The sequence below is a fragment of the Larimichthys crocea genome, chromosome III (genome assembly GCF_000972845.2).
Source record: "Larimichthys crocea isolate SSNF chromosome III, L_crocea_2.0, whole genome shotgun sequence".
Lineage (NCBI taxonomy): Eukaryota > Metazoa > Chordata > Actinopteri > Sciaenidae > Larimichthys > Larimichthys crocea.
In genome coordinates, this window is record NC_040013.1 from 43,204,962 (window position 1) to 43,261,372 (window position 56,411).

The 56,411-nt window shown below is 41.2% G+C and overlaps 4 protein-coding genes across 5 annotated transcripts in view; 1 reads left to right on the plus strand and 3 right to left on the minus strand.

The window, feature by feature from the left end:
- Positions 1-10,579: 10,579 nt before the first annotated feature.
- On the minus strand, positions 10,580-26,650 carry pcca (propionyl-CoA carboxylase subunit alpha). The gene is made up of 23 exons (XM_010752284.3): positions 26,528-26,650; positions 24,439-24,516; positions 24,109-24,156; positions 23,724-23,792; positions 23,129-23,242; positions 22,855-22,908; positions 22,016-22,147; positions 21,488-21,524; positions 21,242-21,320; positions 20,732-20,834; positions 20,034-20,128; positions 18,424-18,574; positions 17,372-17,515; positions 16,558-16,632; positions 16,394-16,462; positions 16,193-16,268; positions 15,893-16,106; positions 15,710-15,812; positions 14,522-14,620; positions 14,291-14,344; positions 13,432-13,572; positions 12,630-12,707; positions 10,580-12,023 (listed from the first exon to the last, which is right to left on the minus strand). Exons 1-23 carry the CDS (start codon positions 26,579-26,581, stop codon positions 11,955-11,957), a joined length of 2,136 nt encoding a protein of 711 aa, XP_010750586.1. The 5' UTR covers positions 26,582-26,650; the 3' UTR covers positions 10,580-11,954.
- Positions 26,651-31,918: 5,268 nt separating this feature from the next.
- zic2b (zic family member 2 (odd-paired homolog, Drosophila) b) lies at positions 31,919-37,605 on the minus strand. Its single transcript, XM_010752283.3, has 2 exons — positions 36,687-37,605; positions 31,919-34,110 (listed from the first exon to the last, which is right to left on the minus strand). The coding sequence occupies exons 1-2, from the start codon at positions 37,348-37,350 to the stop codon at positions 33,479-33,481; spliced, it is 1,296 nt and encodes a 431-aa protein (XP_010750585.2). The 5' UTR covers positions 37,351-37,605; the 3' UTR covers positions 31,919-33,478.
- A 5,894-nt stretch (positions 37,606-43,499) lies between these two features.
- Positions 43,500-56,411, plus strand: part of vps8 (VPS8 subunit of CORVET complex) — a 36,608-nt gene continuing 23,696 nt past the window's right edge. Inside the window, exons 1-8 of one of the 2 annotated variants that reach the window (XM_027277650.1) lie at positions 43,500-43,706; positions 47,080-47,148; positions 47,443-47,573; positions 48,655-48,751; positions 49,166-49,198; positions 49,734-49,788; positions 54,823-54,828; positions 55,167-55,291. In XM_027277650.1, coding sequence (XP_027133451.1) covers positions 43,635-43,706; positions 47,080-47,148; positions 47,443-47,573; positions 48,655-48,751; positions 49,166-49,198; positions 49,734-49,788; positions 54,823-54,828; positions 55,167-55,291 — 588 coding nt within the window. In that variant the 5' untranslated portion in view covers positions 43,500-43,634. The remainder of the gene's footprint in view (positions 43,707-47,079; positions 47,149-47,442; positions 47,574-48,654; positions 48,752-49,165; positions 49,199-49,733; positions 49,789-54,822; positions 54,829-55,166; positions 55,292-56,411) is intronic. The other variant, XM_027277651.1, reaches the window with a different exon arrangement.
- On the minus strand, positions 50,472-53,250 carry LOC113745619 (DELTA-stichotoxin-Hmg2b-like). The gene is made up of 3 exons (XM_027277652.1): positions 53,121-53,250; positions 51,424-51,530; positions 50,472-51,061 (listed from the first exon to the last, which is right to left on the minus strand). Exons 2-3 carry the CDS (start codon positions 51,489-51,491, stop codon positions 50,635-50,637), a joined length of 495 nt encoding a protein of 164 aa, XP_027133453.1. The 5' UTR covers positions 51,492-51,530; positions 53,121-53,250; the 3' UTR covers positions 50,472-50,634.

The following is a 56,411-nucleotide window of genomic DNA, read 5'->3' on the forward strand; positions in this document are numbered from 1 at the left end:
CTGGAGTATTCTCTCAAGATGGAGTCTTCAATGCTGACTGGCACAGTGAACCAAGCAGTCGTTTACCCACTGTTGATTGACTGATAAACACGCCACGCTTGTCATTAATCTCCCTCGCAAATGAGAATGATCTGTGGACAAGTCCCAGCCCAGTCCGAAGGCTTGTGTGCAAGGGCGGTGCATTGCTGTCTGCGCTCAAGTCCTGCAGACCTGTGGCGAGATCCTCCACCGGGTCCTTGGAAGGCACTGGTGTAACTACAGGACTGTTGGAGATATCTTGTGGAGACCGGATGTTGGACTGAGCCAGCACTTTTTTGGGCCTCTGATGAGGCTGTCGTTTTTGCCTCGGCCTCAGAGGCGAAGAAGTGAGCACGTTCATCTACTAAAAATGGTGGGCAAGAATTTGCGCACAGCACTGCCATACTCACTCTCTCCCCCCGCGGTTCTCTTGAGTCATAAAATGGCGATGCGGGAGTGGCCAGTTTCCACACCGTGCACTGTCATTCGAAACTCTTCACTTTCTCCATCCAGGTCGTGATTCCGGAACAGAGAAGCAAAGCGCAGGTAATCACGTTGGTCCTTATGACCTAAAGTTGTGAAAATCCTGCATCCACATCAGCACATCAAAAGCGTTATCGGTTCACCTCTGAACACAGCAAGAAGCCAACCCAGCTTTTGTGGGTGATAAATGCCAAAGCATTGGGAGTACCCAACATTCTTGGTGGGGGATACAGCGGGGAGCCTTTCTGCGTGTCCTTGGCTGATGTCCTTTTCATAACTCCACGAAATGCTTTTCATATCTGGCTTTCTTCTTTAGTTGTCTTGCGTTAAGAGCCAGGAGGGGTTCGAGTCGTGCCTGCTCTCTATTGTTAGGCAATCGGGTCGTGATCGGGGATGACGGGAGCGGAACAAGGAGAGGGGGAGCCACCAGTTTTTGCCTCATCTTACAACACCACTGGTGCATAACATTCAGGAATGACTCTTTTCTGCAGAAGTGCTAGTTTGTGTCATCTTGCTGTGTTTTGAATGGTTTGCAGCGTTGCTTTGGGAGCCCATGGTGTGCATTGCGCTCAAAAAAGGAGATTGTCTTTCTGTGACTTTACCTTTGTGTAGATTCTGTTTTTCACAGGGAGCAGGGAGGAAATCGGGGCCAGCCGTTATCAAGTATGTTTGTTTTGTCTAGGAGTTCACTGTGGTCTGTGGGCTCCTGGAGGCCAGACCATTTCCAATAATTACCCCCGAGATCAGTGTGGGCTTAAGGAGCTTTCGTTTGGGCCGTTTATCTGTCGGCGGCCCATTGACTGTACGCCTGGATCAATCTTTGCCAGACGGAGAAGGATTGTCAGCTGATGGCTCACGTGGCGGGGTATTTGTGTGGATACGTGAGAGAGGTGCAGGATGTGGAGGAGGGGGCTTGCAGCTTCAAGCGTCGGGTATCTCACTTCTGTTGTTTGGGATCTGGTTGCATTCGTGTGGTATGGGTAGTGTTATTGTCACTTTTTCGTTCTGCCTCGATGGCAAAGCCATGAGCTCTGCGCCTTGTGGTTTCACTGTCCATGCAGCATGTTCATTGTGTACGGGAGGGGCCTCACCATGCAGGTTTGAACATGTTAAAAAGGGGAGTTGACCGAAGCATTCTTGACCACATTATATCTGATATCTAACTATCGCGTTACCTTTTCTTTTTCATTTGGGGGCTGACGAGGGGTCAACATTTCACCAAGCAAAAATTTTAGAAATGACTTTCCTGTTACTTGTCCACATCTCCTCAGTGCAGTAGATTGGTCACTGCTTGGGCTTGGGGTTTGGCCCCCTCACCATGGGGCCAATGGGTAGGCGTGTCTCAGGTGTGGGTGTCAGGTTGTCCGGTCTTGTATCTGTGCCATGGGGGTGGCCCCAGCGTTGTCACTGCGCGGAAAGTGTGTGAACATCACTGTTGCCACTACCACGCAGCCGAATAAACCAGATTTTACAGTTTAGATTGCTGGTCTGTTGATGAGGGCGACTTGTAGGCAGATTGACAGTCTCCTTAAAGAACTCTCCTTCCTTCCATGTCTTCATTTCTGAATCCTCTACATTTGGCGAGGGAAAATTTGGTTTCTTGTGTACTGGACATGTTTATTGGGGTCGAGGAGGGGGGCCTTTGGTTCATTTGTTTAGCTGCACCGCCCTGTGTTTTGTTCGTTGTGACAGAACTTTGACCACGTGTTTGTCTCACTAGTGTGTCCTTTTGTTTCATGTGTGCAGGGACCGCAGCTTTTGCAGAAATCGACGATAGCGGGGTCTATACTCATTTCAGCGGTTGGTTGTTGACAACACTGGACGCAAATAGAGAATGATGGGTAGTGAAGCTTTTGATCTTTTTATATTTCTCCCTTACTTTGACCAGGCCTCCTGCATGCCACCAGGGAGCTTTTACCACACATTGGGTTATTCCTATTGGAAGTGTTGAGGAAAGCTGAGGCCTGGTAGTACCCTTCATCTTTGGCTGCCCTCGAGCTCTTGGAGAGCTTGCAAGCTCTTGCAGGGAGGGGGGACTGTCTTAATGGCCAATTTGGGAAAACTTTTCCAAGCGTTCGAACAGCAAAGCCTCGAGGCGTTCTGGTGAGCCATTAATTTCTGTCAAGCCTCTGCCATAAACGTTCCAAGACTGCTTCGGGGTTGCAACGTGACGGCTCAATCCTCAGAGCATGCTGGAGAGACTCACCGCTCAGCCTTTGGTAAGTACCAGGGAGGGACGAATAATGAGGAATTGAGTGAGACGATATAAAAGTGATCATCTTATGCGAGCTGATACCGTTCCTCTCATTCTACTCCGAAAAATACTTTTTATTATTTCGATTTATTTATTCGTTAAGAATAATTTCTAGGTATAAATAACAACACATGAACATAAATTTTTACGTTTACAGATTGCTGTTGATGTGATTCACATGGAAATGCTTAAGCATGATATTTACCAAAGGTAATCCAATATAAATCAAACTGGATCGACTCTAGAGAATATCACCAGTCTTTAACATTAAAAAGAATTTTTGGCGCGAAAACTGCCATGGGCATTCATCTGGACCTAATGTTCCTAATACTATAATATTATGCTCAAAGAAGAAAGGAAGTCAAAAGACATTGTCACTTTATAACATGACATGATGAAGATCTTTATTGTTGTAAAATGTTGAAACCCATATCAACAAGCAAGAGCGTTAATGTCATGAGAGAGAGGAGAGAAACCAAGTAGAGCGAGGAGAGATGAGAGGAGAGAGCAGGGAGAGAGAGAGAGAGAGAAACAGAGGAGAGAGAGAGCAGAGAGAGAGCAGACTGGAGCGCAGTAGAGGTAAAAAAAACACAGTATCAGAGTCCAGTGAGTAGGTCAGGACTGGGAACACTGGTCTATCCTCAGTGTCTGTGAGAGTGAAGTCTGGGACCTGGGTGCCCACAGGTCACAGAGTCACAACTTCTTCCACTGGTCTGACATCGAGCCTCAGGGTGCTGCGCCCATATAGAGGCCGTCCTTCTCCAGCACCACGGGTGCTGCCTGCTCTCCTCAGCTGAGTGCTGCTGCTGTCCACCTTCCAGGCCAAGACTCCAGTCTGAGGGAGCCACTTGTTGGCCAGACACATGAGCGTGGCTTCCCTCTGCTGCAGCTGCTCACTGGAGGGGGCCGGCAGCACCGTCAGGGTGGGGGCGGGTATCACCTAGAGACATCAATCAGACATAGCTGTCAATCAAGAAGCCCACTTGGACACCTTTACTGTGTGAGATTGGTTTTTTCCGTTACGGAGTTCTGTCAGATGATTTTTCTGCTCACCAGTCATCACTCACCACATTGTTCACTTCCCTTCAAGAAGCCTGTCTGCATGTCAGCACCAGAGAGATCATCATACACAATGACCTGACAATATATCTAACTACACATGGAAACTAGATATTTTGATCTATTTGTAATTTACTTTGAAGTATTTGAAGAAGGAATTAAATGCAGTTTTAATGTTTTCAGACATTTGTGTTTTTAGTTCAAAGTCCCTGCTACATTTAAAAAAAGTGTTTCCTGTTGTTGAAAAACTCCCAAAGAACACAAAAGTTAATTAGATCCACTGTAAAGGACATTATCAGCCAAAAATCAACTTGACACATATTTCAAATGTTACTAGACAGATATGAAAACCAAACAGCCTGAGAACACTCGCAATATGATCAAAACTGGAGTCAAAAGCATGCAGAGGGCATTGTATCACAGATTTGGTCGCAGTTTGAACTTTTTCATCTTTACTCTCACTGTTTCAAATGTCTTTGAACTAAACTTCCAAACGCTTAAAAACAGAGAATAAGAGCTGAATTTCATTTTGTAAAGTTCCAGTGTTGGTCTTCATTTTTCCTCCAGTTTAAGATGTTCACATTTCACAGACTACACTAGAACATGTCCTGAAAGTTTAGTAAAGCTGCTTTGAGTTCGACTTCAACAGGAGAATGAAAGAATAAATCGAGGACTTTAAGTGATTTCAATCAGTCAATTAAATGTGAAGGTACAAACACATACCATGAAAATCATTAACTGATTGCTATAATAGTTAAGAAAGGCAGAAACTTACTTCCAACATTCAGTCGGTTCCTCCACCAAAAGTCCAGCACAGTGATACAAAGTCATTGAGCCGCCCTAACAAAACCTCTCAGTGTGGAGAGACACGGCTCTCTGACTGTGACACAAACAAACTCAACATCAACACTTCCTGTTCTAAAAGAATGAACTATTCATATCATATTGATCAAACTGACACAACGTTCAGAATTAGTCACATTTTGACAGATAGAAGTTCACATCTGTCTAAAGTCAAAGAGGATTTGTTCTCACATTGAAGAAACAAGACAGAAGACGTTCTTAAAGAAAAGTATCCACAGTCATCAAACCAAATCCACCTAAAAGATGACTACTGTTAATCAATACTCTGAAAGTGATGATCCATTGATAAACAGCATGATCAGAGTAATCAAGTCCCTGCTGGAGTAGTCAGAGCATTTCCATAGAGACCACTTTGCACAGCAGCACCATCTCCAGTGCTCTGGGAGACTTTATAGCCTGAGAGTTGAACACTGGATGAACTGCAGCTGTCCTCCATGACAACAGAAGCCACAGAAATCTCCTCATCAAAAACATGACTTTGATCTCCGTCCTCATCTGGACTCTCCTCTGCTGCTGCTTCACAGGTAAAGTCCAGAGAATCAAACCCTTCCCTCTATGAACATCCGTCCCTCTGAAATGAAGCCCACAAAACCATGACGCTGCTTATGTTTTTGTGACTGTATCCTCAGATCCAGAGGCCAGGACACAGTGACTCAGCCTGGAGCAGTGAGCTCTGCGTGGGAGGCTCCGTCACCATCAGCTGTAGGATCAGTCAGAATGTTAATGGTGGAAACCGTTTAGCCTGGTACCAACAGAGAGATGGGAGAAACTCCTAAAGAGATCATTTACGGGCCAGCACTCGACCATCAGGGATTCCAGCTCATTTTACAGGCAGTGGATCAAACTCTGACTTCACCTGACCATCAGTGGAGTTCAGACTGAAGATGCAGCAGTTTACTACTGTCAGAGTGAACACTACATCAACAGTGTGTATGTCTTCACACAGTGAAAAAGCGTCGTACAAAAACCTCCCTCATCAGACAGAACAGAAACTGAAGTGACTGCTGCAGCTGGAAGCTACTGCAGAGACTGATACACTGACTGAGGACACACAACACACACACACACACACACACACACACACACACACACACATATACAAACACACACTATATCATCAGGCAATTAAACGTTTCATTGCTTGTTATTTAATGAAAATGATTTCAGTGGAAATCAAATGACTCATCATAATCACGTTCTTATCTGATTTTGTCAAGAAAAAACCACGAAAACAAAAAAACATTGTTGAACTGAATGTATCACATTCTGAAAAGACAGAGTTTGATTTTGGGGTGTTGTGACACTCGTCATTTTACAGCCATTACTTTTAAATGATTGAAGATTATTTTGTCAGCTTGGGAAACCAAAAACCAGGATAAAACTGGCATCACAAACAGGAAAGTGTATTTTTTTGCTCCACATGGCACAGTGCTTTGGATGTTCAGAGGTCTACACCCAGACAGAAAAATGACCAGTGAAAGATTCAAGTACTTTTGCTTGCTCATTTCTGTCTGTATCCTGCATGGAAGACCTCTGATAAAAACTCCCCAGTGGGACCAAACTTTTTAAAAGAGTGTGCAAAGTCGTTCAGAAATGAGGCCTTCTGTGAATACTTCAGCCCAGCTTTCAATACCTCAGGCCCAGGTGTAAACCTACCCCGAGGTCACCCATTGGTTTGCGTATTTCTTATGCATCTTGTTTTTTTGTTTTTACTGCGAGTTTGGCTGCTCTTGGTTTTGACTTCATTTTAAGCAGGAAAAATAGTGTCCTGTCTGATTCTAAACATACTTGTATTCAAATCAAATCAAATCAATCAATTTTATTTGTATAGCCCAAAGTCACAAAGTACATTTGCCTCAGAGGGCTTTACAACTGTACAGGGAGTGACACCCTCTGTCCTTAGACCCTCGGTTCGAGTGAGGAAAAACTTGCCCCACAAAAAACCCTTTTAACAGGAAAAAATGTGGAAGAAACCTCAGGAAGAGCCACAGAGGAGGGATCCCCTCCCAGGACGGACAGACGTGCAATGGATGTCACGTGTACAGGACAAATCAACACAAACATATTGTACAATGACTGATAAAATGACAATGAATTATAATGAATGATAAAAATTATTACAGTAATAGATATGGTAGTAATAATGACAGTAATAATATATGTAGTGGGCGTCATGCAGGATCACAGCAGCAGCCACGATCCACGAGAACCTGCTGGACGACACAGAGCACAGAAACTCCGGGGAAGTTGGTTAGTAACATGCATTAATGAGACATGTCCACAGATGGAGAGATATGGAGAGATATAGAGATATAGATATATATAGAGAGAGAGTGAGATATAGAGAAATATAGAGAGATATATATAGAGAGAGATGGATATATTATATATATATATATAATATATATATATATATAGAAGATAGAGAGAGAGAGAGAGAGAGAGAGAGAGAGAAAGATATAGAAGAGAGAGAGAGAGGTTTTCGGTAAGGGAGATTGTGGCATCTTCAACCAATACCGTGCCTGGCTAGGCATAACCCTCGGTGGGGTCCCCCGCAGTGTAATCCTATGGCAGCATAACTAAGGGATGACCTGAGCCAGCCCTAACTATAGGCTTTAAACAAAGGAAAGTCTTAAGTCTATTCTTAAAGGTGTTGACCGTGTCTGCCCCCGAACCCAGAAAGGTAGTTTGTTCCACGAAGAGGAGCCTGATAGCTGAAAGCTCTGGCTCCCAATCTACTTTTGGAAACTATAGGAACACAAGGAACCCAGCGTCCTGAGAGCGCAGTTTCTAGAGGGGTAATAAGGATATGAGCTCTTTTAGATAAGATGGTGCCTGACCATGAAGAGCTTTGTAAGTAAGGAGAAGAATTTTAAATTCTATTCTAGATTTAATAGGTAGCCAATGCAAGGAACCAAAATGGAGAGATGTGATCTCTGATCTTGGTTCCTGTCAGAACACGTGCAGCAGCATTCTGAATAACTGCAAAGTTCTAAGAGACTATGGAGCAGCCTGATAACAAAGAGTTACAGTCCAGCCTTGAATAACAAATGCGTGGACTAGTTTTTTCGCATCCGCCTGAGAGACAATGGCGTCTGATTTTAGCGATGTTACGTAAGTGGAAGAATGCAGTCCTCGAAATTTGTTTTATGTGGACGTTAAAGGACAAATCCTGATCAAAAACAACTCCAAGATTCTTTACAGTGGAGCTGGAGGCAGGTGTCCCATCTAAAGTAACTAAGTCTCTAGAAAGAGAGTTTCTGAGGTGTTTGGGTCCAATTACAAGAACTTCAGTTTTGTCTGAATTTAACATCAAAAAATGTAGGTCATCCAACTTTTTATATCCTTAAGGCATGCTTGGAGTTTAGTTAACTGATTGGTTGCATCAGGCTTGATCGATAAATATAATTGGGTGTCGTCAGCATACAATGAAAATTGATAGAGGTGATTCCTAATGATGTTCCCTAAAGGAAGCATATAAAACTGAATAGAAGTGGTCCAGTACAGAACCTTGTGGGACTCCATGACAACTTTGGTCGCATGGAGGATTCATCATTGACGTGAACAAACTGAGATCGATCTAAAAAGTACGATTTAAACCAGCTTAGGGCGTTTCCTTTGATGCCAATTCGATGTTCCAGTCTCTGTAAAATAATTTGATGGTCAATGGTGTCAAATGCAGCTAAGATCTAACAGGACAAGTACAGAGATGAGTCCTTTGTCTGATGCCATTAGGAGAGGTCATTTGTAACTTTGACTAATCGGTCTCTTTGCATGATGCCACTCTAAATCCTGACTGAAACTCTCAAATAGACTATTGTTATGGAAAAGTCACACGCTGATTAGCTACAGCTTTCTCAAGTATCTTAGACAGAAAGGGAAGGTTTGATATCGGTCTGTAGTTTGGCTAAGACCTCTGGGTCTAGAGTGGGCTTTTTAGAAGGGTTTAATTACAGCTACTTAAAGGACTGTGGTACATATCCTGATAAAAGACAGTTCCAGCTGAACAGTCACTCAAATCTGTTTGTGAAACATTTAAGAAAAGAAATAGTCAATGCAGTAACACAATCTGGATTCATGTTTATCAGCACTGACTGACTCGTCATCACAATGCCCTAAAGCATACCCTGCTTTATCATCTATTTTTATTCATATTTACAAAATGAACATGTTGTTGACCCACTAATGAACCATGAAACAGTAAGGTTTCAGTTCTAAAGATACAAAGTCAGTCAGGCATTCCTATGAGAGCCACTTTGCATCAGCAGCACCATGCTCCATGCCTGGAGGAGCTTTATAGTCCTGAGAGTTGAACACTGGTGACTGACAGCTGTCCTTCATGACAACAGAAGCCACAGAATCCTCCTCATCAAAAACTGACTTTGATCTCCGTCCTCATCTGGACCTCCTCTGCTGCTTCACAGGTAAAGTCCAGAGAATCAAACTCCTCTCCTCTATGAACATCCGTCCCTCTGAAATGAAGCCCACAAAACCATGACGCTGCTTTATGTTTTTGTGACTGTATCCTCAGAGTCCAGAGGCCAGGACACAGTGACTCAGCCTGGAGCAGTGAGCTCTGCTGTGGGAGGCTCCGTCACCATCAGCTGTAGGATCAGTCAGAATGTACAGACTGGAAACTGTTTATCCTGGTACCAACAGAGAGATGGAGAAACTCCTAAACTGCTCATTTACCTTGCGAGCACTCGACCATCAGGGATTCCAGCTCGTTTTACAGGCAGTGGATCAAACTCTGACTTCACTCTGACCATCAGTGGAGTTCAGACTGAAGATGCAGCAGTTTACTACTGTCAGAGTCGTCACTACATCAACAGTGTGTATCTGTTCACACAGTGAAAAAGCGTCGTACAAAAACCTCCCTCAGTCAGACTGAACAGAAACTGAAGTGACTGCTGCAGCTGGAAGCTACTGCAGAGACTGATACACTTCACTGAGGACACACACACACACACACAGACACACACACACAAACATATACATCACACATATACCGTATATCATGTCAGAATGACCAGGACACCCTTTAAGGTTTGCCCTTCACACAAAATCAAAAGACAATCATGTAACATTTAATTTCGTCCTTCCCCATTGAAGGATTTCAAAGTTTGTAGTTTTCTTTCAGAGGATTTTTTGTTTTTAGAACAACATTTGAAATCTGATATATCAGGCTGGCTGTATATTTGCCACTCCATTATGCTTGGATGATAAAGATTATAAATTGATACTATTTTTTAAAAATTGTAGTTCAATATATTTGTTTGGACTTGATCCCAAAATAGCAACAATGTGGCAAAACACATAAACAAACATAAGATGAATCCCTAATCTTCACTGCAAAACCTGCACAGGCCAAATTAGCAATAGCATCTTTCACTAGTTTGCAAACTTTATAGAAAATGTACACATTTTTTCATTAATGTTATTTCTATTTAACCATGATATGTGCATATGATCTTTAAGCGCAATATCTTTAAGAATTGGTCCAAGTCTTCAGTTAAGGCCATTATTGGTTTATAGAAGGTATTATTGTAAAATGTATGTTGTTTGCATACAGTGTTACTTTCTATACTGTAAGTGAGGAGGCCCTTTGTTTTTCCTTTTCATATTTTTGTCCTAAAATTTTAATAGTTAAACTGGGTGGCTGTGGCTCAGGAGGTAGAGAGGCTCGCCCATTAATCAGGTAATCTGTGGTTCCATCCCCAGCTCCTCTTAGTATATGAATGTGTATGAATGGTTAACTCCTCAAGCTGATGAGCAGTTGGCACTTTGCACAGCAGCCAATGCCATCCGTGTATGAATGTGTGTGAATGGGTGAATGAGATATGTACTGTAAAAACTTTGAGTCATCAGAAGACTAGAAAGGCGACATATAAGTACAGTCCATTTACCGTTTAAACAGTTTATTGAAACCAGAAGGTGATAGTACAGATCAACAGGGTGACTGAATGAACTCTGAAGTAGAACCAGAACAGTACAGGGCTGGTGGTGAGATTACAGAGAAAATGCTTCAGTGGCAGATGTGCCAGCATGTACTGCTAAAACACACAGGCTGGTGGTGGGGTGAGTTTTCTCTTTAGCATAAAAGAATCTGGCCTGAATCAGTCTGCACCACAGGGTGGGGTGAGGATCACCGAGAATAAACACACTTGGGCCGATTGGGATTGAAATTTGCTCTCATCTTCTGGTCTCTTACTCTCTTTTTCTGTTCTTAGCTCCATTTGTTGTACTCTTCATTCTCTTCGTCTCTACTGAGCCTGGTCACGTTGCCCACTTGTGCGGTAACAATCCCATTCTGAAGCATTCTCATCTTTCCGATGGTCCAACATGTCTGTGATACAAACACTAACACTCCCCCAGTGACCTGAACTTAGTCTGGGCATCCCAGCTAACAAACTGAGCCAACGTTAGCTAATAGTAGCTACAGTTGGCAGTAGTTTACTTTTAATGTCCATCAGAAACTCTGTAAATCGCAGAGGCAGAGAAGCCAGAGGACATCAGAGTTTCATCTGTGTGTTAACTTGAGGACTTCTGATTTGAGCCAGTTAACTTTGTAACCTGACAGGTGAGAGGACACGTCTGGGATTTAAATAGGGAAAAAGTGGTGGTGCTCAGGTACAAACATAAGGAATGCATACAACGGAAGGCTGTTTGTGATGCAGTCACACAGCAGTTCAGTCGCATGTAGAAAAGAATGAGCTTTTTATTGGTTTTGTGTACAGTGTCAGTTTGACAAAATCACAACAGAAAGCTTTCCTACATACCTTGAGGGTTATGAAACTATGGACAGCTATACGCATCTCCTAATTTCTGGTGCTCAAATCAATTTGAAAATCTCGTCAGCAGCTCAAAACAGGTCCATGTTCTTCAATTGTATTGAAGTGGTGATTTCCTATGTAGAGATCTCACATCCTTAACATACACCAAACTTCTATGCAAAGGGGGACATAATCTAACAATCAGGTCTAGAAAAACACACAAAACAGAAAGGCAGAAGGAAGACAGGAAACAGTCACACCCAAACAAACAACAGGAAGGAGGCTTACACGTGGAGAATACCTTAAACACAGCTGATACAACTCAGCTCTGAGTCACCATCGGGGGAAACTAAACTCTGCTAGGGGCCACAGACAGACCACTGGCAAGATAAATCAAGCGTCTGTTATTGTCCAGTCTGTTTGCCAACGTGGATCTTCTTCTGTGGAGGAGTAAGGCTCATCCCGGTGCTGATGTCACACATGGAAGTGTCAAAGGTTGTGTTTTACTCCAGCTCTACCAGCAGGTCTCCCTCTCCCACCGTCTCCCCTGGCTTACAGTGGATATGTTTGACCTAGAAGGCAGGAGGAAACACACACAAACATACAAATCAAGAGTAAAACATTAAAAGTTTGCAGGCTAATACAGTACATGTTTATGCTTAATAAAGTCTACAAAGTGAAAGATTGTGCTTTATTATTTTTAATATAATAATCAATAACTGCACCAGCCTGTGACCTGTGTGATGGCCCCACCTATACTGTTTAGGCTGCCGTGGTTTTTCACTCTGGTGAAGTAATGGTCTGTCTTTTTCCGAGGTGATCAGCTGACATCAACCTGATCAGGAGCACCTGGGCCCGGTGTTCCGGGGGATAAAAAGGCCAGTGGCTGTCTGTGTGGTTTCTTTCTTTATTTCCACTTCATAACATCTCACCTTACATGATCAATACACCCACATTTACATGACTGAAAGCACTGACGTACACACCTCATACCTGCGTTACGTTTTTTGAATAAATAGATTTTTCTATTGGCTATGCACTGCGTCTCTCCCGTTTTTGTCATCTCCTTTGGGCCGGGTCATGACATCTGGGTGCTGCTTCTTTATATTAGATATAAAGAAGCTAGATATTACCAATAATTAAACAGCAGCTTTACTGTCAGCATTTCATGTTGTTACCTTTGCTTGCTTCACAGCAGTCAAACTGTTCTGCATCTTCATGGCTTCAATCACACAGATCTCCTGACCTTCTGCAACCTGTGGACACACACAGAGACACACGACCAGAGCCACATTAAACAGAGTTAAGACTAGAATGTTCACAGCAAAGTCAAGTGTAGATTGTGTGATTTACTCTGCAGATTAGTTGTAATAGTAATGACATTATGAAGCCAAACACCATGTCGCTGCTAGCTGGCCCGTCACCTACTTGGTGTGCCGATTGAATGCAATGATGCCAATTTAGTGTTGTAGAGGAAGAGGGAAGATGTTTGGTGCCTTGACCAATATTGTCAAGTTGTTACTCATCATGACATCTTCTCTACAAACATCACTGCTCACTCAGAGCTTGGACTGATTAGGAGGGCTACCACCAAAGGTATGTATCAAACTACTGCCAATATGTGAGTAAACCATGGTCATTAGTCTGCTGCATCAACAACCTCAACTCTTCTGCAGGGATCTGATCCCATTCATCCACAAGAGCATTGGTGAGGTGTATGATACAGGTCCATCTCGCAGCAAGGGGTTAGATGGAGCAGAGTCACTTTTGTAACATCCAGTCAAGTGAAAAGAATTCTTGAGTGAACTCACTCCTCCTCTTTTCACGTTTAACCTAATAGATAATTAGTCTTAGTAGTGATTACTGGCTTCAGATTATTATGTCATTAACATCCTACATACATACACCCAGGCAGTGAGGTAAGCATATCCACAGGTCTTGCAGGTATGTTGTAAACATTTACATATTAGGATGTGTTACCGTATCTCCAGGTTTGACGGACACAGCCACCACAGTGCCTGGCATCGGTGAACGCAAGATGCTGCTAGTGTCTTCAGGAACTTTCTCTGGCATGTAGGAGTTCAGCTCTGCAGCCAGCTTGGACAGAATGCGGAGCTTAAACTACATAAAGACACAGTGTGAGAAACACAGGAAGGAGGTGGCCTGTACTGCAGTATGATCCAAAGACACTGTCATTGTTTCCGTATACAATTTAGTATACAACTCTTCAGTGCCACAGTTTAAGCAATAAGGACAAATACCTTTAAAAAAAAAAGATAGAAATATGCCCTGCAGTACCAAATTTAACCACTAGATATCACTGTTACAAGCAGAGTTACATATAGTTCTTTTAAGGCTAAGTTAACTGCTACTTAATTAGATGAAAAGGGTAGATCATCTTGATTAGGTGCACACAGTGTATACAATTGGTTGTTTATGCAAATTAGCTTACTGGATCTGAACACAGAACAAACATGCCAGATAAGAAAAGGACCTTTATTTTGAAATTCAGTTTATATATAACACTAGAATCCTGGAGGTTTTGACTGTCCATCATAACATTTACAAAATACTGCAGACAAGACAAGTGCACGTATATGAATTTGTATTTATATGAAATAAAAGACTACTGATTATAAGTACTATTTTAAAGTCACTCATAATAATTAGAATTTAGAAATTTATATAAATATTAAATGAGATTTAAACAATAAGAAACATTACCTGAACATAGCAGTAATGACAGCTGTTGGTAATGTAACATTCTTTGTTTGGACAATGTTTATTACAGCATCAGGACTACAGACTGTTTGTGTGTGTGACTGACATGCAACCTTACCGACGTGCCCAGGTACTGCAGGACAATCTTTCCTGAAGCATCTCTGGATAAACACTAAAAAAAAAAAAAAGATTGATTATTTACACAATACATCACCTGTAGACTAAATAAATGAACATCTTTATTTTGACATGCTGTGAGGTCAAAAAATGTGATATCATTTAACAACTGAATCTGTGTGTGTGTGTGTGTGTGTGTGTGTGTGTGTGTGTGTGAGTGAGAGAGAGCTACCTGTAGCATCCTGTCTGTGCCGTTGATTGTCAGTGGCAGCAGTGGGGAGGCCAAGTTAAACTGTCCACTGACTTCCACCTTTTCTCCATCCACCTCCACCTACAGATACACACACATATAGATTATCGGCTCAGACTCTGACAGCTGTGTCCTGTTTTGAGTCTACACAGGGACTGTGGTTACATCATTCTATGCTGACTGATTTCATCCTCTGGAATGTGAGCTCGGGTTTTGACACAGTTAATAACATGATAATGTTTTAATCAGCCGTCTACGCACAGTACCAAGTGTGGACACACCTTCTTATCCAATGGGTTTTCTTCCTTTTCATTACTTCCCACACTGTGGATTAACACTCAAGACACAGTGAAAACGTTAACATAACTATAATAAAACCTTCCATTCATCTTCTTCCAGTTATCCGGTGTCGAGTCTCGGTGGCAGCAGGTTTAGCAGGGCACTCCAGACGTCCTTCTTCACAGCCACTTCTCCCAAGGCATTCCCAGACTAGATGGGTGATGTAGCACCTCCAGCAGATTCTGGGATTCCCCCAGTTGGACAGGCCCACAACACCTTCAAAGGAAGGTGCACACGGGGCCTAATCAGATGATCGATACACCTCAGCTGGCTCATTTTAACATGAAGGAGCAGTGGCTGTCAGAGCTTCTCACCCTATCTGAGGGTGAGCCGAGCCCAGCCACCCGGTGGAGGAAGCTCATTTCGGCCCCTTGTATCTGCAATCTTATTTATTCGATCATTACCCAAAGCTCGTGACTATAGGTGAGGGTGAGAGCTTTGCCTTCCAGTTCAGCTCCCTCTGAACTGCAGCAGTTCAGCCGCACCAATCTGCTGGTCCATCTCATGTTCCATCACTAAAGAAGACCCCAAGATACTCAAACTTCTTCGCTTGGGGAAGCAACTCCATGGTTCCACCATGGCCTCATACTTGGTGGTGCTGACTCTTGGACGTATATAATAAAACTAAATAATTAAACTAAAGAAAGCCCACTGAAATGAGAAGGTGTGTCCAAACATGACTGGTTGTGAACATGGATTAGCATCACAGCTTTAATGATTCATTTCCTGCAGGGCAAGTGCTAATGCTTCAGTGACAATACCTCAATACCTCTATCAACACAAGGAGACAGAGATGTTGAATTAGTTTATAGATGCACATTAAATACTCACGGTATACACATTTCCTGATTTAGTAACCTCCATAGAATGGAGTCCATCACCCAGCTCCCCACACAGCTCCCAGCGGTTACATTTCACAGGGGTGGATGACACCCTGCAACACACACAAACACACACATACATCAGGGGCTGAAGCATCACTGACCATGACCTCAAGCTGGCTGCCATCCTCACCTCAGGTTGCCCAGAACGTTCTGTGAACGGAGCTGAGCAGTGATGTAGAGCGCTGCTGCGGAGGCCAGCAGCTCCCTGCGTGTGTTCACCTCCAGCTGGTGACCCTTGAAGCCATCGGGGTAAACCTCAGGCAGGAAGTTGGTGCTGATGTCACCGGAGATAAAGCGAGGGTGGGTGATGATTTCCCGCAGGAGGGGAATGTTGTGGGTCACACCTGGAGAGAAGATCACTTAGGTTCATTACAGAAAGAAAAGTGAGTGTGTGCCTGAGCTGTTCACTGTTCAGAATCTGTCAGCATACCTCTGATGACGTAGTTATCCAAGGCGTCCTCCATCCTGGAAAGGGCTTCAGCTCTTGTGGCTCCGTAGGTAACCAACTTCAAAAACATCAGAGGAGATTATTGCCTTCCAGCTCAGCTCAATCACAAGCTTGTGGAACTGAGGCATTTTGTAATCAGATGTCTTGCTGTGGTCAATCATTCTATATTTAATACATACTGACCTTAGAGATCATTGGATCGTAGTAGATGCTGATGTCACTTCCTTCCTGGATACCGCTGTCTACACGGACCTGCCAGAGCGCGGAGCAGATGAGAAAGTGTGTATATTAGCTGTGATATGTGAGTGAGGAGTAAAAAACACACACACAGAGACACACAGACTTACATTGCTTAGGTTAAGTGGTTCTTGATATTGAGACAGCCGTCCAATGGAGGGAAGACCAAAAGACTTGTAAGGATCCTACGACAAGAAGCAGAGAACAAAAAAACAACAAGGTTAACAAAGCTTTAAATGTTTAGAACAGAAACATTTTATCAAACTTAATTGTCCTGGTAAACTACAGTCAGTTGCGGGATATACAATTTATTTTCTTGCACCCTCTCTTCCTCCCTGTGTTCACAGTGATAAATTAGAGCAGCAGCACGTTATAATGTCTGCGGAGAGGGTGCGTCTAAGGCTACACTCACTTAGCACTCACTTTAGAATTATCGCTCAAATCCGATTTTGTTTGGCTGTTATTTTAAAAATGTGATTAATCAAAACAAGATCCAATTCAAGTGCGAGCAGTCATGAGCCTCAACTGACCCAGACGCACAAAAGAACAAGACGTCACAAACAGCGTGTGGCTGTATCCAGTAAACATGGCCACTGAAGTCAGAATGTCAGTGACACGTTGATGTGCAGTGATAGACAGATAATCCATGAGCAGATGACGAGGATGAGAAGAAGAGAGACAAATCATTAAGCTGAACATATTTACCACAGTGGGATTATACTTTTTTGTGGAGAATGGCTGATTGTTCTGTACAGAAGAATGTGTGGATATCTGTGGTCAGTCAGTTCTTCTTTTGTTTCACCCTTGCAACCATGTTGCTCCTTCCTTTCATACTGTAGCTCTTTATAGGTATTACAGTACTATTATTTAACACAGTGGTATATACACCTATGTATCCCCACCCACACACAAGCACATACAAACCTCAGCGTAGACACGACTCTCGATGGCCCAGCCGTTTATTGGGATGTCTTCTTGTTTGTGCTGCAGTTGGTAACCTTTGGCCACCCTGATCATCTGCTCCACCAGGTCCAGGCCAGTAATACACTCTGTGATTGGATGCTCCACCTGGGGTCAAAGGTTCAACAGAGAAGATACAGGTGAGTGCAAGCAAACGGATTGTGTCCATTTTCTAGGCATTTTAGCCACATCTTAGGGTCTTTATCAACAGATATGGCTGTAGGCAAAGTTCTTACACTGATAAAGACCCTGAAAACATTAGTATTCTCCTAGGGCACCCTGTTTGGGGTTGAAATCCTGAACCATAACATTACCATAACTGTAACAGCGGAGTCCAGCTGGGAACTTTTCTTGAGTGTCACTCCTCATCTAGCTCGACTCTAATTTCCTGTCATATCTCAATAATAAAAAAGGCACACAATGACCAAAAAAAAAAACATGATTAGTACTACAGAATGAGTAGAATTTAAATGAAATGTGTTTTAGCATCAGGGTTGTGGCAGTACTGGCTGACTTCACATCATTCACAACAGTCAGCGATGCTCCTCTCTCTCCTCGTCTCCTCTCTCAGCTTAACTGTCAAATGTCCAGTGAATGTCAAACTACTGAACAAATGAGCACTGTTTATTAAATTCATTACGTTTGGTACAGACAGGCCTTCCAAACAAAAAGAGAGCAGGGCTGACACGTTAGCTGAAGAAGACCTGCATTTATCTGGCCTCATTTCTCACTAGGAGGTGCAGAACTGAACTCAGCAGATTGCATCAGTATTCTGCTGTTTCATTATGTGTATGAGGAATCTAAACAGTAAATGGATCGCTCCTATTCATGTGGCTGATTTATTTGCCTCTCTGTGTTTCTTGCTTATATTTTTAGGTTTCCTATATTGTACTCTTGACACAAATTTAAAAAGTCTTGTGTGGGTCTGAATTCAGTGGAGAAAAAAACAAGGTGTAGACACACTTCTGACAGTGGGGTTTACATTTACACACATACACACACAATGCTATCCTGACCTGTAGTCGTGTGTTCATCTCCAAGAAGTAGAAGTTCTTCTTAGAGTCCACCAGGAACTCCACCGTGCCAGCAGAGGAGTACTGGACAGCTTTGGCTAGCTGCACTGCCTGCTCACCCATGGCCCGCCGTGTGTCTGTGTCAAGGAAAGTACTGCAGAGGACATGGCACAAGACACTCAGACTCAGCTCAGGGATACAAATGAGTGAGTTGGTGTGATGGATACATACCAAAAAGTCACAAACGTAAAAATGTGTTCTCTTTATTGCTGATTGTTGTCTGCTCTGCTACAGTGTTAATTTTGTCACCCATTTTTCAATTTAGTCTTAGTCTTGCGCCAAAGTTCATTCTTAGTCTTAGTCACTTTTAGTCTTTCACAAATCATTTTTGTTAGTCATATTTTAGTCGACTAAAAGTCTAGTTTTAGTCAAACGTGAACACAGGGTATTTTAGTCCAGTTTTAGTCAAAACATTTTAGTCTTCTTCTATTTATTTCAGGATTTTTTTGTTTTGTTTATTAATTCCAGTTCACTTGTGTTCCACAGCTAACATATTGATTAAATGTCTTGATTGGATTAAATTGAATGAATTCATCTTCAATGCAACTTTGCTAAGTGTCTTGTCTGTTGTTTCAATACACACTTGATTTCATTTTTTAATCTACTAATAGCAGGTACACCCTATTATGACATGTTCTGTCATCTTCTACATGCAATTGTTAAATTTCAATATAAATAAATTGATTTTATGCCAGTTGCATCTACTAAAATGTTCAAATTAAGATGATCACTGTTACTGATCACTCATTCTTGACTGTTATGCCATATGCGCACATTTTAATAACGTCGGGCTGCAAACGGGCTGGGCTCGGGTTGAATTCTATCGGGCCTGGGCCGGGTCAGGCCTGACTTCTAAGGCCCGTTTCATGCTCTAGATTGCACTGTCCGTACGCCGTCTTTCTCCTGCATGCTGTTTGTTTTCAAGCCACAGGTGCGAGAGCAGCAAGAGGATATCAAACGTGTGGCTGTGACGTTGCTACAGTAAAAGAAGTGCTGGCACAAACACATGACAGCAGGACTGGATGCTGCTTTTTTTCTTATATAGTAGACGAAAACAAGGAGGACGTTTTTGTTCTTGCATGACATTTTCGTCTCCTTTTTATTAGTCAACAAAAACACACATTGGCACATTTTTTGTCAGTGTTTTTAGAACATTGTATCGTCTCGTCATCGTCTCGTCTTCGTCAAGGGAAAAAGGCTTGTTGACGAACATATTTCGTCTCGTCTGACGAAATTAACACTGCTCTGCTACCATGTTACGATACCGAGTCACGATATCTTCATATCTATTTATTACAAATACGATCATTCAGATTTTAGTTCAGTTCTCACGCAGGATACTGAAAAAAATATTACTAATTTACACTAGCTCACATTTTAGTACTGTAAGGCTGCAGCTCTGGTCACTGCTGAGACAAAGACGAAGTGTCACATTGAGTCTTGAGATGAAAATCTTGCCTCCAGTCTAAAATTCAACCTCATTAAAGTCAGTTGTCTGTCGTCACAGTAGTTGTAGTAGACCTCGCCTGTGCAGCAAACCGTTTCTCACTGACCTTGGAGCTTCTTCCACAACCTTCTGGTTCCTCCTCTGGATGGAGCACTCCCTCTCATTCAGCCACAGAGCGTTTCCATGTTTATCAGCAAGTACCTGCAAGAGAGTCAACAGGAATTTATTTTATGATGTTCGTGTTTGACTGTCACAGTTGATGCTCAACTACAGTTCAAACAGCTGGTTGACATTAAGTGTAAGAATTTAAACTGTATGCTGGGGATGTTGTGCCATGCTGTGTCTGTCAGGTTGGATGCAGGCTGTTAGTAGACAGTTGCTGAGTATGGTTGGGCAGCCAGCTTTAGGACGAGTCCTGGTTGTTCCAAACTTTGGAAACCTTCAATGCAGTAGATTTTTTGTAGTTTTTTTCCAGATCTGTGCTGTGACACAATCCTGTCTCTGAGCTCTGCAGGCTCTGACCTCACAGCTCCGTTTTTGCTCTGATATGCACGGTCAGCTGTGTCAATACTTCATTTTTTCTTTTTAATCAAGGTATACACATTTTGAAGATCCTGTTTTAACTTCATAATGAAGCTGTTAGTGTAGATTATTAAGGTAAAATGTGTGTGTGCATTCACATAGCTGACTTCAGAATTAGGAAAATCAAGCAAGCCCAAACTGGGACACCTGTGTCCCCTCTCATACCCTGTGCGCACATCGTCAGTATTAAAAGGACATGGGACCTGTCTGCCTGTGTTTTACCTGGATCTCGATGTGTCTGGGGTTGTCTATGTACTTCTCAATGAGCAGCCTGTCGTCTCCAAAGCTTGACGCTGCCTCCTGGGACGAGAAGCGAAAACCTTCCCTATAATAGTACACAAACACAAACACACACACACACACAAGCAGTTAGAAATGTAGCAGATACCAGCAGCTGTCTTTCTGGATCACTGATAATGTGATAATGTGGAAAAGCAGCTGAAGTCTTGGAGGTACAAGCAGACAGTGAAGCAGCAAAGCTGAAGCGTTGAAGGGTGTGATTTACCAGATTAAGTTGTAACTGTAGAAGTATCTTAAGGTCAGTAAATTGGAGTTGTTGGGTGCAGGAGTAGTGTTTGTATTCAGCAGTAATTATTCTGATAGTAGCATCTGAGTCCATTCCATTTAAATAGTAAACAATGAGAGCAGAATAAGCCCCGTACTGATATGCATTGTTTTCATAATGAAGATGATGGTTTACACTGCTGTGTGACACAAAGAAGAACACTGTACCTTGTCTCCTCGTCATTCCAAGCGATCCTCATTCCTTTGCCTCCTCCTCCTGCAGATGCTTTGATCATCACTGGGTAGCCTGGTGAAAACACAAAGAGAAAAACAAGGTGCATTTCTTTAAGCACACGGACCTGACCACCCTCTGACAAAGGAGTCACAGATTGTATGAAAGGTTTGTGGGGTCAAATGATATGAGATCATTGTGTACTAACAGAGTGGTACGGTGTGTTTACAAAGTGGACTTACCAATTTCCTGTGAGATCTTCACAGCTTCCTCAGCAGTCTGACACAGAGAAGGTTTATGGTTACTGATCCGAGAAGCAAAACATTACTGACGGCTGTGCAGCAACTATCTCCTCCATGTTTTGAACGTCGTTTCAAAGCAGGTATGTTTCTTGACTGAACTGTTGGTGTGTGAAGATTGATTTGAGTGGATCACTCGGGCTGTGGGTGGAGCAGAGTACTGAAATCTCCACCTGTAGCAGTAAACACTGTAACTTGTCTTGTTTACAGGAGACAATCACAGATGTTTCCCAAAGCTCAAGCTTTAGTGTGTCTTCATCAGCGGTGAGACAGTTAACTAGATTAACCAACTAGCATTTGCCAAACCAACCAGTTGGTCCTCATCTGAAACTCACTAATATGTTGTGATAAAAATGTTTCATATGTGGATTGATAACTATAGTATATGCCATCCATAAACATAAACACTGATTAAAAGTGAATTAGTGCACAGGTAAGGAGAGCTTTGTATGTGTGTGTGTGTGCTCCTACCTTGACAACTCCGTCAAATCCTGGGATAGTGTTGACCTTAGCAGCCTTAGCAATCAGCTTGCTCTCAATTTTATCCCCCATTGCATGGATAGCGTGTGTGTCAGGGCCAATGAATGTTACGCCCTCTGCTGCCTAGCAACACAACCACAATACTGTGAGATTTACCATATCAGACAATAATAGATAATAATATCAAAGAAAACAGAGAGCTCAAGTCCTAAAAAAATGTAATTATTGTAAATACCAGGAAAATCTGAGTTGGGTCATTAAAAGCAAAGTTAAATGTGAGCTGGAGTCATGAATGCCGAACTATTCATTAAAATGATGCATAAACTTTTATTTTAGCATTCACAAGGTCATGAATAAACTTCCATACTGCACTGCTCTCTGCTTTAAGTGGATTCAAACACAGAACACTTGTTATCGCACAGAGGGCTCCTGTTTATATAGTATCTGACAGAGTCACCTTGGATGTGTTTCACAGCAGAATGGCTGAGCCATGTCACACTTATATAAGCTCTCCCAGTTTACCCTCCACTGTTACACATGTGCTCCGAAACAAAAGTCCAAGAAGAGACCGAAATGAAAAAGACCATGGCAAGTCAGAACTTTGACAGTATCTTCATTTTTGGATTCAACATGTGTTATTCGTTCAACACAAGTTAATAATGTTAATGAGTGTAAAACTAATCATAGATGAGTCAAAGACTACTTAAATAAATCGACAACAAAGGCATTTAACTGAAATAAATACATAATTATCATTATTTTTTTAACTTGTGGTCGTGTGTGTGTGTCAAGAGAAAATAAGTGTGTATCTGACTCTATATATTACTCACCAGTCGCTTTGCAAACTCTTTGTTTTCAGACAGAAACCCGTAACCAGGATGAACCTTTACAGTGGAAACAAATGGAAAGCTTTATTTGATTTGATAGAGAAATCTTTGCACTAACAATGAGAAAGAGCACTTTACCAAAGCTCTGTGTACTGACATGCAGCCACATGATTCACTGTTTAGAGGAGCTTTGATGAGTTTGTGTATCAAGTACACAGACTGTCGTGCATGCCATTGACCACAGTCTCTTAATGTAATGAGACGTAGAAATGCTTACAGCTTGTGCTCCAGTTGTTCTGATGGCATCCATGATGGCTTCAACGTTCAGGTAGCTCTTATTGGTTGGGGCGGGTCCAACGCAAACAGCTTCATCGGCCATCTTTACGTGAACCTAGATACGCACATACACGGGGAAGACCAATCAGGATGTCATGTCAACAGCAGAAAGTGAGATACAGATGTGACACATTCTTGGTGACACACTTTGGGCAGTGATACAACACTGTTTCAAAAGAGACCCTGGGATATGTATATAATGATGTAAATTAGCTAGCCAGTAACATTAGCTTTCAGCGCTAACTAGATATCATTGATGATAACAACTGATAGAAATTGTTGGCAGATTTTTGCACTCCATCCTCAGCTGAAAGCTTGTTGCAGTTATGTTCCTAAAGTAGCTCAGAACAGACAGACCAAACACTGATCTACATGTGGCCTTTTGCTTTTTATGTGAATTTCACAGTCAGAGTTTTTCCTACATGCTTGAAAGGAGAGAGTGAGGTGTTGAAGGGTATTCGTTTAGTTGCAGTCAGACTTCACTGTAGCTGCCACTAAATCATTCAAATAGTGGATGAACGCAGGCGGGAACTTACAGCAGTGGAGTCTACATCACTGTGAACGGCTACAGACTGAATGCCCATTTTCTTACAAGTCTTGATGACCTGAAGGAAAAGCACACAACGTTAACATTGACAGTCGAATCAATCGAATACAACAGAGTGAATTATATCATGAAGTACTGCTGGCTAGGAGTCAAGGTGGAAATGTTGGAAAAGCAGCAAAGCAACATTTGTAGTCTGGAGGATAACTTCTATTAAAAATCTGCCCTGTGTAGGCTTTTCTTTACGAGCTATCCGTGGTGGTGTGAGTTGAAGCTCCTCCGAGTGTACTGCAGGTGTTGAGGTGTTAAATGGTGATCCAACAACAGTCTGAGCTGGAGTTTATTTACAGTACACTGTATATCTGTGTAAATCTTACCCTGCAAGCAATCTCTCCTCTGTTGGCGATGAGGATCTTATCAAAGGTCTGTGGAAGGAAACAGCAGACAGATGTGATCTGTTTATCACTGATACAACAAGGACTGCACCTATTTGTCAATGAGAAGACTAGCAACGCAAATACTTTATTTAACCACAACTCCTCAGCAAGGTGTTTGCTTTCAGGAATGACAAAAACACATCTAAATCATCAGTCACATCCTGCTCCACAGTTATTAAATGTTCAAACATTTTGTCTGTGTCAACAGCTGATGGTTGAACACATCAGTGGTTACAGTCAAACAGACAGAAGGAGAAGTGTGTGCATTACCTTTTCATTAGGATTGTAGGTGGTGGAATATTTAACGTTGCTGTGCAGTGCACACCATCTGGACTGGAATGCAGCATACTGCAAAACAGATCATCTATCAGAGGACAGTATCATTTCATTTTGTGCAGCATTACATACAACAAATGTTTTTGGAAGTGCTATGTCTCAGGGTGTTGTAAGGACTGGCCAAGTGGTGGAAGGAGAACACATGTTCATCTGGTGTAAAGTATTTAAAGTATCTTTGTATTTTACATAACACTAAAGCTTTACCACCTGTTTTTAACCAGGAGCTGGTCAACAAACCCTTTGTTTAACTAATACAATAAATTAAATGGTGTTTATTAATAAATTCATGGAGTGGTTATTTCATTAGCAATACGACTAATGGCAGTGCTTAGCATGCTACAGTGCTAACTCAATCACAACACAACCAGGACTGCAGAGTTACTGTGGCTCTATTGAGGATGGAACAATAGGCCAGTGTGCAACCTGCTGCTACAGGGCACGGGTCAAAGACAAGGCACATTTTGTGATATTTATTACATGCTAAATATATTCAAGAACTAAATCAATCTATTTTTCCATAATGTTGATACAGAAATATATTAACAGCGAATATTGTAATTTTTGAGGCTCTGAGTTTTAATGTCATTTAGTAATCAATCAATCAATCAATCAATCAATATAGAGGTACTAATCATGGCAGCACAAGAACAGGCCATAAGCACAAGAGCCACAGAGGCCAGGATCTACCAGAGTAGATCAGACCCAAGATGCAGACTGTGTAAAGAAGCCCCTGAGACAGTCCAGCACATAGTAGCAGGGTGTAAGATGCTAGCTGGGTCAGCGTACATGAAGAGGCCCAACCAAGTGGCTGGGATAGTATACAGGAACATCTGCAACCAGTATGGTAGTACCTAAATCCCGATGGGCCATACCACAGAAGGTGGCTGAGAACAACAGGGCCAAGGTGCTGTGGGATTTCAGCTTTCAGACTGACAAACAGGTCCTGGCTAACCAACCAGACATAGTGGTGGTGGACAAAGAGCAGAAGAGGGTAGTGGTAAATAGATGTGGCGATCCCAGCTGACGCCAACATCAGGAAGAAGGAACATGAGAAACTTGAGAAGTATCAAGGGTTGAAAGAGCAGCTGGAACGGATGTGGAAGGTCAAGGGTTGCGTGGCCCCTGTGGTAGTGGGGGCACTTGGGGCAGTAACCCCCAAACTGGGAGAGTGGCTCCAGCAAATCCCAGGAACAACATCTGAAGCCTCAGTCCAGAAGAGTGCAGTCCTAGGAACATCGAAGATACTGCGCAGAACCCTCAAACTCCCAGGCCTCTGGTAGAGGACCCGAGCTTGAGGATGACACAGATACCACCCCGCCGGGGTGAGGAGGAGATTTTTTTTTTTTTTAATGCATGCTTAGGCAAATTCTGCATGCCTCAGCATACAGGCTCACCCATGCGATGTCAATGTGAGTGTGACTCAGTGTGCTTGAATTTTTTCTGTTAAATTAGTGTTTAACCAAAGTACCACAAATAGGTGGTGCCCACTCTAAAAGGGGCCACACACCATTGTGAGTCACAGGGGGGCCCTCTTATAATGCAGGTGATCACCTGACATAAAGCGGGGCTCAGTTTCTAACGTTTCTCATGTGGTGGTCCAGAGTCAACGACAGATGAAGTCAGTAAATGTCATGTTGATAAATAAAATTCAAGGCTCATATTTTACATTTAAATTTCACCCTTTAGCCGCTATGTACAAAGCAGAGCATATAGGAGCATATTCATGGAGCACAGTCTGTCTGAGACAACGTCAAAGTTAAACTCTCTAACAAAACAAACACTGCACGCCATTATTTTAACTGTGCGGCTAGTTAGCGGTTAGCAGTCTTAGCTGTCTGGTACCATTAACTAAATAAGTTTGGTATGTGTGTGTGTGTGTGTGTGTGTGTGTCTGCTTGTCATTAGCGCGTTATGGACTATGCTAACACGTCGCTCGCGCGCGGTCATAAGCACAGCACAGCTGTCGGTTGGTTGGGACGAGCTCGCGCTGTGCAGAGTGAGCGCGTGCAGGTCGCCAGCTCACCTTCCCGGTGAACAGCAGCCTGTTCAGTGATGGAGAGAGTCTGTGCGCCGCCATGTTGCTCCACTGTGACCGTCAAACACGCCACTGACGTCATGACGTTATAGCTTTGGAGAGACCTGAGTGGTGGAGAGAGAGGCGTCAACTCCATTTTTTCCCCCCTCTCAACTTTATTGAAAAGCTTAATCTGTCATACTTGATAATGCATAAATGGGAGTGTGCGTTTATCTTTGCGTGGCAATAGTTGTGAAATATTTTCAGTATTTTATTTTCTGTGTGTTACTGCTTTGTGTAATGACAGTGCTATGTTTAATGTAAAAACTGAGTAGAATTGTGAAGCCCTGTATGTAGACCTACATAAAATAATCACAGAGTCTGGCCTGTTCCAATCAATGAGTGAAAAGAATGGGCACTGTGTGATGTCACCCACAGGTGACACCCATGTTACCTGTTCTGTCTCTTTCGCCTCCCAGCTAATCTAAAAATCAGCAGAGACATCAGCAGACCTGAGGTGGGTCGAATGACGCCTGGTTGCTCAAACAAGCTATCTGCAATGGCACTACTAATGCAGTCAAAGCATCTGTGCTGTTAATTCTGCATAACTGTAAGTCTTAATATCATTTGATCAGGTGAGTTGTATATAAATTCACCCTCAGTACAGTTGTCATGAAAGGGGAAGTTAGCTATAGAGACCAAAACTGTTTTTTGTACCAGGCTGTAAACATGTTTATTTCTGCTGTGAAGTTGGACATTTGAACATGGGGACTTATGGAGACTCACTTCTGGAGCCAGCCTCGAGTGGATGTAATTGCAGTTTTTGGCACTGGCTTCACTTCAGCCACGGAGGGTGCCACTTGGTTCCAACACAATGTTTCTATGGTGGCCCAGAATGGACAAACTACACACTGGAGTTGAGAGGCTTGCAATCTGCAACAACATCACTAGATGCCACAGAATCCTACAGACTGCTTTCTTCTTGATCTATGTTCTGTCTTGATAATAAAAAGATTCCTTAGGCTACATTGTTTTTTTAAACAACTACAGGGAGTTTTGAGTTCCATTAACAGCAGCTTAACGGCTAATTATCATGACAGAGAGTAGAGAAGTGGAGTCAATCAATATGAATACATCAGTATATGCAAGGTGCTGACCTCACCTCACTCTGGAGAAATTTGTTTTATGTCTTGCCCAAGAACAGGAGCTGGAGACCGAACTGCTTTTATAGTTTTATAAGCTGTATGTATGTCCCATTCTGAAGTGACATGTCCTGAAGTTTGTGTTTCTATCTGGGACAACTGACTGCTGTGAGCATTTCTTTTTAAAGACTCACTTCCTCTCAAGAATGACTAATCCAAACCGCTAAAACCAGTTGCGAGTAGCATCATGATCACTCCCATCTGACACCCATCTGCTCCAAAGAGAAGCAGTTCCAACTGTTGCATTGAGGTTAGTGTTACATATGTGTTCAATAATTTAGTATGGCTCTCGAAGAATGTTATAAAAACTGAATTGGCTCTTGATCACCCCTGATTTAGAACATGCATTAAATGTGCACTGCAACCTCTTGTGGCAGAAATTAATATTACAACAACAAACATTTGATCTTGAAAAAAAGAACATACAAAGATTATCCTGGAATCCTGAAGAAGTAAACATATTCAGTAAGATTAGAGGAAAGTCTGAAATAACATTGTAGGAGCAAGAGATATGTATTTGGGTTGCATGCCTGTCACTCGGTCACCAGTAGGACAGTGTGTGTGTGTGTGTGGAAGTGGGTGTGTATGTGTGTGGAAGTGGGTGTGTATGTGTGTGTGTCACCAGGGCGTAGCGGTAGTCATTTAAATCACCTTTACCTGTTTGGAGTTATTTGTTTGCAATAGAGAGGGGGTGAGTGGGCTGCCGTGATTTTATGTTCACCACAGTCTGTGCCACAACATCTACAAAGCATTCTGTAAGTCAACTCACGTACGTGTGATTATTAATAAAACAACCAAAAGCAGCTACGGAGGACGTTTTGTTTGTACATAGCTGTGGACAGATCATCCTGTCACGACCAGGCAGATTTACATGGGAAACACAAACTGTATGATGGGAACAAGTGATTTAGAAAAACACACTTAATTGTAATTATGCTGCTGTTAGAGCTCTGATACTTTATTTAACGTTGTATCAACGCAGAAATCAGAAATCCATGTGTCCCATCCCACCTTCAAATTCAGCCCACATCACTAGTGCTGCTCACATGATGACACACAGGCAGCTGACTGACGACACTGACGTTGTTATTTCAGGTACTGCTTTCAACTTATGTCAGGAATAATCAGCCATTACAACGTCACTAGATTGTACTTGTATACTGGCTGCATTCACACTCACATTCACACCTACGGCCAATTTAGAGTCACCAATTAACCTGTTAAGGTCATGTCTTAGGACTGTGGGATGAAGCCGGAGAGAACTTATAATAATTCCCCATCTAGTTGTAAATTTAAAATTTGCTTCGTTGTACATATTTTTTTGTAACATTTCTATTAAAAATATGTTTAGCTACAAAAATGAATAACATAATAACTTTGATTCTACTGGTTACTGGAAGCTAGAACAAACTAAAACAGCAAAATAAATGAAACCTCATTCTTTCAAATCCTGGCTGGATACGGAAAGAGTGATTAAGACGCTCACAGTGGATGCCGCCTGCTATGTGTGCTTAATAAAAGACTAATAATAAGCTGTTTAGATTTAAATGGTTTATTTAACAAATTACATTTTCTTGTTCATGAGAAAAATAATTCAATGAGAAATTCATTATAGATTTTTTTTGTATTGCTCTGTGAAGACTGCACATGATGAGTCATACTGTAAACCAGTGGACTTGCACTAAAAATGCAACTTTACTCACTATTAGTAAGTAACCTATCAGAAACTTACTAGTGCCTCCATTCATAATAATTAAAAGAAAAACATAAATATACTTGTATTAACTTGTATACTACTGCTTCGGTCTGTTTGTGACTCCCTATCTTTTAGCTTAAGGACCATGACCGAGTTCTTTACAAGTCTGACACTAAAGTTCATGATGCTCTTCTTCTTCTGTAAACTCTTCCGGCTGGTTTATGTGGCAGGTTTGGTCGCAGTCCAGTGTTGTGACATGTAGATTGATTATGGCCACTGAAAAATGTGAAGTCTGTGTGAACTTTACAAGAAGCTTTATGTGAGCGATCTGAGCAGGCAGTAAATATCCATCCATACAGCTGACCATTACACGTGTCACCACGCATGGCTTTGACTGGTTATAGCGCCCATACTACAGTCATGGCATATACCTGTAAACCATCATCTCAGTCATTATCATTATTAAATGACGGACGGGTGATTAATTAGTGACAGACAGACAAAATACTTTCCAATTCAGCATCAAATGAAATAAGTAATATGAGGAAATAATGGCTAGAATGTAAAAAGCATGATCAAATTCCTCACTTATAAATAATTTAAACCTAAACGTGTGCCATGTGGCAAGAAGTACGTGTGCAATGACCACTCTACACACGATTAACATAGATGGACAACCATTCAAACTCACGCCTTGGTCCGACCTGCATGTGTCTGGATTGTGAGAGAAATGCCGCGCTGATATGAAGAGGACATCCACATGGAAAGACCCCACCGGGGGGGATTCAAACCCAGGACCTCATATCTACACGTTATTGCTTTGGAGAAATGACACAGTCCTTTCTCTCCAAGGTTGTTCTGCAGGATACACGTCCGTGTACCCTGTCTACTGTGGACCTCTAGACTGATTTCATAAAACTGACATAATTCTCATCCAATTACTTCCAATGCTTAAAGGGTTATTTTCGGTTTCATTAAACTCATGTATTATCTTTAGACTTTTTCTTCATTATTAGTTATGTACTCACCAATATCTCGGGAACATGGTGACCAAAACGTGTTGGAGGAGGAAACAGTACAATTATTTCCAAAACCTTCCCTTGTGAACACCAATCTCAGCTTGCAGACCCACTTCCTGCTTTAACTTTGACCTACTGTACTTACTGTAGTTGTGCACCCAGTTCACCTGTGCAATGAAGGATTACTAGAGGCATCCTGGTGTGCTCACTTTCAGTTTTACTCTGGTTTAAAGACCAGGAGCCAGGTGCTTAAAACTGTGTAGATGAGGGTTGCAGCAGTATACCAATATCACAATATATCATGGTATGATCATACTGTGCACATTCTACCATTCAAAAATATTATATTTTGTGAAATTATAATAATGCAGTTGTTCAAAGAAAAAAAGACACTGTATATCATGATATTTTCTGAAGCAATTATACCGTACCATTATAGTGTACCGTTATACCGTACTGTTATACTGTTGCAACCCCACTGTTGATTCATGGCTAAAACTATGTATGCACAAAGACATAACTATGCATTCTTTCTTTGTCTGATTTATAGAGCTGCAGATACATCGGGTTTTGTTTTATGAATCTCAATCTCAATGGAAACAGGCGCACATGCACTAGCCTCATTTTTAACCCCAGTTTGCAGTGAAGTGATGTAGAATCGCTCTTGAACATCTGTTTGCACATCGATACGCCTTCCCACTCCTCTACGTATTAGACCTGCTGAGTGAGTGCAATTTTACTTGTGTGAAACCCAGGTGTCACATCTGTGCGTTTTCCCAACAGCACCAGAGCAGCTGTCATTATGCCTGTTTCTGCGGTTGTTTCTTTCAACGTGTACTTATGCTGTTCACCGCTTGAAGAATGATGAATGATTTTTATAGAGCTCATATTGAATCATACTTTACAAAGTACTTCACAAGTCATCACTCATAAATAATTTAAGATTAAGTTTATAAATGTGTCTCTGAGTGACACTTTACAGAACTGCAAAGTAATGAGACAATCAATGAAGATGGAAATCAACCTAAACAAACACATTTCACTCTTCGTTATATCAGCTGCAGCCACCGCGGCTAAAACCGTTGAGGTTCACACATTCTCCTTTGATAGACACCAGTTTGTGTGTGGAAATGGTGCATGCACGCTTTTTGTGCACATGTATCATTTATACACCTGGCCCCTGGGTTGTAAAAAATAGCATTTAAATCCTGTGTCACTGTACAAACTGTCTTCAGGTAGGTTTCCTTGTGTCCCAGGTTCAAATCCAGCTTGAAATCACCTATGAATAGATGGATAATGTACATTGGTAAACGTCACATGTGCAGTAACTTCAAACATAGATTTTTTTTTCAAGCTGTACCACAATCTTACACAATACATTCAGCTTGTTTCCTTGATTCCTTGAACAGGATGCTCACATTGAGTAAATATTCAAATCTAAGATGCCATGTTTTATGACTGCACCACTCAATCAAAGGAAAAATACCAGATGTCTTCATTTAATACACATTTTCATGTTAAAGGAATATGGGTATGACATACATGGTCATTTCAGTAACCTTAGGGTCTTGACAAATGGAGTGTAAACAGATGCAGGTGATTAACCCACTGAAAGGTCCGCAGAGTTGATGAGGTTAAGGAAACACTTGATGATCAGTACAAAGCAACATCAGTCCCACCAGAGTCCAAACTGCAGCTTCACTGCTGGCTGCTGTGTTGGATTGGACCGTGATCACATGAAACACTTCTGAACAAGTTACTACTAATGGTTTGTTAGTGAAGGCCTCAGTTTGCTTCAAACAAAGTGCGTGTCAGATATTAAGAACCCTTCTGGACGATGGAATAAGCTGCTTCCAACAATTTTTTAGAACTTTCTGACATTGTACGAACCAGCTTGTTTAAAAGCAGTGATACTCACTTTAAGGCCTGCATTACGGTGCCAGGTGGCCTGCTGACCTTTTTCCATGTCACAATAAATTATGAACATTTGTTTGCTGATATCAATTAGTAAATGATCAATAATGAGCCTTGGCTGGTGCTTGAAGTTGTGAGCGTGTCTAAATGACAAACGTTCACATACACCCCGACCTGCTGCCACTGGATTTGTCTCTTGACGAATAAGAACGAGGACAAAAGGTTGACAATCAAAACAGGCAATTCAATGAACAATGGACAGATGAATTTGCCTTCATTTTATCACCTCATGAATCCTAAATGACAATTTATGTATGCAGGGTTACTAATATCAGGCACCGCCACATGTCAAAACATGCTAGCTTCAGTGCAGCATTCCTGCCTGACAGCATGGCAAAAGAAGAAAAGAGAAGAACTTTGAAGCCGTCGTCTTATTCTGCCACATCAACCATCCTGATGTTTATTCATTATAAATGATCAAAAGTGGCCCCCCGAGCAAAGCTGACTTGAGTATCCCTGGTTTAAAGCATACTGAGGCCTTAACAGGCCCACACTTGCCTCCACCTTATATGTGGCTGCTGTTTTGGACCTCCTCTGTTACCATGTGGACAGTGCTACCGTGAGCTCAGGTTGACATTAACTGCTTTCCATCAGTGTCAATTTAGCCCTTGAAATTGCTTCATCTAGGTGGAGCTCTTAGATAAACTGGTCAATAATCTGTCTCTCTACAGAGGTCATCATGTACACACACACTCTTTTCATATTCTTTAACAGCAGGCAGAGCAGTCACCAACATTCCCTGGTCCATTTGTACAACGTTATCCCCTCTGTTAGTTCAGGTTAGGTAGCTAACACTGCAGTTTTATGCCAAACATTCCTTCTGGCAACACTGCTTTTGGTCCACAGATAGTGACGATGTCCAAGCTGAGTTTTGAATGAGACGGAGTAAAACCTCCAATATGATCACAGCCTTTCTCCATCTTAGAAGGGCCACTAATGTTGAACCATCCAACTGCTGGTTCTGGAAAATTACAGCAATTATGATTCCACGGAGCATCCTCTGGCCTGACACGGCTCTGACAGTATATGACGTCTGTTCTTCATGTCCGAATGCACCAGTCCCTTCATCCTACGTGACATACTCCTCGTCATCACTAGGTTCTGATTTGATGTGGTCCGGGTGAAGTAGAGGGAAGTGTGGTGCTGTAGTCCTGGTACAGACATACCACTCTTTAATGTTAGACAACTGAGGTAAGGCTGGGTTGACTGAGCGCTGGCTCCTCCGTTGGGTCCTGCCGCTCTGCTGTTTCTGAGCCAGCTGACTCTTCAGGCCTGACAGAGAGAGATCCAGAGGCATCGTCATTGGAGAAGAACTCCGCAGCAGCAACTTATGGCCCACATCGCTGGCCGAGCTGATGTCCAGTTCGTGATTGGACAGAAGAGGAAAGTGAGCGTTTTTGTTGGCAAGTGATGGAGAGAGGCGGTTAATTTTAAGGTCGAGGGGCTCGATGAGACCCTGATGAGGTTGTTGGAGTTGATGAGGGATGGAGTCGTACGCGTCCTGGGGTTCGGAGGTAGGTGACGACTTGACGTGAACCTTCATGTGTTTGCGTAGGGAGCTGGGGTGGGTGTAGGACTTGGTGCAGCCCATGGCCTTGCAGTCATAGGGCTTGGAGGCCGTGTGGACCTGCGAGTGCTTCTTCCGGTCGCTGCTGTTGGCAAAGCGTCGCTCGCAAAACTCACACTGGAACGGCTTCTCGCCTGCAACACAGACATCACAGTCACCATAATCACAGTCAACACTGGGCTCATATATATTGGTACAGTTGAAGGTACACTCCAACACATATTGTCCACCACTCACACATGTTAAGACACACACACACACAGCATTTTTTGCCACTGAGTGCAATTTGACCTGTGGAGTGTTGAATGTGAGAAGAAAGTATTTTTTATGGTTGCTGTGTTCAGGTAAAAGAGCTTTAGATGGAGATGATCATGAACAAGAAATCTCGAGTAGTAAATGTTCTTTTCGTACCCATGTTGAAAATGTTAATTCACTTCACTGCTAAAAGAAGGCCCGCAGACCAAAGTATGGTTTGACTTCAGTCAGTTAATTAAGGGAACTTGGGATCTTAGTAGTAGCTTTACAATACAACAGGCGTTTGCTTGTGGCCCCTGGCCCACTATGAATTTCCAGTTTTGGTCCTTCAAGCGAAAAGGTTTGTGCACCCCTGATCTTAATCTAACAGTTCAAAGTTAAGACATGCGATCAACTGATTGTCTTAAACTGGAAGAAAACTTTGTAATGTTGGTGTCAGTAATGTTCAATATAAATGCAGCGGTAAACCATGCACACCTTCTGGTTTTTGTTTCTGTACGTATCAAAGTGGGACTTTTCTAAATGTGAGTTCTATACTGTAACAGGGGATACAAGTTTAAAGGAAAAGGGGGTCCGCCATTTTTGTAGTTTACATGCAGTTTACAGATATATGAAGAGGATGGTATGTTCACTGAGCGACATGAGCTGAAAAAAAAGTGATCACTATGCTATTATTTAGAACTCTCCTTCCTGCAGCCAACAGATAGTTTGACACTATAACAATTATTATTTTAATAATAGTAATAATAATACTGTACATAACAATATATAGTAAAATGTTTACACAGGTTTGTCTCTATGTGCCCTGTGATGAGCTGGCGACTGGTCCAGGGTGTACCCCGCCTATAGGCTGAAGTCAGCTGGGACAACTCTAGCCCACGGTGATCCTGATGAGGATAAGTGGTTACAGATAATAGATGGATGTTTACAGAGACAAAAATTGTGAAATAATAGAAATGTTTACATTGGAAATAAAGGGGAAACTATTCAGTTTCAATAAAACAGCAGCAAGAGGGAATTCCTCTAATTCATTTTGTCATTTTGGGCTGATATTCTGAAACTATAACAAAAACAGGGAGTGCATATTTAAAAAACAACAAAAAACTATAAGGATAAATATATATAAAGAAGACCACAGGCAAACACACACCAGTCTATAAAAATATGCTTTGTTACATATTATATGAAACTGTTTAAAAAGCTAAGTCTCACATCATCTATATCATTACTTTGTGGAAATATGGTGGTTTATGAGGGAGATGTGATGGAAGAGAAGAGCAGAGCATCAGGTCAGGATGTCGCCCTGCAGACATGTGATTGACATGTCAAGTACTGGAACACGGTCCATATTAGATACAAACACTTGGTAAACCTAACTTCAATATGACAGAGGCGCTCTGGGTTATGAATAAAAGTTCAGTTACGGGACAATATTAGCCCACACTGTCTTAGCTGCAGGTTTGAATGTAGAACGGGTTATTTCTGTTAGAGATGGACATTAAATAAAATGACAGGTCACATTTGTGTTTAAATCAGAGATCTGTTCAGTACGTTTAGTTTGTATTTCCTCATTAAAAAAACAGATTGTATTGAGCGTTTATGACATAATCAAATGTATTAAATCATTTATTATAGTTTTATAGCTTTGTTTAAAGTCACTGACAAGAACAACTTCCCCACGGCTGATTTATTTATGTATTGCTTTATACAGTTTGTTTCTAATAAACCAACAATTGAACTCATCTGACTCAGACTGGTTAGTTAGTTAAAGCATTAATCAATTCTTCAGTTGTTACTGGATGGATTTTAGTGAGGTGTTCTTATGTTGAATGTCATCAGTGCTCTGTCCAGTTGCCGTCCAATAATACTAAAAGACAACAGGGATTTTTCACAACCTGGCAACCCAAAGGTTGCTCTAATCAATGACTTATAATCAATCTATATGAAACATATGAAGAATATTATTTATACACCATTAATCACAGCATAGTGCTGTGTGAGTAGAACGCAGCTCTGTGTTGACTAAACTAAAACACACATTTCCTGGAAACTATCATTTATTTAGAATCTTATTTATATCTTTTGATCATTTTATTACATGCATGTGGCTCAGTGTCTCTGCTGCACACATCTAATCAATCTGACCCTGCCCTCAGAGTCCAGCTGCTTCCACCAGCCGCCTCCTGTCACCTTGCATGACTCCTCAGCTGCGGTTTGGACCCTGTGATTCCTCTAAGGAAACAAGGGAGCAGCGAAGGGCGGATGCGAAGGGGTACTGAACTGAGCCTACGTAAACATGGAGGGGATTCCTAGCAGACTGGGAACAATCTCTGTTAACCTCTTTCTTCTCCGTGTGTGTGTGTGTGTGTGTGTGTGTGTCAGGGGCTGCGGAGTTAAACACTGTAGTGTGTTATCACAGCTCTGTGCGTGCAGTCACACAATCATGAAACCATACCCGTGTGCGTGCGCGTGTGGATCTTCAGGTTCTCGGAGCGTGCGAACATCTTGCCGCAGTTGGGAAATGCGCATGAAAACGGCTTCTCCCCGGTGTGCACGCGAATGTGGTTGATGAGTTTGTATTTGGCTTTGAACGCCTTCCCGCCGCGCATACACTCGTCCCACATGCAGACATGACTGAGGGTCTCGAGCCCCGCTGCTACATGCTCGGTGGTGACGTGGTCCACCAGCTCGTGCATGGAGCTGAAAGTTTGGTCGCAGACGGATGTCGCCGTCCGCCCAAGCCTCTGTCTCGAAGAAGTTCGGTCAATCCATTTGCAGACCAGCTCGGTTTTGACGGTGGGGCCTTTGGAGAAATCCAGCAGGCCGTCCATCCCGACGCCGGTGCCAGTGTCGGCAGAAGCGGAGATACTGGTGGCTCTCGTCTGGGGCGGCGAGACGATGCTCGAAGCCCCGGAGTTGTTGTTCCCCAGCGGAGAGACGAGGCCATTGTGCCTGGCCACTACAGCCGCCCGCTTCATGCTCAGCACGGCGGGCTGCCCCCCGCTCCTGTCGCCAGCTACAATCCTCTCTTCCCCGTAAAATGACTTGAATCCAAGTGACGGAGCGTTCGGCGCTGTCCCGCTTCCTTCCTGTGTGTTTTGGTGAAAGGGAGAGCGCATGCGGCGGTGTCTTTACCCCCCGCTGCTCGGTGTTAGATCCCGAGAGTCAGAGCCTCCATGCTTTTATTTACTGTGTGAATGGAGGTGAACAGAGTCGAAGGAATACAGCAGGCCGCGACCCAACACTTCGAGTGGCGTCCTTGTCTCCTTTCCTTCCCCGCTGCTTCCTTCACTCCTTTCCCCCTTCCTAACACACAAAGTTAAAACACACGAGATTCACCTTCTGTGATTATAACTCAAGCCAGCATTTAAAGGAAACATGTTGAAATGACAATAATATAAAAACGAATTATAATATATGTTAAGACTAAGCAGGATTCTAATGACACACATACACACTGACATTTTATTATTATTATTATTATTATTTTATTTATTATTACTATTAATGAATCTATAATCCTACAATCCTTTGTTTTGTATCAAACGTCATATATGCATAAAACTGATTAAAACACATAAAAGAATCATACTGAGAAAAACACAAAAATGACAGTAGAAGAGGTCTGCTTTTTGCACTAAACCACAGATAGATAGATAGATAGATAGATAGACAGATAGACAGACAGACAGACAGACAGACAGACAGACAGACAGACAGATAGATAGATAGATAGATAGATAGATAGATAGATAGATAGATAGATAGATAGATAGATAGATAGATAAAAGTAAGTAAATATACAAAATTGGTTTAATAATACTAATATACAATAATAGCCAAATTATCTGCAGGTAGTAAACATGCACTGTCCTTTAGTGTACAAACAGCAGTCTGCTCAGATTATTTATTCTGAGACTGTTCATGTTTATACTGTGCAATTATTAGATTGTAAAACTGAATAGCAGAACCTCTGCTGGAATAAAAAAACAATTGAGCATGATGTCATAATATTATGAGAATGGTGCATGAAATGTCATTTTAAGCACGATATCACAGTGTTATGGTATTAAATCATAATATATTTGTTGTCTTTTATATATATATATATATAGTCTATATATATATATATATATATATATATCTATATTCTATATATATAATATATATAAATAATAATATATTTGTTGCAATAATGTAATGATGATTGCTGGGTACTATGTATGTTGATATTGCCCAGTGTCAAGTCTCTATTTCATCATGTGACAGCATGATACAACTAAATCTGTCAAGACTGACAGGCTGAGCGCACTGTGCCTTTCAAACGCAGAGAAATGAAGAGGAGGAGATAGAAACGCTCCCTTAATTAGATTTCTTCTTCAAACTTCTTCAAACTTTGTAAGACCAGCATTGATAATAGTATAATACTGATCAACGAGATACAAAATGTAAGTAATGACTCAGAATAATAATTTTGAAATTGTTATCTAATTACATTATACTAACTACAGTTTTTGCAGTTGAATAAAACATACAGTCATTCCTCCTGAAATGTAAAGCAGTAGTACTGAGTGATTACTTTAAATTAAAAGAAAAAAAAGAGAAACAAAATTAAATGACTTTTATATACCATGCATCTATATGAAAGGGAAGTTGTCAGTCATGATAACAGACACCAGTTAAACAGTATCTCAGTGGCATTACTGGTATTAAGGGGTGGCTTGGCTGGAGCACAGTGTCGACTGGATTTTCTCTAGAGTGCTGTGCCAAAGAACAAAGACAACAAACTCAAATCAGTGCTGTTGGAAAATGATTAAACCGCTCAATTAATCTGCAGATTATTTTCTTGATTCATTGTTTTATCTAAAAGTGCCAGAAAATAGAAGGAACATGTCTCGCAATTTTCCAAATCTCAAAATGGTGTGATCCAGCAAACAGTCCCAAATCCAAAGGTAATAATTTTACAAATATGTATTTTACATATAAAAGCAGGAAATAATGAGCTGGAGCCAATGACAGGATAAAGAATGGACAGTGTATGTATGACGTCACCTGTTATGGGATTTATTTAAGAAAAACCCTTGAATAGGGAGGACTGGATTCAAAGTATCAAAGGTTAAGTTGAGTTTATTATTCTTGTACAAGAAGGAGCATTTAACAGTGCAACACACAAAAGGGGTTACAGAGAAAAGGCTCCCTGAGGAGCTCTAACAGTTGGTTCTTATACAATTTTTTAATGGGCTGTCTCGGACACCTCCCCTCTGATACAGATAATATCATAACATCTTTTTTTGGTTTTCTGCTCAGTAATGAACAGGATGTTCCATATCCAAATGATACGTTCCTAACCTGTCTCTCCTGTCCTTGTACTATTGATTTATAATTATCTCTCCCTGCCAGCCTCAGTAAAACACAGGTCAAATAAGGGAAGTGCACGAGACATGCAAAAGACAGGATACACACACACACACTATATGAATTAAAACATCTGAACCCCAGTGTAATCCTAATTTTTATAACATCACACGTACGTTTCTGAAGTGGCGTTTTGAAGCTCAAAATATGTGCCGCTGGCCGCTGCCATGTTAGCAGTCCTCCCGGCTAATCTAAAGATCACCTGTCAATCAAAGCAGCCATTTCTGTTGTGAAGTTGGACATTTTAATATGGTCGCTTATGGAGATTGAAATATAAGGACAGAAAGAAAAGTCCAGTTCATACAAACAAATGGCTGTCATAATAAGTTCAGTATAATAAACATTTCCACAGCATGAAACTTAACTCTTCCTGCAGATGTTTAATCATAAACACACATTGTGTTCTGTGAATTCTACTCTGCAGCAAGTCCATATGACCTGTTGTTGGACGTGTGTATGTGGTTGTTGGAGGTCTTTTCGGGCTATTAATGACGTCCCTATGGACTTTAAAGTTCATGTTGATGGCCTGTGAACTCTGATTTGTAACACCTGTGCAAGTTACGGACTGCTGACTTTATGCTGAAGAAGACAATGCCCTGAAACATTGACCTGTAGAACATAAAAACATAGGACTGCATTAGTCATGCCTCTGTGTGCTCCTTTCTTTAATTATAAACCTACAAGTCGGCGCCTCACCAGAATAAGTCTGTTTTTTCTTTCAGCTATATACATTCAGAACCTACCAAGAAAGGAGAATGATAACCCCCCATGCTCCACTGATAAGGTTTTAACTCTATCCAGCTGCTGTCTATATGTTGCTATCACCATCATGAGATGGTTTCTGACACTTTGACTTGTGTAAACCAGCTGTTCCATCAGCTGTTCAGGTGTCTGGTCTCACATGATCTTGCAATGTGAGGAGGCCAGATGTGGAGCTCCTGCATAGGCAGACGTGGTTACATGTGGTCTGAAGTCAGGTTGGATGTACTGCCAAATTCTCAGACATCTGTCTGAAACTTGTGTGTCATAGTCATGCTATTCAATCAGCATCTAAATATGCCCCCCGCCAGGTGGATGGACTTAGCAAGTGAACAAAATTTGAGAGGAACAAACCTTTTGCATAGTAGTCTTAGATCTTTTAATTCAACATGTGAAAAATTAGAGCAGAGGTGTTTATATTTTGTTGAGTGTACATTAAAATGTTTTTTTTGTTGTTTAAATAATTCACAGAATCATTTAAACTTTCTGTTCTGTTTGGTTGATGCTCTTTCTTATTGTCAGTCCGACTTTCTCAGGTACAGACTGTCATCACCACATGGACGACCTCAAATCTCAGGGTGCAACATAGACACATCTGGTTTCAGGGCATAAAAACAAACTGTATGGACTCATAAATGAACACATCAATAGCCATCTGCTGGCCATCAGAACTGCCATGATGGTGGAATTCAAATTTCAAACTCTTCCATGCTCTGTTTCCCTGTGCAAGAAACCAGCTGTATTCTTAAGCCGGTGTTTAGAGTTGGACAGAGTGGTGGCCCGATGCACTCTTCAGGTGGATGAAAGTTTGTGCACATTTATTCTACATTATTTCATACAAACTCAGGTCATATTATGTGGACAAACTAAAAATGTTGTGGATTTTAAACATTCTTGTAACTCTGCTGCTGCGACAGTCATGGATACCTTCAAGTGTCAGCGTTCTGATGACAGGAGCAGACCCTCCACTCCCATGTGAAATGCCTGAAGAGTTCCAGCTTCCTCTGGACCGCATTGAGGAAGTGGAGGAATCTGAAAATTGGATCCCTCAGAAATACTTACAGATCAGACATTATGTTTATAAGAAAGCCAACTCACTGGAACAAATGACTCTCACCTGTTAGAGACATTGTTTCTGGACCACACAGAGCAAAAGCACTTTATCTGACTTTTATTCTGAGATATTAAGTTTGACAGACTGCATGGTTAAGGACATTTGGGTGTACAATGCTCAAACATATAGATACTGATGTGTGGGATAAGGAATAGTATAAAGCAGGAATTTCACAAATTTCTCCCAAATGTAAAACTCATGTAGGTACCAACATGCATTGCTTGTGGGAATGTAACAAAATTCAGTTATACCAGAGAGCAGTATGTGCAAACATCAGTACAGCAATAAGTCAACGGGTGTCAGAAAATCCACTTTATGTCTGCCTGGGAGAGTCCCTGACTCTCTTACACATCACGAGGAAGTGGTTCAGTTTGGTTTTAGTCCTGGCGAGCTATCATGGTGAAGTGATGACCCTCCTTCTACTGCCACGTGGAAATCTCTGATCTTTGAGGTTGTGGCTCTGGAAAAAATAGGACACTGTGGATGGAAGGACTCATCTTCTTCTGTGGTAATAGAAGAAACTGTAGGAATGTCTGGATTAATCTGGATTTAATTTGGATCCATAATCCAGAAAATGCTCAAAGAAAGCATCGTAAAAAGTCCTAACAAGACTATAATATTGAAAGAAATAAATCACTGTTTTCATGGGTCTGTGCAGTTCTAAAGTGTCCCAACTCTACACGAGCAACATTAATTTTAAACTTGTGACACACATTCTCTGTATTTTCATGTTTTTTTTTCATCCAATAAAAATGTGCTTTGTAAGCATGACTGATGGAAAACATTTTCCTTTTAAAAGTTCTTTCTGTTTTCAAACCAGTATCATACAAGAATGTGATTTTTTTACAATAAGAAAAGATATCAAAGTTAAAGTTATACATACACTGAAACACACAGTCTGTGTGTAACGCATTAAGGTCCACGCTGTCCCTGGGTTGTTGTGCAGTTGGAGGCTGGCCTAGATCTGTTTGCCTTATGCAGGCCAGATGTTACGATGGATATGATTCTGATGTGGCCCAGTCTTTCTCTGCTATCAGAGTTTTCACACAAACACTTAACCAACTTTTTTGTTTTGGAGTTGGTCTTTTAACTTGTTGAACTGGTCACCCAGATCAACCCATTTATTGCCAGTGTCATTTAAGGTGCCCCCTCTTTTGTTGCCTTAATTCCTCTTCATTTCTTTTTTTATACATATCTTGCTGTGTAAAGCACTTTGGGCTGCGTGTTAAAACTGAGTTGAGTAAACAACTACACAATACAGAAATAGATAAAGACAGAGAGAGCTGTATTATTTGATTAATAAGATGGATTTAAAAGCCTGTCAAGAAATTTCTACAAAAGCAAATTTGTAATTATTGGTGTCATTTGATTTCATTTATACCTTGCAGTTATTATTTATATCATGGTCACTTACCTTTGTAATATTATTTATATTATGGTCTCTACTCTTGCAATAATATTATTATTTGTATCATGGTCACTTACCTTTGTAATATTATTTATATTATGGTCACTACTCGTGCAGTAATATTATTATTTGTATCATGGTCACTTTCACTATATTTATATTTATTTATATACACAATATTTCTTACACTATGGTCACTTTACATTACAATACTTTTATATATCATGCCACTTTTATCCTCAGTGTTGTCTGTTTTGAAGGTTGATTGTTTTTCCTGTTTATTGTGTAGGTTATAGATATTTCTCTCTGTTTATTTTCTTTTTTCTTTTTTTGCCTTTTCTACTTTTTTTCTAATTCTGTAGTGTGTGCTACACTTCCCTCTGCTGCTGTAACAAATACATTTCCCTGTGGTGGGATGAATAAAGTATATCTAATCTAATCTAATCCTAAAAATATTGTTTCACCATCATTACACGTTTTCTTTTTTGTAATCATTTATTATATTTCGTACTATTACACTTGTTACACTTATTTATTTGTTGAATTTCCCCATAATTGTGCGAAAACACAGTTTGTTTTCAGCCAGTTGTGACTTTATTCTGAAAGGATGAACCGGAAGATGTAATGAATGTGGTTCCTGTCAGAGGGACCCACAGAGGGACGGAGGTCCGCAGCTCTTCTGTCCGTGCTGTCAGCTGCGTTTAGAGATGTCGGAGTCTCCGGACGCCCGCAGCCTGCTCTCTGCTTCCTCCCAGCTCAACCTGATGGAGGTGGACGCGGTGAGAGACTCCACGCTTGTTGTAATGTCATGGCGGGTGAACGCTGGAGCTGTCGCAGCTCTCGGTCATCGATAACAGTTCAGGAGGGGGAGACGTGCTGCCTCCAGTCTGCTACAGACACGCTGCTCCTCTGACAGAGATATCTTTGTTAAAACATTGTCTTATGGCAGTTCAAAAATACGCCAAACTGCGCATGTGTGATTCTCAAGAAGCTGGTCACTGAAGACCATCATTTTATAGTAAGGTTTCTGTCATATTAATGAATTATAACAAGCGGGAAGCCCGTAGACACCCGTCACTGTTTGAAGACTATCAACGCATTTATTAACAGCACCGTCTGTCTGAGCGTCGTCACGTGACCTGGCGTTATTTACATGTAGGCGCTGTCAAACGTATGGAGAGCTTGACTTGGATAAGACATGTAGACGCTGACTGTTCCTCAGACGCTGACTTCATGTTGTTTTAGTCTTTGTAAAGTAAAGAGGCTTTAACGCTGCAGTGTGCTGGCCGTGGTGCGTTCAAGTGCTGTCATTTCCCGTTGTAATCTTGCTACTTTCAGTCATGAGATGTTTTATGAATCCAGGCCCAGACCTCTCAGGTGTGTCTTTAACTGACACCTCCCTCCCGTGGGATAACACCTTGGTTACTTAATATGTAATCTCTGTAAACAGATATCTGCATATGAATGTAGACTCTGTGTGATGGAGCAGGATTCTGGCACTGGAAGTGTGTGTGTTCATAGTCTGAGTAGTATTGACTGATGACTCTTGAGCTTCACGTGGAGAGGTGAAAGAAGTGGAGCACACTGGCTGAAACACATTCAGCTTTTTTATTTAGCTTTTTATCTGCATTAATATGCAGATATCTATTCATAGAGATGAGCTGTCGGACTGCCCAGATATTTATTATCTGTTTTCTAGCTATCTATCTCTGGCTACACCGGAACAGGACAGGTCGCCACTTCATCACAGGGCTGACACAGAAAGATCATTCACATTCACACCTACAGCTGTGGATTTAAAATCAGCAGTGAACCTGTGTGTCTTTGGACTGAGGCATGAAGTCAGAGAGAACCCATCAACACAGTGCCATGCTTGTTTCTTTGTTTGTTTTCCCGTGCTGACCAGAAGGCGTCTGTCTGCTGTTTAACGTCTGTCTTCAGTGTTGGTCTGATCTAAATCATTTTCTCTCGTGTGTTTGTGACTGAAGGACAAGTGAAAAAAGTTTTCCTGACTGTTTGTTTGTTTTGTCAGGATCATTTTTGGCAGTGTTTGTTGTTGTAATACTCGTTTCGGCCACAATAGGGAGAAGTGCAGCCGTAGCACATGAATCATGGTACACGCTCGGTTTTACTTCCTCCATACAACTGTCTGCATTAAAGGAGGGCTCGCCCTGATTGGCACATAGCCCAAATCTTATCTGGATTTGATCTGATATGAGACAAAATGACAAGTATGAATGGGGCCTAACGTCACAGCATTTTTTATCTCACACACACACACACACACACACACACACACACACACACAAAAGTAAATCTATAGTTTCATAAGGATCCCCAAAATCAGCAGAAAGTTCAAACTGTTTCACTTCATTTATTTAGATCTTTTAGTCTGTACTAATTAGCACTAAATATTGAATACACCTAACAAATCAGAAGAGCAGACATGTAGGATGGAGTAGTTCTTTAGAAAATCCATTTTTTTACATTTTACATTTGACAGTGTGTGTTGCCATCATCGTCTTCCTCCTCCTCCTCCTCCTGGGCGGGTTTGCTGGGCGATAAAACAGAAAGACAAAAAACAAACAGATCTCATGTATATATATATATATATCTATATATATATATTTATATATATATATATACATATATACAAGGTAATGCAATAATAAGAGCAGCTCAGCCACCTTTATTTATTTGCGTGTGTTTTATGGTTGATGTAAGGTTTTTTGTCGATCCACATGGAGCTTGAAAATATTCACCAGTGTTGGTCAAATGGATGAAAAGAGAAAAGTCTTGGCAAAATCTCCATTTTTGTACATCTAAGCTCTACTTTACCCCATCGCCTTTATTGACAGAACCAGTTGAAGAGTGACAGGAAAGGGGTGACAGACTTGGGATCAAGTTATATATTGTGTGTTCTCCCTGATCCATACAAGAAAGCTGAGTTGTAAAGCCCCCCGTCTAGGTCAGTGCACCCTCAACCATAGCTGGATCACGTGCACGTATACATCATTGCAGCTGGACAGATAACAACCAGAGCCGGTTAACCTAGATCTCCATACTGTTATTATAATCGGCTGAAGCTGCTTCTGACAGACTGTAGTTAACAACGTCGGATGTTTTCAGTGCACAATAAAACATTGGGCGATCATTCACATGGAAGCCCAGAATTAGCAGCAGCCATAGCTTGGACATAAACCATTCTCAGAGCCACAGCTTCACCAGCAGATCCAGCAGTGAGCAATAAATGAATAATGTAAAGTTTGACATTGTCATTCGTGTCTGTATTAGTGTGTAACCTAGCCTGTTCATATGGCTGCGGGGGAATGCAAAATGTATGAAGTAACACAAACTGTAGGGGCCATTTGTGCGTGCTATGTTTTGACCACTAGTATTGTAGTATTGTTTCTGTCTAATTGGCACCCACCCAGCATCAGGTGCATAGACTAGGATTGAAATCAGTTTGAGTTGAATGGTGGTCTGTGTATGAAAAGCAGCTTTATGTTAAACTCCAGTCACCAACAACCTACATGGTAATGTTTTGTTTTGTCCTTTCTTTATTTTTGCAATAAATGGGAACCTCACTAGAAATAGAAGAAACCTTTGAACAGTATTTTGTTTTGCCTGAAACCGAGTGAAGAACAATTCTCAAGCCCCCATTAGTGACTAATTAAGTTTCTTTTTGGTGGTCACAACACAAACTTTAATCTGAGAAGAACCTCCCGCTGTGAGCCTCCTGTGAAAAGCACATGAGTTGAAGCGTTCAGTGGTTTTTCGTTAATGACACATGGTAAGTGTTTGTGGAGGATTTTCTGGAACAAGAGAAGAGATGACGGCACAAACTTTTGGTGAATGATCAGAAAAGAGTGGCCAATAGGTGCAAAACATTTGCACAGCGAGCAGGTGTGTTTCGAGTGTCACACGAGCTGCACCAAAAGCCTCTGCCAAGTGAAAACAATAGAAAGCTTTGGACCCCCCGAGTGAGTGATGAGTGATGACGATGATTGGTCTCTGGTGTTCATTTTGGGTAAAACACATGGACGACACACTTCCAGCCAGACAGATGAAGGAGATTCGAGTATCCCCACAACAAATCAAGCACATCCTGCTCTCTAACCCTGCATGTTTTTGTTCTACTTCGGTCCTCAGATCGACGATAAGGAGTTTGACATTCCCCAAGTGGACACACCTCCCACACTGGAGAGCATCCTCAATGAGGTGAAGTACATGTTACTCACTGTACTATACTTAATCACACACAGCCAGCAGTAGAACGACAACATTTTGAAAGTAATTAAAATTCAGCTCATCAGCGAAGCTGCTCCACTCGACTCGTCTCTCTATAAAATGTTCCGACTTTAATGTGAGACGAGAGCAGCAGGAAGTGCTCTCTTCTTCGTCATTTCACACAGTTCTCTGGGTGCTCTCTAGCTGAGGTGTGTTTGTTTTGTTGTTCTCTGGGTGCTCTCCAGCTGAGGTGCGTTTGTTTTGTTGTCCTGTGTGTGTCTGCAGCTGGAGGATGAGGAGGAGCCGTTTGTGTTGGAGGACACCTGCCTGCTAAACACAGACAACATGGATGCTCACTCCTGTGACACCTCCTCCCTAGCCAGCTCTGACAGTGGAGACCCAGCACACCTCAAACGGCATGAACACACACACACACACACACACACACACACACACACACACACACACACAAATGCTGTCAAATGCTTTGCATTCTCTGTCATATTTTCATCCTGCTACGTGGTCACGTTCATGCAGGTTGTGTGCTCGTACATCCATTATTAGTTATGAGCTCAAATATGACAGTAAGGTAGTGAGTGGAGGTGAAATGAATGGTTCAAAAAAGCTGTGATCGTGACTCCAAATGGGAAATATTAGGAAGAGAAGTGTGGTTCAGGAGTACACCTTTTCCACAAAGTTAGCTCTGGTTCCTGAAGCAGTTCTCTTCAGGATTCAACAACAGTCTTTCATCATGGTGGGACGTGGAGAGCCAAATGTTTTCTGAGGTGGTACACCTGTAAAAACATGTAAATGTTTAGACCGTGCAGACATAGCTATGTAATGCAGACATTACACAAACATAGATACTCGTTAGATATACACCTTTCAACTTTATGGATATGCATGTTGGATCATTTCACAGAAATAGCATATTAATATATGAGTCAAGCTCTAGTCCTGTTCTTGAAATGTGTTTCATAAATAAACTTACTAACACTGTAAAAAAACTAAATGACCTGACTAAATAAAACAATCCAAATTAAATACATCCAAGTGTGAAATGTTGCACTATAGCTGAATACAACTACACACCATATGTAAAGATATGTTTCATTTAAACTTTGTTAATGTTAGCTTTAGGTACATATGAGATATCACAAATACATAACTAATACATATCATATATATATTCACACATGTGAACAAAGGTTCATTCTGGGCCAGGCTGTGACACTTCACTACACTGCTGCGTGTGTGTGTGTGTAGTTTTTTGGACAGTAATTCAAAGGCTTCAGATGCAGTTACAGATGTTGCTGCAGTTACAGATGTTGCTGCAGCAAACAAAGCACCACAGGCATTATCCAATCCAAACCCACATCCTAACCCTGAAGTAGAAGTGATGACTCAGAATAGATTTTTGTCTTTTCATGAACAAGGTAATAAAATTGAAAATGTTTTCTTTGTGTGTGTGTCTCTGATGTGTGTACATGTGTGAAGAAAGAGGAGGACAGTGGATCTGAACGCAACAGTTCACGGATCTGTTCTTCGACACAGCCTGCTGAAGGGCATCTCTGCACAGATCGTCTCTGCTGCTGTAAGACTCACACACACACACACACACACACACACACACACACACACACACACACACACACACACACACACACTGTAAAAAGACAGTCTTGTCTTTGTTTTCAGTGTTTCCTAAGACGTGAACCAAATGAAATGACAAAACATCCCAAATGATGAGTACCATGTGTAATTGTTGTTATGGATATAATGATGTCATTAGTGTTATAGAGTCTTTCATTATCGCACATAATTGACAGAGACAGAAAGATATTCTTTTCTGCCTCTCTTATCCCATAATTAAAATACTATTTAAATAAACATAAAATGTGTTCGTAAACTGATTTGATTTGGATGATTTATTGTAAAAAGGTCTGTACCAGCTTCAGACTTTGTTTCTGCAGATCCATGTTTAATAGAAGGTGTATCTTTTCCTCAGGACAAAGTGGATGCTGGGTTGCCAACTGCTATAGTGAGTATTAGAGAAGTTGCTAACTCACTCTGTTACTCTTTCTATAATGGCTGACTGTGTATGCACTCATTCATTATCTGGGAAGTTGATATATACTAGAGACATTTTAAATAAATGGAAATGAAAGGTGTTGCTTTTGGCAGTTTGCCTTTATCAACAGATGTTAGTGGACAGGCAGCCAGGAAACAGAGCGAGGCAGAGGAGTATAAGAATGAACCCCAGCTGGAATCAATCTGGAAATGTTGCAGGTGTCCATTAGGCTACCTCACATTCAGTGTGTTTGCATACAGTTATATGGCTATGATCATTTCAGTAAATATAACAGTCAACAGTGTAGGCCTGTTTCAGAAGTTTTTATACAACAAAATAGTGAGAAAGATGTGGGAGGGAAGCAGAAAGTGAACATGAAACTGCACGCGTGTGTGTGTGTGTGAGAGAAAATCAAGCGCAGCACAGTTCAAACCTAATCTGAACAACAGTTATTATAAAGCGTTTGCTGTCTTCTTCTAATCACCTGTATATGCTCGTTGTTCAGACAGTGTCAGGTGTGATTGCTGTGGGAACGTCTCACGGTCTGGCTCTGGTGTTTGGTGAGTCTAAAAATCTATCTGTTGTTCATGTAGTATTGACCAATCACATTGTGTGTTTTGTTGTAACACACACACACACACACACACACACACACACACACACACACGTGATCTGCGAACCAGTTGACTGTCATTTGATCTGCAATCAGAGAAAGAAATGTAGCAGAAATGTGTCTAACACTAACACACTAAAAAAGTGGAAGACTTCTATAAGCGTACAGACCTTCCTCCCACAGCAGATCCACACTGACATATTTTCTCAAATGTTAAATGACTCCTATAGATCCTATAAATACTCAGCAGTTGAGCCAAGATAGACAAATATTATGTTAAGTTTGACATAACAAATACATCAAGACATTTATTAGTTCTGACTCTGGGAAAATGTGAAAACTGAGCCTCTGACTTCATCATATCCTAAAACATGAGTCACTCACAGAGATGTAGGGTTCATGTTCAGGTACTACTGTAACTGACATTGATGGCATAACACAGCTGAGTGAAAGTTAATTAAAAATAAAAAAAAGAAATTATTACAGTTAAATTCATAATAATGTTATGTTAAAGACTTGAGCTCTTTGCGTGTGTTTGGAAGGAAACTCTAAAAACAAATTAAACTCCAAGACAGTTGAATTTGATCTATTTCTATACAAATACAAAGGACGTGATTTGATGCACACATAAAGGTTTGACTTTTTAATTGTAACGATGCATCTAAAATATTTAGTGTATAATCATGCGTTTTAGGCAGTGACCAACTAAGTTTTACACATACTGAAATATTTTATTAAAATGACTGATCATCTTAAATGACATAACAACAGTAGGCTGTTGTCTTCTTTTGACTTAATACATGCTGACATCACTGATATCCACCCTCAGGACTGCTTCACCTGAGTCTGACATGGAGGCACTGATAGTAACATAATCACCCTGATAAGAAATGCAGGAGCCATCAGCCTTTCCTCTCCTAAAATTATCTTCACTTCCGTTATACATGATATCATAAAGATTGTAGTCGCAGTCGTTCCCTCTTTCAAAGATCCCCACGGCGAACCAGTTGGAGTAGAGGTTTCGGTCGTAGGGCACGGAGTACATGACCGCCATGACGTGGCTATAGTCGTTATATTCGCTGTTGAAAAGGTCGTAGGTGAAGACGCCGACAGCTCCGGTCGCAGCACCAGTGGTCTTGTTGAACAGTGCGCTGGCAAAGGAGCAGGGGCCCACCATGGGTGGCAGAGGGACCTCACAGCAGCCGCTCTCAGTGAACACCCTGAACACAGACACAACACATCACAAAGCTTCTTCTAGAAATGATACCAAAGACTTTACATCAAGTGTCTCAGTCTGCCGTAATGTCACATGCCCATTTTAAGTACACTACAAGGAATAAAGCATGGACAGCTGAACATTCTTCTACAGAAATCACATTCAGACCTAAAACTCTGTGGTATACATTCTGTAGTTACACACAGAGTAGCGTTCATCACTGCAATACATGTGTAGAGCAGTGTTTGATTGCTGTTATAAGATACTAGCACTAAAACTCAGGGAGCTGCTTAAGTCAGGTCCTCTGGTAAACCTACTCTCATTGCCTCCAGAAAAAAGCCATGTACAAAAGCAAACATTGGAAACCTTGGATTGGCAAGAGTATAGCAGCCGGAGCTGTTGTTAATCTCAACGGAGCAGTGGCGATGAGGCATCGTGATGAGGTGTGGAGCGGTGACAGGGGAAGAAGCTGGCTGTGAACAAGAGACAAGACGGCATTTCAGTTAATGCACCATCTCTGAAGTAGACTCAGCTGCTAAAGTCTGAGCTTTGGAGTAGATTGATGGATGGCTTTGGATAGAAAACACATCACTTTGTCATCTCAGCTCTTCTGATGACAGATAAGGCTGCTTACTGAAGCATTAGCTGTTATTAAAGACCTTAAAAAACTAAAATGTTTAGCAGAGAAATCCGAGTCCTCCAGGAGAAATCTACCCAGGTTCCCCCAAACACCACACCCCTATCACTCACCGGAGTAAGCCGTTGTAATCCAGTAATTTAAGTGCATGTAAACACACTGATCGCTAGAAAAGCACAGATGGAAGAGAACCAAGTAATGATTGCTGTGTTCTGCTTACCAGCTTGTGGCAGTGAGCCAGTTTCTCTAAATGGAACAGCTTTTAATATTATCACATATTTGCCAAGTTCAAATGAAGGAAATGATGTCTATTCAGCTAGACAATATCTACACCTACAGGTTCCATGTGATTCAAAATGATATGTGAAATGGAACATTTTTAATTTTGAATAAAAACTGACTGCAGTGTTAATTTCATGACAAAGATAAATGGTTAGTAAGCTTAAACAGACAAACTGTTACTACATTTCCATATATTATCGTTAATGAAATAGAGCTTACTAAAGTGGACTTTTTTTTCACATTATTCCACGACTGATTTAACTTCAGTCATCTTGCTGGTAGCAGTGCTGCAGAACCTATAACCTCAGGAGCTCAGCCAAGTGAGAAGGTGACGGAAAAATAAATGACAACCTGGCTCAGGGTGATATTCGAATGCAGTGTTTCCGTGACCGAAAGAGCGAGTGTGCCGTAGTGCTAGCAGAGAAGCTCTGTGGTCGATAAAATTACATTTACAGTTCACGATGACTTGAAATCTTACCAGCATTATATCAGATCTTGAGTCTAAAATACGGTTCAACTAGTTCATCATACACGTCATTGTCTCGACTTAAGCAAAAACTGATTTTAAATGTATTTTAATCAAAACCAATGATGAGTTGATGATTAGAAACTGAAAAAGTACGACCAACTGTCTCCAGATCAGCTTCTTTACAATACAAGTTGGATCAAGTGAAGGAGACCAAACACCACAACACTTTTACACATTTTTAGTCACATGGCCCGCTGCTAATAAACGTCACTTTATCCAAATTAGGCTGCGATACATTTGTCACTGCAGCAGTAGTATTAATATCCATGTAAGGCTGTCGAGGCTTTCAGCTGAAGCCAGATTACATTCTCATTTGCTTGTTTTCATCAGTAAATGTATATTTTTTTCAGTATACTTGAGAGCTCTTTGAGAGTTCTCAGGTCAGACAAGCATGTCCCAAATGGTTGAACCACAGTTCATTATCTCCTAACTAACAGTAACATACAGGGCTTCTGTAGAACAGAGCATGTTACCAAACAGTATTAGAAAATCAAAAAGTGTTTACACTCTCAACAAACACATACAGATGTACCTTAAGAGACTATATGACTGAATGTCCACATTTTTATATTTGATGTCATCTTAGATATTACAGATGAATATCGGAGTACTTACCTTTTTGTGATCTGCGGAGTTTAAAAATGTAGCTGGCAGATTGTTGGTCCAGGGTTCAGGCAGGATGTGATGCACGCGAGCTGCTCACACACTGGGTTTTATTGACTTGGGTAATCAGGACTTTCAGGCACCAGTTGACTCCCTTCTTATCTCCTGTCCAGTATCAGCACTCCCCTTCTGTTCCCGTACCTGGCACAGTGATTACATCAACATAAGCTTTTGCTTAGACCTTTTCTTTTTTTTAACCTTTTAAATTGGGTATCCATTGTTTGTGCAGGGCGGACATCAGGAGGGTAAAGACTCACTGGTCAGTTATGTTCACACAAAAAACTAAGTATGAGGAGGAGCAACATGAAATGAATCCACCAGCAATGAAACTACAGCTAAGAGAACACTAGTTGGAGAAAGATGGCATCCATTTGGAAAGCAAGAATCAAGACAACCAATCAATCACTTCCTTACAGGGCTGATTTGATTACACAAGCACTGTTCAGAAATACATGACAACCACTATGTGTAGACATGCAAACATTACTGTGGTCGTGGTGACATATCAATGTACTGAAATCAATGTGTGTGCTTGTTTTAGTTAAAGAGTAAGGAAAGCAGCTAACACCTGATTTTAACTGTCACTGTCTATAGATGTTTAACAGATGATAACCAGACCTGAACCACAGTGGTGTAATATCAGAGAATGGTTTCATTTGTAAAGGACCTGAATTGTTTAAATTCAACCAATAAGTGGTTTAAATGTTGCAAAAACTATGTGTAGGTGGACTAATAAATAAGGTGTTACCAAAAAAATGACCAGTGTGTAGGATTCACCCAATGACAGTAAGCCATCTGTAACGGCACCCACCCTGCTGTTAATTCTGCATAACTTTAGGAAACATGGTGGTTCAACAAGGCGGCCTCCACCACCATGGCCGTCTGTAGATATAAAAGGCTCATCCTTATTTTCAGGTGATATACCCTAATGGAAACATAGTTATGATTATAACATTCCAGTTTTGCCATATTCTGTAAACAGAGCCCAGAATCGGACACACTGGGCCTCTGACCTTTAGAAAAAAGTGTTGAATCATTCCATAAAGGACAGACAAAAGTGCAGACATATTTTGTAAGTGATAACAGTCGTAACATGTAACAATTTAGATCCATTACTAAAACATTACTGCTGTAAAAAGTAATAATTCTAAGTATTAATAATACAATTTTTTAATAAAATGAATGTCAATGGCATTTGTAGTGGTGGTTTCAGTAACAATTCTAGGTCTAACATTATTTGAAATGCTATCAGTATACAGTGTAGTTAGAGCCATGATAATGGTAGTTTCTATCAGCAGTCATATCAGTCACATGAGTAATATTTGCATTGCCAGTAATCAGTGCTTCAGTTAGAAAAGATAGAGTGCAGGATCTCTGAACCAGCAGCCAACGCTGTATGTGGATGGAAGATTTCTGCAGAAGATTTAGAAAAGAATAAAATTCAGTGTCTCAGCTAAAGGAGCCAGCTCAGTCTCAGATTGAGTTGTCAGATTTTTGTAATCTTCAGGAGAAAATGTCAAAGTCTTTCAGAGCTGTTCTCTGCAGATCACTGAATGAGTCTTGACTTCAAACTGATGTTTTTTGGGGTTTGTTGGGGACTGAGGTTTCAGCAGGGCTGATCCATGTCTCTTTATATTGCTGACATGATGGACAGGAAAAGGTATGATCGCCTCTGCAGACGGGTCACTCATGCTTAATGTTGATTTTGTGTCCTGGCGTGAGACGTCACCACTCATGTCCTTTTCAGTTTGGCTGAGCTGCTTTGGTGCATGCTTTGCTGCTTGATTTGGTTACTTCCGTTCAAAGCTCTTCCTTTGGTGCCCATGTGTTGTGTGTTTTGTGTTAGTGCGCTGTTTGATTCTATTTTTTTTTCAGTGTTAATTTGAGGACTGGGAAAACTTTGAGTTTGTCTTTTTTACATTTATTTTACCATCCTCACCCTTTTCTAAATCTGTACCGCATGGCAGCAGTCATACTTCCTCTTCATCTCTTCACCAGATACCAACCAGGCTCTTCGTCTTTGTTTGGGTACCAAGGCAACCGGGGCAGAGTTTGGAGCTGTCTCCGCCCTCAGTATCAACCATGACTGCTCACGACTTCTCTGCGGCTTCGCCAAAGGACAGGTATACTCAGACACACGTACTGAGCATGGAATCACAGACGTGTTCAATAATAACATTAGGCTCTTGTCAAAATCACTGATACTTTACTTGGTCCCGCAAATGAAGCTACTCTGCACAAAGTTTTCAAAGGCCAAAGATTGAACATACAAATACTCATACTCATACTAAAAAGCTACATCAGAGCCCGATGAATGGTCCAGGTTATGTTTGTTAATATGGTTATTTTTGTCTTGTTGACTTACGTGTGCATAATGAGGAAAGTATATATGCCGGTCTGATAAACATGAGGCACTATTTAAGGAACCAAAGTAGTCTTCTGGCAACAAAACTAGATCTAAATATATATATATATATATATATTACACATACTGTCCCATTTCCAACTACTCCTTCAACTACAGGTGTGCACACAACACACTGTTACTCTGAAAGAAGTGTGTTCAAACTAGTTCCTCTCTCTCTCTCTCTTATATATATAATATCTATATATATATATATATTATATATATATATATATATATATATATTTATATATATATATATATAATTTTATATTATATATATAATATATATATTTAGATCTAGTTTTGTTGCCAGAGACTACTTTGGTTCCTTAAATAGTGCCTCATGTTTATCAGACCGGCATATATACTTTCCTCATTATGCACACGTAAGTCAACAAGACAAAAATAACCATATTAACAAACATAACCTGGACCATTCATCGGGCTCTGTGTAGCTTTTTAGTATGAGTATGAGATTTGTATGTTCAATCTTTGGCCTTTGAAAACTTTGTGCAGGTAGCTTCATTTGCGGGACCAAGTAAAGTATCTGATTTTGACAAGAGCCTAATGTTATTATTGAACACCGTCTGTGATTCCATGCTCCGTACGTGTGTCTGAGTATACCTGTCCTTTGGCGAAGCCGCAGAGAAGTCGTGAGCAGTCATGGTTGATACTGGGCGGAGACAGCTCAAACTCTGCCCCGGTTGCCTTGGACCCAAACAAAGACGAAGAGCCTGGTTGTATCTGGTGAAGAGATGAAGGGAAGTATTGACTGCTGCCATGCGGTACAGATTTAGAAAAGGGTGAGGATGGTAAAATAATGTACAACGGACCAC

Bases quoted from the DNA above. Each gene is read 5' to 3' on its own strand.
- LOC113745619 (XM_027277652.1), bottom strand. From the start codon at position 51,491: ATGCCTCATCGCCACTGCTCCGTTGAGATTAACAACAGCTCCGGCTGC. The intron at 51,062-51,423 runs GTTTCCAATGTT...GTCTGTGTTCAG, and splicing joins TATACTCTTGCCAATCCAAG to GGTGTTCACTGAGAGCGGCT.
- zic2b (XM_010752283.3), bottom strand. From the start codon at position 37,350: ATGCGCTCTCCCTTTCACCAAAACACACAGGAAGGAAGCGGGACAGCG. The intron at 34,111-36,686 runs GTATGGTTTCAT...TCTGTGTTGCAG, and splicing joins CCACACGCGCACGCACACGG to GCGAGAAGCCGTTCCAGTGT.
- pcca (XM_010752284.3), bottom strand. From the start codon at position 26,581: ATGGCGGCGCACAGACTCTCTCCATCACTGAACAGGCTGCTGTTCACC. The intron at 14,621-15,709 runs GTGAGTATTTAA...GTGTATCTGTAG, and splicing joins AATCAGGAAATGTGTATACC to GTGGAGGTGGATGGAGAAAA. The intron at 12,708-13,431 runs GTAACACATCCT...GTGTGTCCACAG, and splicing joins CCGTCAAACCTGGAGATACG to GTTGCAGAAGGTCAGGAGAT.